The 72,089-nt window shown below is 34.9% G+C and overlaps 1 long non-coding RNA gene and 2 pseudogenes across 1 annotated transcript; 1 reads left to right on the top strand and 2 right to left on the bottom strand.

Annotated features, from left to right (window-relative positions):
• Positions 1-8,759: 8,759 nt before the first annotated feature.
• LOC116141899 lies at positions 8,760-12,419 on the bottom strand. Its single transcript, XR_004129897.1, has 2 exons — positions 12,064-12,419; positions 8,760-8,852 (listed from the first exon to the last, which is right to left on the bottom strand). It is a non-coding gene; the product is annotated as an uncharacterized LOC116141899 (long non-coding RNA).
• Positions 12,420-27,302: 14,883 nt separating this feature from the next.
• On the bottom strand, positions 27,303-29,173 carry LOC116141810 (annotated as a pseudogene).
• A 24,265-nt stretch (positions 29,174-53,438) lies between these two features.
• Positions 53,439-66,467, top strand: LOC116141809 (annotated as a pseudogene).
• Positions 66,468-72,089: the final 5,622 nt, after the last annotated feature.

Here is a 72,089-nt window from a genome sequence, read left to right as displayed (position 1 = left end):
GATAGGAAACATATGAGGAGATAAGATAGGTACAAGAACACTTACCTTTACGAAGAGCAATGGGAAGATCATGATCATGGTCAGAGGAACGAGGAACCGGATTCGAGGGCGAGGCAGTCGATAGAGGTAGTAGATCAGATGTTGCTGCAAGTGTCTCCTGGTGTTGGTGAACCTTGCGAGAGTATACTTGGGTGATAGGAGGACGAGATGGTAGAGGACTATGATGGGTAATGTTGTAAACAAGAAGATCATCAAGGGGTGCTTTAAGAGAAGTAGATGAAATAGATGACTCAACATATGGAGTGGTTTAAAAAAAGGAAACATCAGCTGAGATAAGGTACTTACCTAGGACAGGAGAAAAACAACGATAACCCTTCTGATATCGGGAATAACCCAAGAATATGCACTTGAGGGACCTGGGTTCAAAATTGGATACATGAGGTCTAACATCTTGAACAAAGCACGTGCACCCAAACACTTTAGGAGGAAGAGAGAATAAAGGCTGTGATGGAAAAAGGATGGAGAACAGGATTTGACCACCCAAAACAGAAGAAGGCATGCGATTGATCAAGTGACATGCTATAGAGATAACATCTGCCCAAAATTCTGTAGAGACTTTCATGTGAAAAAAGAGAGTACGAGCCACTTCTAATAAATGATGATTTTTGCGTTCAACAACTCCATTTTGCTGAGGTGTATAAACACATGATGATTGATGAATAACACCCCTAGTAGACAGAAAGGAGCAGAAAGGAGCAGAAAAGTATTCTTTGGCATTATCACTTCTGAGAATTTTAATAGATGAAGTAAATTGATTTGGTATTTCCGCATAAAAGGTACAAAATATGGAGAATAATTCAGAACGATTTTTCATAAAGTACAACCAAGTTACACGTGAAAAATCATCCATAAAAATAACAAAGTATCAATATCTAGACTTAGACAACACAGGGCAAGGACCCCAAACATCAGAGTGTATAACATCAAAAGGGGTTGTGGCTCTTTTGCTTATCCTAGGGCTATAGGACACTCTATGGTGTTTTCCAAACTGACATGCCTCACACTCATGGTGTGACATTGACCCTACATTAGGACACAACCTTTTCAAAATAGGAAGGGGAGGATGACCAAGGCGACCATGTAATATGGGTAGAGATGAATCACTTATACACGTAACAGGTTGAGAAAGAGGAGTGGGGACATCATCGAGCATATACAGGCCACCTGATACACGGCCTCTACCAATAATCTGTCTCATCCCAAGATCCTAAAATATACAATTGAGTAGGAAAAAAGTAAACACCACAATTGAATGCATTAGTAATTTGACTAACAGATAAAAATTAAAGGGAAAATGAGGAAGGCACAAGACAGAGGAGAGAGACATAGATTTGTTGAGATGGGCAGTACCACTTGTGATAATAGGTGTAGTAGACCCGTTAGCTAAGGTAACCGAAGATAAATTGGGAGAAGGTGTAAATGAGGAGAGAATACCTGTGTAGCCCGTCATATGGTGGGTAGCACCAAAATCAATGACCCAGTTACTACTAGAAGCGGACAAACAGGCTATAGGATTACCTAAGTAGGTTAATGTAGTGGTAATCGATGGGATAGATGACTGGGAGCAAGAATTCTGAGTGAGACGAGCATATTCTGCTACAAAGATAGTAACTTGTGATGGGGTGGGTAAGAGACCATCTTGAGTTGCAACATGAGCAAACTTCTGAGTGCCTTGCATATTCAAGGGCTTGTCATGGAGCTTCCAACAATTCTTTTTTATGTGACCCTTAGCACCACAGTGAAAGCAAGTACGAGGGCTATTACCACGATTGTTCCCGGTATCACGACTTGTTCGTTTGTTACCTTTGCCATCACCAGACTTCACACTAGCTAGGGCCACATGATCAATATTGGGATCCGTAAGGGTTTTTTTGTCTTTAGACACTCCTCGATCTTCCCCTTTACTAACTCTGAGAAGTCGAGCAAAGACATCTGTAAGAGAGGGAAGTGTCTCATCGGTAAGAAGTTGTGTACGAGCTATCTCATATTCCGGTCTCAACCCCGCCATAAAACATTGCACTACCACTTGTTCTTCTTGTGCTTGCATCATCTTCACATCAGTAGAGACAAGAAACATAGCCCTTTTTTCTTCAAAGGCTTGTTTTATCTCTATATAATATTCGAGCAATGTCTTCTCTTGCATATTTGCTCGTAGATCTTCAACAACAATTCATGGGCATGAGACATGTCTTGTTTACCAGTATACAAGAACTCTAGATACTCTCATAACTCCTTGACGGTATCACAGTGACCAATCACATCATCCACGGACGAATTAAGAGTGTTCTAAATATGATTGAAGAGCTTATCATCTTCCGTGAGCCATTTTTTTCGAGTTTTATTATCACTTTCTGTTGCCTCAGGTGGATCCTCGATTAAATGGTCTCCCATATCAATGCTAGACACATATCGTCGGATAATCCGCTTCCATTGAATATAATTCCTTTTTCCCAATAACTATCAATAAGTAATTTTGGTGGAGGAAGTGACAATTTCAGTCACCATCTTCTTATCGTCCTCTACCATACTGTCTAGCAAATAACTCCCAACTCCACAGATTCAAAACAATCTCAACACCAAACAACCCAAGCAAACACAACAGCATCTTAATCTCAAACAAACAGGATTCACAACAACTCCAAGCCAACACAAAAGGATAGCCAAAATGATTCACAACAACTCCAAGCAAACACAAAAGGATTCACAACAACTCCACGGTCACTGCACCAAACAACAACAGAGAAGAGAGACTAGAACAGAATCAACGTTTGCCAGAAAAAGAGAAACAAAGGTTGCTGAGATAACATAGGAACAAAGAGGTGTCACCGGAGATAACAGAGGAACAAAGAACAACAAAGAACAGATTCAGACGTCATCAGAAAAAGGGAAGCTAAGGGCAAATGTTGTTAGAGAGAGAGAAACCGTGGACAAAGACGTCACTGAAGATCGCCAGTAGCCGAAAAATAAAAACAAAGAAATGGGTTTAAGGTTTAAGGGTTCATGCATCGTCCAGGGGCTTTGATACCATGTTTCATTTTCTATTTTTTCTTCACTTTCAACAGTACAACCTAACTAAGTATATACACACACTCATCAATTACATATATACCCTTTACATATACATAGTTTCCAATAGTTGCCAAGGTGACTAAGAAGTGAACTCTATGAGAGAAATTCTGATAGACATGCAAAACTGGGTACGAAGAAAGGACGAGGAAGAAAAAGAGCGGTGGAGGAACTTATTTGGGGAACCCAACCGAGACAGAGGTGGACGCACTGAACACAACCTCACGGAGGATAGAGAGACCAAGATGGGAACCAGGTGTTGGAGTAGGTGCCTTAGAGCCAATCAATTATTGTAGAATTGACTCTTTGTAATAATGTTCATTAATCAATAATAAAAGGCATCTTATTCTATATCGCGTAAATCATTATTATTGCAATATGTATTGATATATGTCCTTAGAATGGTAGAACCATGATGAGGGTATCAAGTGTTTCAAATCTTGATAGTGAGAACCCTATGAGCACATATAGTAGCCATTCTAGAAACGTCCGTAGCCCCAGTATTATTCTGAAGTAAGGGCACAGATAATACGGTAAGGTTATCATAGTGTTCAACGACCCTGTCGAAAGGCAATGACTGATCCATATGGATGGTAACCCCAGTGTCTATGGAACAAATCCTCTAACAAATGGTGGTGTATGTGATCCTTAGACTTGAGATCACCAAAGTGCCTTGTGCACTGATTGGTACAGTTTGACACTAGTCTAACGCAGTTCTTTTTAGAGCTATCAATACAGTGGTGATTGGCTGCATTGAGGAGTATATCAAGACTATGGTGGATTGACAGAGGATTCATCACTCCCGGGTATGGGAGAAGTTATCTCACGGCGTAATTTAGTATATGGCAATGACGTTAAAACTGTGGCCATAGTAGGATTGAGTTGTTGCTCTATCCAATTTATAATACAGGTCATTGGTCCAGAAACTGAATACATAATATCAAGAGTAACCGAAGGTTGACACTATTTCTATGCCTTCGTCTCGTCGAGATAACGTATGATGAAAGGATCGAATTGCACGGTAAGACCATCTCCAACCCATTGCACCAATTTGGTGCAAAATTGCACCAAATTGGTGCAAAATTTGGTGCAAAACACTATTCCATCTCCAACCCACAACACCAAATATTGCACCAAAAAGAATATTCCTTAGAATATTCTTTAGAATATTCTTTTTTTTTCCTTTATTGTAATAATCAACAATTAATCTATTTCACTCATTATTTTTGTATATATTAATTAAATATTGGGAATGATATTTTTATTAAATAATAATTATTTTGAAAATTATACTAATTTAATAGAATTAAGCATTTATTTAATCAAATAAACATTACATTTAATATAGAAAAACATTACATCTAATATAAAATGATACAAAAAAAAAAAAGATGTGTTGTCTATTCAAGTTTTTTTTAATATTTTGATGATCTTACTGGATCCGAAACTAATCTACCGGAATACTAAATTGTTATTTTAGTTTATGTTGTATTTTCTTTTAATTTTAGTGTTTTTAAATTAGTGTTAATTTTTATTTTGAGTTATTGTAGTTTAATATTTGCATTGAATAAAGTTCTATTTTTAATTTTTCATCATTTTTTAAATTATATCATTATTATAAATTTATTATTATAAATAATAATCAAATTAAATTAAATACAAATACTCAAATTTGGTGTGATTTTTGGGGTTAAATTAATACTCAAATTAACTAACAAAATAAAAAAAAAAAAAAAAAAAAAAACAAATAAAAAAAATATTTTTTATTGTGACAGTGCCGCGCCATTTTGGTGCAGTGCTACAGTGCCGCGCCAAATTTGGCGCGGCACTGTAGCATTGCGCCAAAATGGCGCAGTGTTTGACGCTGGTTGGAGTACCAACCCACGCCAAATTGGTGTTTTTGCACCAATTTGGCGTGGGTTGGAGGCTCTAACATATCGTTGACAAGTAGCTACTTTGCGATCTGAATCTATCGGGTGGCATGATGCCTTGCTAGGGGCCAATCTGGTCTGTGTATTAGTGAGCGATTAACTGGTGTTATCGCGATACTATACACTGGATATGATGAGGAGCATATGGGTCACACACATAGAAGACAATTTAAGATCCAAGAAGAAAGAAGGGCGTTTTCGTCTTTTAAGGCGAAAGGGTATTTTGGTAATTTCACAGTGCAATTAAATTTGCTGAGGTCGTAGCCTTTATTTAATTTGTTAGAAAAATTAAATAAGTGAAATTACGTTTAAATGTGTGTTCGCACATATTTAAATATATTATCATTATTGTTAAATGTTAATATATATTTAAATATATATTAATTGATTTTAATTGAGATAATGATGGAAAATAAAATAAAAATATCAAATTGGGAGTGTTTGGCAACATGGGGCGTTTGGGTTGGAGCCCAAGCCTATTCCATATGGGATTAGGGCAACTTGATTAACTATAGAAGGAAAAGTGTGTGTTAATTGTTTTAAAGAATTAAAGGAATTGATTTCTTTTGAAATTAAAACACACACAGCCCCTCTCTTTCTCTCCCACGCCAGCAACACCTTTTGGCCAAAAATCAATTCAATTGATTTGCTTTCTTCTTAATCTTGAAGCCAAAGAGGATCTAGCAAATCCCTCTTTGGTTCTTTTTGAGATTGTCTTCGTGTGGACTACGTGGGTTCGATCCTACACTTGGATCGATAGCAAAACATTCGTTGACAAATTTGGAGGAGCCTCCAACGTGCGTTTGTTTTCTTTAAAATCAGATTTATTTTTCCTGCAGATTTTATTTTAATATGAATTATAAAATTATACCCTTGATCTTGGCTCATGTAAACGATCTCTATATTATATTTGTTTTTGTTTCCGCTGCGTATATGAGACCGTTTACTAACACCAGGGTGGAGAAGGATTGTACCCAGGCAGGCCAGGGTGGAATTGTCGTGACTTGGGTGATCAGAAACTAGAGCTGCCCCTCTTTTTCGATGAAGACCCTTATGGGTGGATCTCCCGAGTGGAGCGTTACTTCTAGATAAATCAAATCCCGATGAGCACAAGGTTTTATCGACAGTCTTCACATGGAAAGAGAAGCATTCCACTTGTACCAGTGGACAAAGTTGAGGACGACGGCGATGACATGGCCAATGTTCAAGGTCGCGCTACTACAGAGGTTTAGTAGGATACAAAAGGCTAGCCCCTTAAAGCTGTTGATGTCGATAAGGCAAGGAGGATCGATGCTAAATTTTCGCTGACGATTTGAGGAGGTTGCAACGCTAACACTGGGGGAGAGAAAAGACGTCCATAAAACAACTTTTCTAAACGGGTTAAAACCAGAGATCTGGGCAGAGATAAAGTTGCAGCAACCCGATTTGTTAACCCGACCCAATTCATTAACCAGGTGACCTTGCTGGCCCAATGCATAGAAGAGAGGAATATTGCGCTAGAAGAAGCTCGTGCAGGCTTGGGCCGAATAGGTAACTTCTGGGCCTAAATCTATTTCTAATTCATTTAGATATGATGAAAGTTTGAAAGCCCACTCTTCAAATAACCCATACAACTCACCCAGATCTGATAACCAAACCTACACCTTCTCCCAAAATATAACTCCCAACCGAAGAATTCCATCTAAAAGCTACGGTAGCTCAAGGTCAACGGCTTCAAAAAGTAGCAGAACCAGCACATTCTGCTGAGAGTTTCCATTTAAGAAATTGACTGTGATCGAGATACAGAGGAAAAGAGAACGAGGCTTGTGTTATCAATGTGATGCAAAATACTTACCAGGGCATAAATGCAGGGAAAAGCAATTCCAGGTATTGTTGATTGATGAAGAGGAAAACAGGGAGGAAGAGGTAACGAATGAAAAAGAAATAATGGAAGAAGAGGTACCCAAAGAGGCTGAGTTGTTGATTAGTTTGGTAGTTGGGATCAATGGACCTAAAACCATGAAGTTGAGTGGGAAAATTAAGGGCAAAGAGGTTATGGTTTTAATTGATAGCGGGGCGTCACATAACTTTATAAACAGAAGCCTAGTCTATAATAATTGCATTCACATTGTAAACCTTTTAAGTTTCTAGAATTAAAAAGTAGTCCTCATTGATTATATTCTGTTCAATTATAGAAAAAATCGATTGCCCAGATCATCATCTTGACAACAAACCATAAAAGTCGCAAAAGGACTCCATAATAATGATTTTCTAGAGTTAGAACAGAAAAAGAAATTTGAGACAAACAAAGATTACATTCAATGAAAAAAGGATGCTATTATCATAACACTTTATATATAGTTGTGCAGTTAACATGATAATAAGGATGAATTTTTAATTTTGAGAAATCATAAATGGATGCTTCGATGTATTGTTACATGTGAATGAGTTAAAAGAATGTTAATGATGAATAAAGGAAAAAGTTCATTAGTTCACCGAAAATTCCAAGGTCTAATTTCCTTAACACGCCACTGCCTTTGACAAGTTTAACATGATAATGAGGATGAAATTCTCGATTTCGTCCAATCATAAATGGATGCTTCGATGTATTGTTACATAGCAATGAGTTAAAAGAATGTTAATGATAAATAAAAGAAAAGGTTAGTTAGCTCACCGAAAATTCCCGCCTGAGGGAAATCCCATTCCTGAACCCGCCACTGCCTTTGACAAGTTTGTATTCTACCTAGCTGATCTACCCTACTACCAATCATCTTTTTGGAATGTAAACTAATAAAACCGATCTTCACACAACAACGAGTACATTAGACTTAGAACTCATACCCAATAATTATGCAACTCTCCACAACCCATATATCGAACCATACTCCAACATTAACCACTAGCTAACCTTGATATCCAGATCTCTAACTTGATAACATCATATAAACTTAAATCCATTAAAAAAATAATAAAAAAAAAAGAACAATTCATAAGGCATCATAAAATTAAAACTAAATTCTAGAGTTACACTGTCCCAAAACTTTAACAAATTGCTAAATGCTTGAACAAAGCATCTCAATAAAAGCCCCACCTTTCTAACATGCTCAAGTCCAAGTGCAAGACTCCACATTTGGATACTAAAACAAAAAATGACAAAAATAGGACGAGAAAATATCACGACATACATATGCAAAATATAACAACAGCAAAAGAAAATAACATGATCGATAGGGTGTGATATTTTTCAGAAAAGAACAAAGAAGACCTTGGAAGACATCCTATTCTTGTACCATTACAATGGCAAGAATGATATATGTACATTTACAAGATAAATGTTTGATTAAAGGTTGGACCATCATAAACAAATACTTTTCACTCAAATGTATGAAGGAGGACATTAGAAGCATCCTTCAATAAACATACAGTAATTTCAAGAACTGATTAAAAATCATGAAATCAGCTAGCAAATAAACTTATGAAATGGCCTTCGATTACAGCTCAAAGATACAAAAGACTTCATAACCAAAAGTTGATATGATTCTAATAATGTCTACAGAATCAACAAAGAAAAACAAAAAAGAGTCCAATAACTAAAAAAAAGACATTAAACCTAAGTCTAACAAATAAGTCAAAAAAGTGAGAAAAATGCTTTATCCTAGTTTTCTTGCCACTATGCACCTGTGCACACAAAACAAAGAAAATCAGAGTAACTTACTAGGTTGCTGTTGCTTCTACAATTCACTGCAACTCGTTTCCCCATTAAGATGTTGGAACTTGAGGCACATAGAGTTTAGTCATTCACAGAATCTCTACAATCTGTCCTTTGTACAAAGATTTCACAAATTATTACAAAAAATAAAGTTGAAGAACAAAAATATGATTGCGAACACTTAAATTCCAAAGTAGAAATTGTAAGAAAACAGTCGAGGATACAAAAATTGAAAATGCAAAGAATTAAAAAACCCATAGCCCACTTTTTTTCCCACCATATTGAAGTTGGAGCAATGGCACTTTTAAACCAATCTAGCTTTTTCAGGCAACTCTCACTATTATCCTTAGTACAAAATTCAGTAGAAAACTTCAAATGAGCTATCTCATTGCCTAGATGCCTACAAGAGAAATAACAAGAAGATAGTCTACAGAATCAAAATTCAAAGAGGAGTCCAATAACCAAAAAAAGACATTAAACCTAAGTCTAATGAAGAAGTCAAAAGGTTGAGAAAAATGCTTTATCCTAGTTTTCTTGACACTATGCACCTATGCACACAAAAAGAAGAAAATTAGAGTAAATTACTAGATTGTTGTTGCTTGTACAATTCACTGCAACTCGTTTCCCCATGAAGATGTTGAAACTTGAGGCCCGCAATGTTTAGTCATTCACAGAATCTCTACAATATGTTCTTTATACAAAGAATTCACACATTATTAAAAAAGAAAAAAAAATTGAAGAATGAAAATATGAATGCGAACACTTAAATTCGAAAGTAGAAATTGTAAGAAAGCAGCCGAGGGTACAAAAATTGAAAATGCAAAAAATAAAAAAACCTATAGCACAATTTTTTTCCCACCATACTGAAGTTGGAGCAATGGCACTTTTAAACCAATCTTGCTTTTTCAGGTAACTCTCACTATTATCCTTATTAGCAAATTCGGTAAAAAACTTCAAATGAGCTATCTCATAGCCTAGATGCCTACAGGAGAAATAACAAGATGATATTGTCTATATTCCACTCACTTAAAGAGGCGCATCATCAGTTCTAGATTTAATACCACCTTGACATTGTGCTATTTATCTGCATCGCCTATTTCATGAAAGCTATAACAAACATGATCTTCAATAGATGCAGCAAAATTCTCAACTAGATATCGTATGACGTTCTACGAGGGTTAGCATGAAAGATCTAAACAGTAAATTAGTCAACATTAGAAAAATAACACAAATTCAAAATATAAACTATTTACTATTTCCTACATTTCTATCACCATGACATTGTTGTATATCCACATTCCCTCCTTCACGGAAGCGACAACAAAGATTCAACGGATTTAAAATTAACAAAATACCTAAAAATTGATCCTACATAGTCACCAAAAGCAGACACTTAATCAAAAAAAAAATATATATAGAAACTTTCTTTTTAACTGAGCAGTTTTACGACAAAACAAAACATGCATCTGAAATAATAGAAACGATAGAAGTAACAACATGGCAATTCATTTCTTTCTGAACATTACCAAAATAATTCATGTTCCAATCATTAAGGATAGCTTCGAGCCCTTTAAGCTACACTAGATAGCCATGGTTCAAGCGAGAATTTTGAAATGAGAAACAACAAATCAAAATCAGGTGTCGAATCCACTAACTTAGACTAAAAGGTAAGAGTCTTGATAACGAAAAATAGCTGGCAGTAATAGAAAGCAAAACATGGATTTGAAATAATAGAAAATCTGGAAGTATAACCAATAATATTCATTGCCTTTTTTAGTATAACCAATATTATTCAAGTGCCAATCATCAAGGAAAACCTTTTGAGCCCATACACTTTTTTGTAAAAACAAACATTGGAAAGCCATGGATTGATTGAGAACTACAAAATGAAGAAATCAAACATCAAACCAGGGTGCTAAATCATTGACGTAGAGCTAAGAAGGTAATAGAGTCTTGAGCATGAAAAATTGCAGGCAGTGAAAACCAAAACATGGATCAAAAGGAATAGGAAATAAAGCAAATCATTGTTGTCTCAACATTACCAAAGTGATTCAAGTTTCAATCATTAAAGAATGCTTTCAGCCCTTTAAGCTTTCTTCTAAAAACAAACATACGACCGCCTTGGATCGAGTGAGAATTCCAAAATGAAGAAACCAAAAATCAATATTGGGATGCTGAATCCGCATTGACTTAGACCAAAAAGGTATCAGTCCCAAGAAAGAAAATTTGTTAAATAAAAAATCCTTGTCAGAGTTGGGCAAAGAAAAAAACAAAAAAAGACAGAGTCAAATGAGGAAGTTTCTCCCCCATAGAATAATAATGATCACCTCAATATCTCCAGGACCACAATTTCCACCACTTGTGGCCAAGTTATGATTCTTGGACATAACTAAAATTTCAAGTATATACAAATTGGTTGTGCAATACCGAACCTAACGACCAATGCATGTGAACATACTTGAAATTTTAGTTGAATTAAAAGTTCACATTCTATAAATTTTAGAATAAATTTCCAACTCAAGAAGAAAAAAGCTACAGAGAGAAGAAATTGCAAAAATAAACAAGAAAACTCAGAAGTAGATTAAAAAAAAGGATTCTTTATTTGTATCCGAACAAAATACTAGTCATACACAATACATGAATAAAAGAATTTGTTGACTAATCTTGCTATCACATCACTCAAGTTTTACTGGTGTTATCCACATACTCATTCCAAAATGTTACAAATCAACCGGTACATGTGTGACAAATTATAGAAGTAGAACTTCAACATACCAATTAACAAGATATTGTATATACTTTAATTAAGCTATCTAGACTAGGCTCCCCTTGAGGATGCATATTATAGGAGAGAGATATAGAAAAAATGAAGTTTATGCTGCCAAATTTACAATAGCCTCCTTGTAAATTCACTAATATAAATAGACTTACCGAGATACTCTTAAATCACACTGACAACAATATAATCTATTTTGAATCTTATTATTTCTCTCCAATAGGTAACATATATTTCTGTCATGCCTAACTTAGTTACATAAAAAAATTGTCCAGTACCTAACACATAAAAAAGAAAATCACTGGACCAATCTTTGACTCCACATGCACAGTAGAAGTTCATTTACTCATAATCAAGACGCCTAAAAGTGCTCTTATTAGTTTATCATGTAACATACCAACTTATAATGAGGAAGAAGTTGTTCAAAACATTTCATATTTAGTATGCATCATGGCACTACAATACAACATCGAGCTTTCCAATGATAAAACTCTGGCATATTGACATTTCACATATAGATACCAATTTTTTATAAAATTTACCTCATAGTATCCTTCATGTGAAACTATAATATCAATTGATTAATGTGAGAATGTGGATCGCACTTGGCTTTAGATTTAGTACCAAGTGTTATCTCAATCCATTCTCATGGAAGCCCTCTCATGACAATCAAGGTTTTTAGAGATACCTGATATGTCGTAGTCTCAAAATACGCTTAGAATTATTGACTGTGTAATCTTTGTCCAAGAAGCCTTAAATGTGAAAATTAGGAACATAAAGAATTAAATTATTTCTAGCATTTACCACATTATTTACTTTGAACATCAGAAGTTCTCTCACCTGTAATGGCTGCTGAGTGATAATAACCAGTTGAGATGTGTACAAACCAGTTAAATAAAGATAAATTAAGAATGAGTAAGTAAGTGAACAATCTAGAATCAGCAGTCCAAACATAGAGCACTCTCAATTCATGGGGAAAAAAAAAAATGAGTTAAAAAATATAATACCAAAGAATAACTTATATTTTCTGATATGCCGAGCTGTCCAAAATCATTAAGACCAGTAGCATAAACGCGACCATTATCTGTGAAGAGGAGGATTATTAATTTATGAGCTGAAAACTGATAAATATTAAGTAATTGAAGTTAGAAAGACAATAACAGTTAAGAGGAAGGTATGGGTGCCACCACAAGCAATGGCTTTAACGCATTGATTCTCAAAGGCACAGCAAACGACAGGGACAGGCCTCCACTGAGACTCCAAGCTCCCTAAACCTAATCCTCCGTAATCTCCATTCCCCCACAAAGCCGCAAACCTCTTTTTTGGCTCACTGGACATCCATCTTCTCCATAATTCTCTTGAATTTATATCCCCTTTTGCAATGTATTTGATCATTCCACTCAAACTTCTACTCCACATTGTTTTCTCACTAAGGATAAGGAGAACCTGAGAGAAATGGAATTACAAAACTTATGGCTCCTAAGGTCTCAACGTCTTCTTCCAGAAGGTTTATTAAAAAACCCAATTTGGTACCATGTCCTACCCACCAGTTTATAATTTAAGCATTCCCTTCATCATCAATAACCTAAATCTAATAAACATTTAAAAAAAACAAAAACAAAGATGCACACTGAACTATTTTCTCCAATAGTATATGTAAATAATCACAACCAGAAACATTTGAATCCATACAGAAGAAAAATACCACCACTGTTTCTAGTAAGGCCAGATATTTTTTCAAAGGAATAAAATATATGATTAAATAAATATCAGGACCTTGCCGCTTTAAAATAACCCTAGACACGAGAAACCATAAACGAAATTGAGCTTGTAGAAAAATGTTTCCCTAGATTCATCATCACAAGAACAACATAAAATTTACCAAAAAAGTCGCATAAGGACTCTAAGAATAATTTTTTAGAGTCAATTTAACAAAGAGTTGACAGAGAAGAGAATCAATGAGATAAACAGACACTACACTAAATGAAATAAAAAACAATAATCTACTTCTAAACTAGTAAAACCAATCTTCACACAAGAACAATAAGTAGATCATTAGACTCTCAACAAAAAAAATATCAAACCATACTCCAACATTAATCACAAGCTTGGGCGGCTTCTAGAACCATGCACAAACTTAAATCCATCATTTTAAAAAAAAAAAAAAAAAAAAAGAACATTCATAAGACATTGCGTCATAAAATTAAATTTAATTCAAGTCTCTCCAAAAGCTTTAACAAATTACTAAATACTTGAACCAAACATTTCAATTAGATTCCACCTTTTGACAAGCTCAAGCACAAGTGGAAGACTCCACCATGGATATACATGTAAATGACAAAAATAGGATGAGAAAATATCATGCATAAATATGCAATAAACAGGACAACACATCAATCGGTTTATATTTTCATAAAACTAATAAGAATTAGTAGACACTGTAATGGTGGAATATATGTTCAATTACAAGATCAATATTTAATTAAGTTGGACCATCAAACACATACTTTTCACTAGAATGCATGAGACATTGGAAGCATTGTTTAACAAGCATATAATATTCAAGAACTGGTAAAAAAATCAAGAAATCAACGAGCAACTAAACTATAAAATGGCCAACATTCCGTAAAAAGACAAAAGCCTGATAACTAAAGTAGATATGATTTCAAATAAATAAAAAGTCCAATAACCAGAAAAAAAATTAACTTTTGTCTAATAGAAAAATAAAAAAATAATAAAAATGTTTATCCCAATTTTCTTGCCACTATGCACCTGTGCACCAAAAAAAAAAAAAAAAAAAAAAAAAAAAAAAAAAATCAAAGCATTTCTAGTTTGTTGTTGCTCGTTGCACGATTCACAGAACTCATTTCTCTATCAAGATACTAAAACTTGCGGCAAATAGTGTTTAGTCATTCACATAATTTCTCTACAATCTGTACCATTTATACAGAGAATTCAGACAGTGAAGCAAACTCACTTGAGTTTATGAAGTGATATATAATAAATAAACAAGTTGAAGAAAAAATTATGATTCTAGCAAGAACTTAAATTCCAAACTAGAAATCTAAGAACCAGCCGAGGGTCAAAGAAATGAAATGGAGAAATTAAAAAACCCTAGTTACAAATTTTTTCCTACCATATTGCAGTAGGACTTTAGCCACTGGCTTTTTCAAGCAACTCCCACTTTTATCCTTACCACATATTCAGTAAAAACTTCAATGAATTCTCTCATTGCCTAGATGCCTTTATGAAGCGATACATATAATAAAAGCTGAAGAACAAAAATATGAATTCTAGCAAAAACTGAAATCCCAAGTTCAAAAATCATAGCAAGCAAGCCAAGGGTACAGAAACTGAAAATTACAAAGTTTTTCCAGCCTATTGCAGTTAGGACTTTAAAGCTACTGACTTTTTCAAGCAAATTCCCACTATTATCCTTCCCACATATACATTAAAAACTTCAAATAAGTTCTCTCATTGCCCAGATGCCTTTATGAAGTCCTATATATTAACAAATAAAGCAAGTTGAAGAACAAAATTATGAATTCTAGCAAAGACTTAAATTCCAAAGTAGAAAATCTAAGAAAGCAAGCCGAGGGTACAGTAATTGAAAATGGAACAATTAGAAACCCATAGTACAATTTTTTCCTACCATATTGCAATAGGACTTTAAAGCTGTTGGCTTTTTCAAGCAACTCCCACTATTCTGCCTATACATAGGTCATAGAGTAGATATGGCTTTTACAAGCAAAAAGAAGTAATTATGGGACTATTTTCAAACATCTTACCAGGATAAGGGTTCTTGCCCCAGGTCTTTTAATTGTCAGGATGATAGTGCTTTCATTTTAAGGATAAAACTTTTATTAAGCTTTGTGCAAAAGAAATGGAGAAATAGTAGATCATCTTCTCATACATTTACATAACTCTTAGAGAGATTAGATTCATGTTATGTTGGAGGGGCTTGCCTGGTAGGGACAAAACATTGGATATGCTACTGCCCTGCTCAGTATGGAGCTAGTGAAGGAAGATGAATTTTAGAGCTTTTGATAGGGTGGAGAATTGAGAAATGAGGATGATTTCTCATCAGAATATCTGAATATCACGGCCACAAAAGGTCTAAAAAACTTACATTAAGTTGAATTCAGAATTTAAACAAAAAGCAAAGAAAATCCCCTCGTTTCCTACTTCTGCTAACACTAATCTCTTTGATTCTTTATAGTTGTCATTTACTAGAGTTTGAGGCCTCCATTTTTAACCTTTTCCAGTTCTTTATTGTTGCTCTCTTGAGCATTTCACATCCATAGGGTTCCACCCAAAAGTTTTTCATTTTCTTATAAATACATATGTACCCATTTCTATTAAATGAAAAGGGCAGTTTTGGAATATTTTATTCCTTTAATTGTCATGGTGGTGGAAGTATATATCTTAAGATTTACTAATTTTGAAATGTTCTTAACATGCTGGGTGTCAACTTAGTGGTTGACACTACGAAATAAATAATTCCTCTGCATTATGTGTTTCAGTGCATGATCCATAGTTATCATGTTCCCATATGAGCTGCAATTTTATATCCAGGAAAATCTTAATGTAAGAAGGAAAATACTACGCTGTTTGATTTTTACTGGAGGTTGATTTTGGAAAAAATTTTAAGCACGTTTGTCTATTTAAAAATAGGGTAGGTAGCGTTTAGACCTTGTGTTACATGCATTTGTAGCTGGTAGGCTTCAAATTTGAGAAGGAATGATAATACAAATTAACAAAGTATTGCACCATGCCTCTTTCAGCGCTTTCATTCTCATGTAGTTGACTACCATTTAATATCTTGTTTGTTATTCATGTCACTGATACCTGAGTTATCATATTATATATGTCTTGGCTTTTTGTACTGTGGGCGGCTGAGATTTCCTTACCCATTGCAATTTGGCATCTACTTTACTGATTAATAACATTATTTGAAAGTAACATTACAGATGATGGTTCCTATAATGTTCAATGCAAACTTGCCCCACTAGAATTCTAGTTTTTTTTTTTTTTTTTTTTCCTTAACATCTGTCAATGCAATTGATGAAAGAAAGTATTAGTAAGAAAAGCTTATTGAGATATCTATCTATAGTATGAATATAAAAGAGAAAAAGTCTGAAGTTAAAAAACTAAGAAATTTATCTTCATTTCTTAGATAAATATACATTGTTCTATGTTTTCATTTTCAATTCATGCTATCTTCATTCGCTTGACCAGGATTTTAACCTTGAATTGTTGCTGGATTATACTTAAGTTTTTCTTTCTTTTATCTGAATTCTGAAAAATATATTTATCTTTTTTCCTACGAATTTGGAACATTGACAGATAATATTTTGCATTTGTGCAGTGCATGAAGCCTCTTAGGTAGAATTTCTCATTGGGTGAAATAATCACGTCATTTTCCATCACTATGTGGTGTTAATGTGCAAATGATAACCATCTCCGTATAGAAACTACCTGCTTCTCTATTGAACTTCAAATACCCATCTCACACTTTCCTAGATTCTGAGCTGTCTGCCATTGGATTGAAGATAGTAATAGCTGGTTTAGAACGTTGATTTTTCTGAAGAAATATCTTCAATGATCGGAAAAGTAGAAGTTGTATCAGCAGAAGAAAAGATGCTCATTTACTTTCAGTCCCTGTCAATACCTGAAAGTGGCATAGTAATTTGCTTAGACCTGAAAGCTACTACTGGTTTCTTAGCTAGTGACAATCCAAATGCTGAAACTAATATCAAGTTCAAAACGGTGGTGGCAGTGGTTCGCTGGTGAACCTCCACCCAGCCCCAACCCAGCTCGCTCCTTGAAATACAATTGCTAGATTTTCCAGAGAATGAATGACATCTTTATGCACCCATTTTTAAGTTTACTGTTGGTCTAAGTCCCAAATGCGGGGCTATGCTTGTATTAGCACCAACCCGTTGCCTTTTTATGCGGATTCAATAGTTGATTCAGAGCAAATTGATGATTTTGTGAATAATAGATATAAGTTATTGTTTTCTATATAATGTGACGTGGCACTACCCTATTATTCTTGCTAAAAGTAGCTAATAAAAGTTTTTTTTTTTTTTTTTTTTTTTTTTTTTTTTTTTTTTTTTTTTTTTTTTTTTTTTTTTTTTTTTTTTTTTTTTTTTTTTTTTTTTTTTTGATAAATAACAAGACTTTGGGGAAACAAGAACTTGTTCTTACATGAAGTAGTTTGGGTAGAACCGCATATGATTTATGTGAAGAAATTGTGAGTTTTCTGGGTTATTTACACTTTAATCCTTACAATTTGGAGTACATCTCCTGACCTCCAGTACTATAGGATATGACTAGTTTAGTTCAGGTGAGATATTTTTTTTTTTTAAAATAAGAAATCTATAATACCTCTATTGTTTTATTCACATGTTATTAGGAATGAATAGAATATAAAAATAAAAAAGTAAAGAGTTTTATGTTTTAAAATTTTTATGTTACTCAATGGAGTTTTAGTTTTGATGATTCTTTGTATATATAATTATGATGAGTGATACTTAGATGATGTTTTGAACATTTCGTGATTGTGAAATTAAACAGGTTTCAAAATATGTTAAAAATGATCCATATTATATTTGGATATCAACCATTATGAAACAATGTTTTGAAAACTAGACTAAGCCTTGACCCGGTCAAGGGCCTGGTTCACAGTTTGACCAAGCCGACCTTAATGGTCCAAAAAGTTTGAAATCTTTCAACCTTGAAGTCCCAACAAGCTTGAACTATAACATATACACCCCTGCGATTAGGACTATCAGACAAGTCGAGGGGTTCGCGAGCTGGCTTGGCTCGACTCGTCTGGAGGTCGTCTGAAGCTTGAATCGACAATTTTCAAGTTGACTCGACTCGAACTTGGTTTATTAACTGAGTCGAGTTTGAACATAGGGTAGCTCGGCTTGTGGGCTCACAAGCCGGGTCTGGCTCGCGTATACACTGTGCACTTATACAGGATGCTTTAGTGAGTTTTTAAATCATGAGGTATTAAACTGATATTTTGCGGTGAAAAAACTTTAAATAACAGTTACCCCCCCCAAAGTGCAAAATTGTAAAACACCCGTATCATCCCCAAATCAATTTCAGTTTCCCTAATTCCCAAATTGTAAATAAAGAACCTGTGAACCAGACACCAGCTGTCGTAGTGAAATCAGTCATCTCCGTCGCTGTCGCCGATCTCGACAACCGAAAAAACAGTCACACAAACCCCCTAGTCGCGAAAGTGCACCAGCCACCAGCCCACCACCGTGAAATCGACTGCTCGAAATCACGCAATCGCACCAGCCACCACCGTGAAACTGATAGACTTCATCCCGTAATCGCACCAGCCACCGATGAGTTTCAGAATGATCAATTTTTTTGTTCTGTATAGAGCCTTGTATCATAGCAATGATGATGATGATGTGTGAGAAGTTGAAGCTCATAAATAATTGCAACTATAAATGAGATAATATGATGTTTTTTCTTAGACTCTGTGTGGCTTTATGTGCCTTTGTAACATTTGGAATCCCCTGTGCATGTAATGAATAAGATGTTTGCTACCAGTTCGAGGGTTTACATAGATTATATTGTAGATAGTATTTTTTGATGACTTTCTAAGTGCTCTCTTATCCATAAATTCTGTGAACATTATTGGTAGACAATGGCCGAATTTTGTTGAAATGGGGACTCCATTTGAGTTTTAAAGCAATGTAAAAGCTGCATGTGGGTCTATCTTACCTAACTATTAGGCTATAGTCCAAGTTTCAATGGTCAGTAGTCACCACCGGTGTATATCTGCCACTACAGAACTAGAACATTAGCTGTTAAACTATGAAATATAGGAATAAATACTCTAGATCTAAAACAATTATTCTTTCTCAATAGATGTAAGATTCTTTTGTAAACAAATGAAGCATTACACAATTTTTCTAGAAAAATGGAGGTAATGTTGTATTGATATATTCACTGATGTAGCATGACAGCACAGGACAAATCTTCAGAACTTATTTGGGCTTACTAATATATATTGCCATGGACATGTGCTAATTACATGGTAGTAGTCATCTATTTTGTGTTCTATCTTCTGTCACTGTAGCTCTATATTGATGAGACTTCGCGTTGAATCAGTTTGGGATTCATCTGATTGTCCCATGAAAACAAAAGCAATCTTTAAAACTTTTATAAGATCTCATGGTATGATGAATCCTTTAATTGATCTTGGTTCTAACCTCTTGGTAAGCATATTCTTGTAACTTCATGGACTTGCTTAAAATGGCATTACCATTTTATGCTTTATCAAATTCCATCTTTGTACTAGATTCCTCAAATGGTTGGTATGGATGTTTGCTTGGTATCATATTTGAAATTTGTGACATGGATTTCTTTGTAATAAGTAGTAATTCTAAACTTGGGGATGTAGCATTGGATGTTTGCTTGGTATCATATTTGAAATTTGTGACATGGATTGCTTTGTAATGAGTAGTAATTCTAAACTTGGGGATGTAGCATTGGATGTTTGCTTGGTATCATATTTGAAATTTGTGACATGGATTGCTCTGTAATGGTGTCTTATTTTTCAATTGTAGGTATGACCTCGGGAGACAGTTCCTCAAGCACCCATACATTGGATGACGTCGACGATTGTGTTACAGTAAGAACAGTCGATTGGCGTAACATTTATGCAAGCATAGGTGGTACAAGTATAGAGCAAAGTGTGAGTAGCCTTGAAAATGTAGACGACAATGACAGTCCACTATAGAGGAAGAAGAGAGTGAAGACATCAACTGTGTGGTCAGAATTTAGGGAGGTGGTTCTCCCTGGTGGTACAAGGAAGGCAGAGTGCATTCATTGTAAAACAAAGTTGAAAATGACTGCCACTGGAAACACTACACAATTCAATACACATTTGAAACGGTGTGCAAAGAGAATAGCTAATTTGAGGCAACAACAAATAAATTTCCCTATCTTGCCTGCTCTACGGGGCCAATTCAATATGATGAAGATAAAGGAGCTTATTGCACATTGGGTGCTGATGCATGAGCATTCATTTTCTATTGTAGAGGAAGAGGGGTTGAACAACAAGATGAAGTACGAGATTCCTCAATGGACTTCGATTTCTTGTAATACTTGTAAGAATGATTGTATGAGAGCGTTTGAAAACAAGAGGCAGAAGTTGCTGACCCTATTGAAGGGTGTTAGAAAGATAAGTCTAACCACAGATCTATGGCATTCAGGCAAACAGAGGATGGAATACATGGTCTTGACTAGGCATTGGATTAATGATAATTGGAAGTTTAATACACTGGAGTTTAACTTTATTCATTTCCCTCCTCCCCGTTCTGGTGTTGCCATTGCTGATGTAATTTCAAGTGTTTGATGGAGTGAAGAATTGAAGCTAAGGTCCACACGATCTCGGTGGATAATGCTTCAAGCAATGATGTTGTAATAAAAGTGTTGAAAGATAATTTCCAAGCTACGGGGAAGCTCATATATGGGGGCAAGATATTTCATGTGAGATGTTGTACACACATCTTGAACCTGGTTGTTCAAGATGGTCTTTATCAAATTAGACACATCATTGAGGACATCCGTGATAGCATGGTGTATATCAATTCATCGGAGAGTAGACTAAAGGTGTTTGCAGAGATTGTTCAGCAGCGGTGATTGCCATTTCACAAGCTTATTTTTTATTGCAAAACATGGTGGAATTCAACATGTGATATGTTGACAACGGTAATGAAATTTAGACGTGTTTTTCCTTGTTTGAAAGAGAGGGATTTGAGTTATTATTATTATCCCAAGGAGGAGGATTGGGACAAAGTTGAGAAAATTTGTTCAATTTTGAAGGTGTTCAGTGGTGCATCGAATCTCATATTGGGGAGTGATTATCCGACATCAAACTTGTTTCTAAAACAAGTTTGTACAATCAAAATTATGTTAGATAGTAAAAGTTAGGATAAAGATCAGTTTATATAGTCCATGATTTGGAAAATGAAAGAAAAGTTTGACAAATATTAGGGAGAATGTAATCTATTGATGGGTGTGGTTTCTATTTTGGACCCAAGACTAAAGATGAGGGTGATTCAATGGGTGTTCCCTAAGATATATCCTGAGCATGAAGCGCAGACAAATATTGATATTGTTCAAGATGCCTTGTATGAGGTATATAGGGAGTATGTTAATGCCAGTAAAGCATTGACTGTTACCCGCGCTTCTACATTTACAGGGGATGGAGTTGAGGTTGTTGGTGAGGGGTTGGGGGCAGCGGCAGAGAGGGCAGATGATTGGGATGATTTTAGTCAGTTTCTGGATATGGTTGAGATAGTTGAGCCAACGAAATTAGAGTTAGACTGTTACTTGGGAGAGGGATGCCATAAATGTGTCGAGGACCTTACGGCATTTGATGCTTTGACATGGTGGAAGGCTAATTCAACAAGATTCCCTATCTTGTCTACCATGGCTTGTGACATATAAGCCATCCCTATCACTATGGTTGCTTCTGAATCTGCTTTTAGTGCCGGCAGTAGGGTTATTGACACGTACCGATCGTCGTTGTCTCCCGACATAGTGGAGATGCTCTTATGTGGAGGTGATTGGTGCAGGACTTTGAATAGGGTGAAGAAAGGATGTAAAGTAGGTTATATACTTATATTGAATATTGTTTTTATTAAATTTAATTATTACTTTATATTTATACTAACTAACTTCAATTACTCCTTCTTTATCATTTTTCAGGAAGAGCATCAACCGTTGGAGATCAACCTTCCTATCCCGTAAGTTCCTCGGATTCAGTTCATGGTTTGGCTGTGGTAGGAGGCATGCATAGGTAAAAGTTTGATTCCTTTTGCTTTTGTTTTATGATTATACATATTTTTCTCTTGTCATAGTTACATTAAAAAATACTTACTAAATTGAACATTTTATACAGCCAGGGGGAAATGGTGGTTTTGGTCGAAGATAAGCCTACTACAGACTACTGGTGGATAGTGATTTTGATTGGTGGATTGTATTTTCATATCTTGGAATGTTATTTGCATATATTTAGAACTGTTTTTTTTTTATTTTGTAAAGTAATAGGCATTTTGTAAAGTCCGAAACTGTCATGGTTATTATTTTTTCTCTAAATTCAACATTGGATGTAAAGAAGAAATGTTGTACGTAGGAAGACTGTAAGCAGGCTATAAAAAGGGGACATTGGCTCGGTCAAACCTGGGTTTGATCGAGCCTTAATGAGCTCGAGCTCGATTAGGGCTTGCGAGCTCAAGTTCGAGTCGGCTCGCCAACTGACTCGAGCTCGGTCAAGCTCGAGTTCGAGTCTTATTTCTGAGGCTAGCTCGCCAGGCTTTTTACATGCCTACTTGGGATCTATTGGGTTTTGACGTTTCTGGCCAAATTCCAACTGATTTTGGTGGCCAAAATTCAATTCGACATAACCACTTGAACCACCGTCTTCCACTCTACAAAACCCCTCTAATCTCGGAACTTGGTAGCCTCCCGTTAGCTGGTTGTGACTCACGTATTGGGTTGATTTTTTCGGCCAAATTTCAGCTGATTTCAGTGTCCAAAATTCAATCCGACACCACCCTTTGAACCACCAGCCTTCCCTCTAAAAAAACCCCTCTAACCTTGGCATTTGATAGCCCCTCATTCGCTGGCGATAAGATTAGGGATTTGGGTGAACAGTAAAATTAGAAGTTTAGATCGGAAAGGACGTTGGTTGATAGTCAGACCGATCGATCCAGTTTAGTTTTCTAAACATTGTTATGAGAAATTGACTTTTTCTATAAGTGTATCATATGCTTTTTACTTCTTTTTTTTTTTTTTTTTCATTTCTAATAACACGTAAATAAGACAATAGGGGAATTAAAGAAGTTTTGTTGAAAATTTTCACCTTACTAGACTAAAATGTTTGTTCCTATGGTTTTGGAGGTAAGTTCAATATACTTCAAACCTTAAGGACGAAAATTAACCCAAGCGTTTTTGGTTGAGGTTGCAAATATCACAATCACATGTTACAAGGATAAGATATTTAATTTGTCAAATGCTTTGGTGTTTTGTGATATGAAAAAAAAAAAAAAAAAAAAAAATCCTTTTGGGAATATCCTTTAATAACAAGTGGGGAGCTAGAAAGAGAGATTGTGCATAGAGAAACATATATATATTCATGCTCTTATATTAGAATAGTTTCTTTAGAATTGATTGTGGCTTAGAGGTTGAGTTTGCTTGTGAGAATGTTCCTATGTAGGGATGGCAAATTATGGGTTACGGGAGAACCCAACCTACTCCATTTCTTGTATCTAGAATTGGGCTGGGTTGGGTAAGTTATATCTGGCTGGTGGGTTTATCCACTCCGATCCGTTCTGAATGAATTCATTGCATTACTATTATCATGTTTAATATTATCACCATAATATATTTTTTAAATAATTATTTCTGCATATAATTATCATTAATATTATTATAAATAATTGAATTTTTTCTATTGTTTATCAAATTTATTTTAGAATAATTGTTTTGTGACATAATTAAAAATTAAATTTATGACATAATTAAATCTATTGCTTTAGTGATTGTCTTTTTTTTTTTTTAATAAAAATTATATTCAATAAATCTCTTTTAAAAAGTCTTGTGAGAACTATTTTAATAACATTATCTCAATTACGTTTCTATATAATCATTAAACAGAGCATTATCAAATATTATCAATGTTTTAAAACCCGGCCAGGCCCGGTCGATTGAACTGGTTAAACCGGGACCCGGCTAGTCAGCTGGGCCGGGTGAGCCATATAACCAGCAAAATCACTTTGCCCAGTTTGACCCACGGTTGGACCGGGGTACTGTAGCACCCACCGGTCCAACCGGTAACTTTACAACAAACCGGGTCAAGCAAAATCAAATACATTTATACAAAATTTAAAAAATAAAAATATTAAATTTAATAAATTATATTAACTACACAGTACACACTTAAACAGTATTAACATTTCCCCCCATTTCAGTTTTCATGCTACTTTCCTCTTTCGTCTGAACTCTTTCGTCTGAACTCCTCTGAACCATTTTGCATTTTCAATTTTTCATCATCCACGAACTCCCCTTCACCAGTTCACTAAATTCACCGTGAATAGCCTTCACCGTCACCATTTCACCATGGAATCTCGTCGTCTCCCCTTCACCATTTTGCGATTTGTTCTCACTCCTCTCTTCACCGCCGATCTGCTCGTTTCTTCCGTCACCGTCGATCTGGAAGCTGCACCATCGTTGTCATCTTCTTCTTGCTCAGGAACTGACGAACTGTGGGCGGTCGCGATCTCTTCTTCTCTTCTGCAGTTCTGCTCTGTTCAGTGTTCAAGTGTTCGTCCATCACAGTCGAGCTCCACATTGATTTCGTCTCTGCTCTGTTTAGTGTTCAACAGCAGCTTGTCTTCAGTCTTCACCAACACCAGCTATTGATTTCGTCTCTGTTCCAAGTTTCCAACTATGTTTATCATTCTTGTTACTGCAACATTATTAACTTATTATTGTTTTTCATTTTTAGTTTTTTACTACAATGTTTATACTTTATAGAGTTTATGCTTTTTTAATTGGAAAGAAAGCAGTTGAGGAAGATGGACATGACTTAAACTGAGTTGGGTTTGGTTGGAATAATGGAAATCTTGTGAAAAAGAGAGATAAAAATGAACTTTCATAGGTATAAATTTATTGTGTTAAGCAAATAAAGCTTTACTACATTTATGAAAATTCAATGAGGAAGTAGTGTTGCGCAATTCACTTGTATTTTTTGAGCTCCATTTGAGTGCAGAAGTTTGGAAAATTAGTTGCAAAAAAAAGGGTTTAAGCCACAACTACGTTCTGTCTTGTAAACAAAGGCTCTTGGCTATTTATTACTAGCTGAAGTTTTAAAGTCTAACCTACTTTTGATGAAAGCAACACTTAAACTTTATGAATAATAAAAAATGTACATTGTAGGCTTCACCTTGTGCACTGCATTTTGCTTGCTTTCTAAGATTTTAGGGCTGAGTCAGAAAAATTATAGAGCAAGAAATCCCATCTTCATCAAGATAGAATATGGAGTCATTCATATTTTATTCATGTATTGGATAAGAAACAACTGCTTAAGCTTTTTGATGAATGACTCCATTTAGTACCAATAAAACAGATAACTTTACATAAAAGGGTAAGTAATTCAACTAGTATATAAGCACAAGAGCATAACCAGTTTTTTAAGCAATTTCATTTGGTATTAGCTAGTTTATATTCAATTAGTTTAAATGGGAAGATTTAACTTATTTTTTCTTTTTTGCTAGATTTTTTGTAGATGATGTCGCCGATGTTAATAATGATGACGATCATCCATCAGGTGGTGTGTGAATTGTCAATCTTAATTGAGGATAGAATGATGGTTGATTGATTGAAGACCATTTGGTGAAGATCAATTTTTGTTAGAATGTTGAATGTTGAGTCGTTGACTTGAAAGTTGGAAACTTGAAACAACTATATGTTATTTTTCTTCATTCATTTTGTTATTTTGATTTGTATTATGTATAATGATGTTTGTGATGTTTGGCTATGGATTTTATTTGGAGTTTATGATTTGGACTTTGGAGTAAATTTGGGAAAGGAATGTATTCTGTGAACAGTAACTTGATGATGTCATCAAGTTACTGTTCACCAATTGAACCAGCTGTTTCAACCGTTAAACCGGTCGATCCGGGACCCAGTCCTCTTGCCAAGTTTTGTCCCGGGTCGGTTTTTAAAACATTGAATATTATACCATTTATATATTCATCCAATGAGTTATACAATTACTAAGAGTTTGGGTGATTTTACCATTTATAAGTCAAATCTAATTAAATTTAGAGTTTTGATTGTTCATTTTCTTTTTCAAATTGTCAATTAATTCTAGAAAAAAGATTTCTTGACTTGAATCTAAATCTGAAAACTTTTTATAACACATGAACTTAATTACCTAAAATACCTTAATCTAATAAAATTAAAACTTAAATAAAAATGTTAAAAGTGTCCTAATATTATTTTATGTATAAACACTTTTTAATTAATTAATTAAGTTTCCAATTGCTAGAATCCAGTGTTAGCTATTAGATTCCATTGTTGGAAATTTTAGGTAATATATTGGTACAAAATGATCCACTCTAATGCTCATCTATCTCTACAATTTCTTTTAGCAATAGTATAACATTTGGCCAAGACATAACTGAGAAATTTCAAGTGGAAACACTTTCTCATCAGATCCCACCAAAGACAATCTTTTTTAGTTTAAAATTATATAAATAGAATATTATTTAGAGACGTTTGTTATATTTATAGTGAAAAATTAAACACCACACCGTCCAACACATTTCTAGAACGTTTATTTCTATTTTGCGATTGTAACTTACTTATTTATAACTTTTGCGTAATCCAGGCAGCTAGAACTTACCAAATCTAGGGTTTATTGTTCAAAGACATGTATATATCATTTATTGAATTGTATAATGTTTGGATGTTACTGTATATGTATCTCTATATATAATCTTTGAATGCTATTATATGTGTATCAAAATTTGGTTTACTTCTGAAAAGAAAAAAAAAAAAAAAAAAAAAAAAGGTGTTCTAAAATGAGAGTGCCCTCACACAAATCTCCTGCTCATCTAGCAAATAAATGATTTTTCCTTTTTACCTTCAAGTTTATGAGACTTAACATAAAATTTGGCATACGATTTTGTTGATAATAGTCATCCATGTTCACGCACATGAAACCTCAAAAATTTTATTTTATCACAAAATTTGCATAGAAACACAGGCCAATAGTAGGTATCAATTCATATTTCACTGGTACATGTTGATTGTACTGGATGGACAATGCCTGACGCTTGAAAAGCACACAAACTGAGCTGCTATCCCTTTGGAGAAGAGGAATGTCTATGATTGACCATTTCTTTGCTATGCGGTCTGATAACCTGCATTTTTCCCTCTTAAACGTGTGGTGATCAAGCTTGGAAAGATTATTAACAAACGTGATTGCTTCATCTCGACGATTGAGTTTACAATAACCATCTACAATGGAGTTGTAGGTGTTCTGGTTTGGTTTACTCCTTGCTTGATCGTGTATCCAAGCACATCAATAGCCTCCACAAACAATGAATCGGCTGCATAACTTGAAACAAGGTATTGTAGGTGATTACATCTGGAACAAGGCCAGAATCTCTCATTTCCGAAAATATCCGCAAGCCTCTTTCATCCGACCATTTCTACAATAGGTATAAATGACAGTATTATATGATATTATATCAGGTTTCAATCCTTTGTTGAAAGTTTCCTTTAAAATCTCTTGGGACTTCTCAAAATTTTCAGAACGTCTATACATATACATCAACCTATTGTAGGTTGTAAAGCTAGGAGTTAATCCACTTTCATTCATGAAGTTCAAGATCTCATTTGTCTTGGTACCCATCTGCCTCCTGCCATAAATCGAAATCATGGCATTTAGAGTGGATATGTCAGGGGAAAATCCTTTTTTCTTCAACTCTTAGAAGGCACGCTCAGTTTCTATAGGAGGTCACTTTTACTACTAACCAAAACAAGGGTCTTCAAGAGCACAGCATGAGGTTCAATCAGACCAGAGAATATATCTTCTGCAAGAGTAATCATCCGCTCAATCTCCTCGCCATTGGCATAAGCATGAAGCAAAGAACAGTATGTTCCCTCATCACCATCCTTCATTTCAGCAAGTATTTTCTCAAACTGTTCCCACATCCCTCCCCGAGCCAATGCTGCCAAAATAGTATTGTAGGTGCAAAGATCGGGTGTAACCTCAGCTTCCAGCATTCTCTTATAAACAGACATGGCTTGGTCAAAAGAACCACGACGACTGAACGCACTAATTAGGGTGTTGAAAGTGTCCCTCTCAGTAATGAACCCTGCCCCCTTCATCTCCTTGAACACACCTGACACTTCCAAGTCCATCCCATTCTGCCCAAATACTGCCAGAAGTGTGTTCCAAGTAACAATGTCCGGCTTACAATTGCATGTCCTGATCTCATCAAAATCCTTCATCATCTCCACAAACTTTCCCCTGTTTCCATGCATCTTAATCAAAGCATTAAAAGTACAAATATCTGGCTTGCACCCTACACTTCTTATCTCCTCAAAAACCTTCATTGCACACTTATCCTTCCCAGCGTTCTCAAACCCCGATAAGAGGGTGGTGTAAGTAAAAACATCAGGCTTAATCCCTATTTCCACCATCTGGTTTTTAAGCTCCATCGCCTTTTCCAACAAACCAACTCTGACATAAGCTGATATCAATGAAGTGTAAGTCACAATACTAGGTGAATAACCATTAACCTCCATCTCCCTTAATACCTCCATGGCTTCTTTAGGCCGCCTACACTTCCCATAAACATCCAACAAGGCATTGTAAGTAACCTTATCTGGACTAAAACCCGCTAATTTCATTTCCTCAAAAACCCAATCTGCTTCTTCATGCAAAGAACCCCTCCGACAACAACTTATAAGCGTATTATAAGTATAAGAATCTGGGGCAACTCCGGCATTCTTCATTCTCTCTATAGAGTCAATGATGATATTTGGGACATCCCGGTAATTACTTTCAACATGCGGCACGTTACAATGGCACATGCCCCAAATTTTAACCCTTTACATCAACTCTTGACTCAAAAATTTGTAAAGTTGTAGTCAGCGTTTATTTCATTTTCACCTATGAAATTATTTAGTATTAAATTTAACAGTTTTATTATAAAGTATTAAAAAGTCTCTATAAATATCAAAGGCTGCATTGATGGCTATATTATGGCCTTCGTTGATGGTCAAATTTAGTCATAGATTTGGTCGGAAAAGACCCAATTGGGGTACGACCGACTAAATCCAGTCAGTTATACGTCATTCCGACGACTTTCAACCACTGCCTGACAATGGTGGCGGGCTGTTGGCGATTATTGGGTGGGTAGAGGTGTTTTAGTTAATTTATAAACTTTTATTGTAAAAAATATTTAGTTAAATTAACAAATGTAGGGGATTAAAAAAATAATCTAAATATTTTCAAAAAATATTTTTAAAAAATGTATTAAACACATTCTTAGAATTCTATCCTATTTGATTAAATCATATTTATAATAGAATACTATTCTAAAAAACTAAACAAACGAGCCCAACACACTCTTACGTGATGTTGATATGTCAAATACCTCTTCTCATATTATGTGTTATCTTATGTGACATTGACATGTCAATGAAATAATTATTTGATAAATGAGATGTAAATATCACAGTAAGATGATACATCATTTAGAATAAAGTACACGGGGTATTTTAACATACAAAACATCAAAATATAAATTTTGGGTAAATAATTTAATTTAGAGTATAGATCCATGTAGATTGAATATATTTATATTCAAGAGTTTGAAATTTCATGACTTATTTAAAAAAAAAAAAAAAAAAAAAAAAATTGTTTAAGTAGGACTTTGCAAATCTAGATATCTGATTTGCTCTAGCTTATTTTTTATCTGATATAGATCCGAATCGGATAACTAGATATCCGAAGTTGATCCGAATTTTATTATGTTTGTTTTCTTTTCCTCCCCAACTCCTATTCTTTCATTCTTTTAGTATTAGGTGTTGATTCATCAAGACTCCTTTCTTTTTCTTTTTTCTTTCCCTTATTTTTCACGCTTTCTTTCTCATCTACTCTTTGTTTTTTTTCCCTATTTCTATCGACAAACTCGTCCTTTCTCTCTATTTTTTTTTTTTTTTTTTGGCGAGAAGCTCACCAACTGCTTCATTACGTGAACTTCCCTCATGCAATGCAAGCCCAACAAATTGCTGGCTGCATGAAGTTTGAACATGTCGTCTCTTTTAAGAGTGAGATTGAAAGATTGCTCACTTTCTCATGGAGCATTGGGTCGTGGGTGATGAGAGATCAAAGATGGAGAGATGAGAGGGTGAGATTGCGAGATTGGTCACTTTCTCAAGGGGGTATTAGGTGGTGGGTGTTGAGTTGAGAGGGCGAGATTGAGAGATTGCTCACTTTCTTAAGGGGGCATTAGGTGGTGGGTGTTGAGTTGAGAGATCAAAGATGGAGAGATGACTCAGACGAGAGAGTGAGATTAAAATTTGAGAGATTTTAGTTTTAGTTTTAAGTTTTTAGTTTTAGATTTTAGATTTTAGTTTTAGGTTTTAGACTTTTAGTTTTTAGTTATAGATTTTAATTAAACTTTTCAGTGTTCACTGTTCAGTGTTAAATGTTAAGTTTTAAGGGGGAATTCTAAAACGGTGCCGTTTTAATGAAATTTGGATTGGATACGGATATCTAATTGTTTGCAACAGCTGATCCGTATCTAATTCAAATATTCGGATTCATCTATTTTTACTATCTGAATCCGATCTGGATTTTCGAATATCCGATTTTTTCGGATTGGATTTCAAATTTCGGATAATTTTGCACATCCCTAAATTTAAGAGTAAAAATTTCCACATATTCATAAAAGTGCTAATTTCTTTTTAACTATTAATTCTCATAAAAAAATTTAAAAATTAAAGTTTAGTTGGGTGCGCTTAGCAATTCTAAAGATTACCTAATACAATACAACCGATAAAATACTTGAGTGATTTGAAAATAAAATAATATAAAAACTTGTGCTAAATTATTAATAAAAACAATTATTTTAAATCAAAAGTAGTATTTAAAGAATATGGGTGAATAAATTAAGGTTTATCATATACGAGGGCATTATCATTCTTTATATTTGTATAAAATGTCGTTTATCTATATCAGAATTTGCAAAAAATGCTATTTTTCAACTCCAACCTAAAATAATGTCATTTAATATAATGTAATTTATTTAATGTGCTAATAGGTATTCTAATTTATTGGGCTTATAGTGAGTTTGAAATCGAATATTGCGAAGACAAAAGAGAAAATATATTTATTTTGTTTTATATTTCATTGTTTTTATTCACTCAAACATGTAAAATCTCCCTACTTAATAATAAAAAAGATTTTTATGCTTGAGTATAAAATTTAGAGTTAACAGTTTGTTCCCACACAAAAAATGGTCCATTGACACTTTTCCACCCTTAAACTTTTAAAATACCTTTTTACTACCTAAATAATATGTTTCCCTCTGATTTGGGTGGGATATATAGTGATTTACAAAGAAAAAACTCCGCTTCTTAGCCTCTTTCATTGCTTCTCTTCTTAACCTCTTCCATTGTCAACAATTGTTGACACAGATGAAAGCAAGAATGGACCAGATATCGTTTTGACGCTAGCAATAACCTTGGAATCCACCAAAACTCTTTGAATCCACAATGGAAAGAAACTCTCAAAGAGATAAATATCTGACCCATTCTTGCTTTCGTTTGTGTCAATTGTCGCCGACGTTGGGGAGTGTCGGTGACCAGAAAATACTACAAACAAACATTCATCAATTGTATTTCAACCCAACAAACACAAAAATTGAACAAATCAAACCCAATCGAAACAATTAAAACTCAAAAAACCCTAGGGTGGGGAAGCTTCAATCACTAGTGATTGGTGAGCAAACAGGATCGGGATGTTGGGGTTTTTGGAGAGGAAGATCCAAGGAGTTGATTGGTGGTGGCAAAGACAATTTCCAACATCAGAAATGACCAAAAATCGGTTTGGAAGTTGAAATGTTGCGTGGTGCACAATCGACAATTGGTGAGCAAGGGACAGTGATGGAGGTAAGGGTTTTGTAGAGTGGGTTTTGGAGAGTGTGATGGTGGCGTCTGGGGAAATTTATGGCAAAGAAATCGACTGGAAATTCGGCTTGAAGAGTTGGCCATGTGAATAAAGGTGGTGGTGGGAAATGGTGAGTGATGGTGGCAAATAGAGGCCTGGGCTTTGTAGAGTTGGTGATGGAGATTTTGTGAGTGGTCTCAGAAGTGATTTTGAATGTTAGGATTAGCCAGAAAACGACAAAAATCGTCGGTTGTGAACGCTACAAACATGCGTCATCTCTTGCTAACGTGCACCACCCCTTTTTCTTTTATTCTTCTCTAACTGCCAATGTTTGTTAACCATGTTGCCCTCATTAATAATGGACTTTTGACCATTTTGCCCTTCCTCACAACAAAAATTACTAATAAAATTATGTTTTAGATATTAAAGAGTATTTAATATGTGGGTGGATATGAATTTATCAATGGGCCATTTTTTTGGTGGGAACATGTCGTTAACTCTAAAATTTATTTTAATTTTAATAATAAATATTGATATCAAAATTTTTTATGATATTCTATAAATCTTGTATTCAATTATATTATAAGATTTATAATTATCTCCTCATATGTTTTGTATTGAATATTACAAGTTTAACAGAAAAAATTATTACAAAAATATTTATTAAATATGACAGAAATTTTATTAAAAAGTTGTACTAATGAGTGATGTTTTAATCTTAATTATAGTAAAAAGTTTTAGTTATTACACTTTTGAATAGTGTTTTAAAAACCGGACCAAACGTTGACTCGGTTAAGAGTCTGGTTGTCGGTTTAACCGGTCCAACCGCCGGTTTTAACATCGTTAAAAAAAAATTGTATTGAATACATATAAACTTCAATCTTTTTCACTTTCTCCTTCTCACTCCTTTTCTTCACCATTCCTTTCTCCTTAATTAAGTTCTTTTCGTTGCATGTTCCCAAATCCCAAGTCCCAACATTTTTTCAATTTCAAATCTCCATTCTCCAGCCTCTTTCATAAGCAAAAAGCCTCTTTTTTTCCCTCTCCTTTTCTCCACCACTCCTTCTTCTTCTCTTTCATTAATTAATTTTTTCTCTTTTTCATATCCCAACACATTTCAATTTCAAATATCAAGCTTTCCCTTTTATCAATAAGTAAAAATAAAAAAAAGCAACAATTGTCAATTAATTTTCATGAGGCAGACTAAAGAACGGAGAGGAAAGTGAGGAGAAATGAATAAAATCCATGGGAGAAGGAAGCCAGGGGAGGCGCATGGATAAAAAGGTGAGAGCAAAGTTAGGTTCATTTTACAACTTCTCTTTTATCAATCAATAAAAACAAAAAAAACAGCAATTAGTTCTCACGGGGAAGACTGAAAGCAACAAACGGAGAGGGAAGAGAGGAAGAAATGAAAATAGAATCCATGGGAGAAAGAAGCTAGGGGAGGCGTGTGGATAAAAAAGTGAGGGGAAAGTTGGGGGCCATTTTACAGATTTAGCGAAAATTTCCATGGGGAAGACTAAAATGGATAAGTTCTAAGAATTGGAGAGAGTTAGGAATGAAGATGAAGATAAAGGTGGGTATTTTCTTAGTAACCCGGTTTTTCTATTGGACTGGTTGGACCGACGGTTCGACACTGTTTGGACGGTCCAATCTGGCCCAAATGATATAAACGGTTTTGATTATGTTTTAGACCGGATAGATGACCGGTCGACTGTCCAATCGGTTCAACCGGCCGGTCTAGTCCGTTTTTTAAAACACAACTTTTGAACACTCCTCGCATCAAGTTCAAGATCTCAATTTGTTTGGGTAACCGTTTGCCTCCTGCCATAAATCGAAATCATGACATTTAACCCCAAACTTTAAATCCCAAACCCGATCTTAAAACCTAACTCCCATAATTCGCATTCTGATAGGGGCCTTTGTATTTTCTCAAAATAAATGTGTAAAGAAAGTTCAGTATATAACTTACCATTCTACTATCTCCATCTAAATCAAACACTGATTCTTGAACCATACACCAATTCCTAATCTGCCTGTGTGACTAGGGCTGGCAATGGGCCATGTTGGCAAAAAAGCCTAGCACGACAAACCACGACACGAAAAGGTCCACGATAATATGGACCATGCCAACGTGTTAAAAAAAGATATGCGGGCTGACACGGCATGACCCGCTAGAAAAAGTAAAAAAAAAAGCATATATTTTTATATGTTATATTTAGTGACATTTTATATTTGTATTAATTACAAATATATAATTACTATGAAATGTAATAAAATAATGAAGCATTGAAATATTAATTAAATTATAACACTTTTTATTATTAACATTAGCAATTACATCTCCATTAGAAATATAAATATACAAATACAATACAACTATTTCAACTTTGATTCTAGTTTACAAATATTCAAAAAAATTAATAAAAATGATGATGTATGATATATTTTTTTTTTTTTTTTATCAATCATTTACTTTAAAACAAATTATGGACCACTATCAGCCAATTACAAAGTCTCCCACTCAGTTTTCATAAAGTTTGAGGTAAATTTTTAATTATCTCACATATTAAGGCCTGACTCAACAAGTTAGCATCTCATAAGTTAGATGGGTTTCAATTTTATTCTATATATTCTCAACAGTCAATCTAGGTTCAGGTGGCCAACATGCATTCGAGCCATCATTTACCCATGCCACGTTTACACCTACCTTTACCTGATACATCTCATACTTGAATAAAAGAAATACACATGGCACTTGGTCGGAGTAAGCCATCTTTGTATACCATATAGATCATTGGTAAATCAAAAACGTTAGGTAAATTGGGATTACAAATCCTACTTTGGACAAGTCTAGCAGCAAATTAGGAAAAGTGGAAAAGAATGTTACCAAATTACAGTCTCAAACAGTTGATTCTCACTTGAATCAAAAGTTGAAGTGATTTGTTGAGAACCAAACCAAACTATTTAGCAATTGAACTCACAAACTAAGCACAAGACTATAATATTCTCCCACAATGTCAGACAGCAATGAGAAAACAGAAAAGTAGAGTAGCTTAAAATTGAAAACAAACAGCAATAATTACAAACAAGGCATGGAAAAAAGGTTGAACATTCTCTCAAATACCCGCCGAAAGTTTCCCTAGCTCCAAAATCTTAAACAACAAGAAAAAAACTACCCAACACCAGGGTTCAACTCCATATTATTCAATAAGTTTGAAACCACTTTAAGCTTTTAGGTCTCTTAAAAGGAAAAAAGGTAAAGAATGTAACAATACAATAGCATACTAAAAAAAACTGTGGCCAATTAGAAGACCCCTACTAGAATGAAAGATACCCATCGAAGTGTCCATGACAAGCTCATTACTTGTCATCACAGATGTTCAATATCATCACAATACCTATCACATATATCAAATGTATCCAAATAGGCAAACAAGACAAAATAGAACTTTGGTACAAAAATCTTCAGTATCAAATTCCACAACTATAGCAATTATAACAAAGTTTGCAGGTTTACACCTTAGCCAAAGAAACTGAAAGTTCTAACAGATAAAATAAGGATTTTCAATGTTTGGCATTTCACTGGCTGCTTTCTAATTATTAAAAAAAAAAAAAAAAAAAAAAAAAAAAAAAAAAAAAGGAGAAAGGTATTTGCAACATCAGGCAACTCCTACAGATCATATACAATTAGTACTTCACCAAAACCATAGACACAAACACCAAAACCAGCATGGCTACTCTTAGTCACAAGAAGCAAAAGAAGATAAGACGAAGCTGATACCTTTTAACAAGTCTCAAGTTATAGATCTCTTGAAGCCAATAAACACATGCAACCCAAGAGTAAATGCGAGGTTAAAGCAAAGATGAAATCCACATGACCTCATGCATTGAGACATTTACATTTAAACTCTGGTCGCCTCCTTCATGTCAATCATACAAAATGGAAAATTACATAAGAAACCATTCATCCTCCATCAGGCCAGCTGTGACTCATAATATGAAATATCGAAAGATTTTATTAGGCATAAAAAAAAAAAAAAAAAATTCCGCATGATCTCATGCAATGAAAACATACTTGCATCTAAAAATCTGGTTGTCCTCTCTCATGTTGATCATACAAAGGATTAAACTGGAAATAAAACAAACAACAAATGAAAATGAGTACAGATCTGGCGTAATGCTTAAGGATTTCATGATAATCCATTGAATTTGGAAGGCCTAGCAACTTTACCATCTTCGAGGTGAAATACACGATTTGGCAGAACATTTGTTTTAACTGCCATAATTACTTTCAAACTCCAGGGTAATTTTTCTCTCTGAGACAAACAACTTTGCTCTATCTCAAAAGGAAAAATAAAACAAGGACACTTGTTCTAGAAATGGACAAAATGGATACCAACTATGTTGAAAAGGCAAAAGAAAAAAATCGCAATTCTAAATCGTTATCTAACACTAAGTCAAGGGCATAAAGGTAAATGAATGAATGTAGAGGAATAAGATATCAATTAATTAAATAATAAAGACCAATCTCAAAGCATATTATGACACGTCTCAAGTTGGTTAAAAGAAAGGGTCATGGTAAGAAACCAAATTTGTCTGCCACCCACTTGTAGAATCAAACCTGCAATTCTCAAAGCAAATATCATATAAGCATAGACTTGTGTGTAATCATTAGTGATTGAGAGTATACATATAAGATAAGTAAGCAAGAGCAGACAAGCAAAGCTGCTAACAATCTGACAGGGAAATTCATAATGGAGGGGGATACCATGCCAAATTACCAAGCAAAAAATAAAAAGTTTACAGCAGAGTAATTACCAAAAATTATGCTGTTGATCCTGCTATATGCATACCCATTTATAAAACTGACACCATAAAGAAGCAAAAAATACAATAGATACACAGACAAATAAATGAAAGATGGATGAAGAAAATGCCAAATTCACAGCACAAACTACATAAAAAAAAAAAGCTTCAATATCAAGGAAAAAGGACGTAGCATCAATATTCAAAAAGGTGGGGTTCAAATCTCAACCTCATTCTTAGCTAGCATTTACCACACACCTAACTAAAAAGATGAAACTGATTATTCCAAACAAGTTTGTGCTCCCAAGAGACTAGCTGAACACTTGGCAAGTAAACAGTATATCAAAGCAAATAGAGACAATCTTCAGAAAATAAAATAACAAACTTCAAGCATATAGTGCTTTTGAGTTATGATGCATTTGTCTAAAGGAGTACTATTAATAATCATCATGGTAAAGCCTCCTATAAAAAAAGACAAGTGTTAATTAATAGTTAGTTCACAGAATTAAACTTGCTTTTAATTTCAAAACAAAATAGAATGATGCGGAGATGATATTTTAACAAATGCTTCCAGCGTATGAACCTCAAGCACTATCAAACTCCTTCAACCCACCGTAAAGAAAAGAACATCAAACAAATAACAAATAAGGATTGAATAGACACCTAATGCATATCCATACAATTAGAATAGCCTACTTAAACAGAATAGTATAGAGGCCCTCCATGATCATTAATAGAAAATAAAGGATATTTTATTCATTTTGTGTATCTCATTGGCCCCCCAAACACCCCCCACTAACCCCCCCAACCATAAAAAAAAAAAAAAAAAAAAAAAAAAAAAAAAAAAAAAAAGCATGCATAATTTCTTCCCACTGAAGAGCAAAAGAATTAGCAACTATACCAAAATGTTAAGACCAGACAAGTCAAGTAGCAATTTGAACAGAATCCATTAAGTCATAATAATAATAACATACTAAAGGAAAACCAAAGAGTTGAGCCACAATAGGCAGACTTAATTAAATTTATTAAGAAGAATCTATTAATAAACTCCATCCAAACAAGCAAAACAACCTTCTTGACAGCTATCTCCAAACTCATTGTGACATACAAAATCAACAGGTTCAGATCAAAACATGAAGGACTCCAACTTTTTAAAAAAATTCTTACTCTTAAGATTGCATGCAAGGTTACAAGGCTTGATGCCTACAATGATTACTTTTCATTGATCATCCTGACATAATTCTTCCTATCACAAATGCTTCAAGCTTTTCGTTAGGTTTAAGAACATAGAAGTTGAAAATTGTCCAAAACATTAGCAAATCCGCAGAAAACAAAATTCCTGAGCACAATGTTAATGTTACTAGGTTCTCCTCGTTGTCATACACAAATGATAACTCATTCTGACCACCATCGCTACCAATCAAGCATCATATGAGCAAAACAGATGAACATAATCATAAAAGTAGAACAATAGAAATGACTAAGAGAATTACAGAACCACTACACACTACCTCAACATTGCCTTTATAGCATGGGCAAAAAGTTGACCAAAACCTCATATTAGATCACTAATTTTAGAAAAGAATCACATCAATGAAGAATAACCTGGGAAAAAAGAAAATAAAGAAGAAACAAGAAAATTTAACTGTAATTCACATATAGTCTTTAATCGCTTGTTGAAAAACAAGAATGGCGAAAAAAATTGTAAAAACTACCAAAAATCGTTAATACGTAAAACAAGGCAGATGGATCAAAGAAATAAACACAATACAAATAAAGAAAAAGGAATTTTAACTGACATCTGATGGCTTGTTTCCTCTCCTAGGTCTTTTACTTCTTCATAGGCACCTAGTCCACAGAAGAATCATGAACCCAGTTTGACAAATGAACCGAATCTTATGCATGCATAAGGACTGGACTCACATTCAACCCTTCTAAAGAACAACCTAATAGTATATTTAAGGTTGAACCCTTAGAAAACTGGCAGGAAACACTTGAGTATTGGACAGTTACTGTCTCGATCTAAGCATCTGTTTACAATTTGGTGAAGGGAAAACTCCAACACTATACTATGCATGCAATGTTGAGCCAAAGCAGAAATTTTGCATATGTATTCGTCAAAATCACATCACAAGCTTGGATGCAAAAATACATTAGAGAAAACAAGATTTCAATGAAAAAGGTGTAAGTTAGAACTCTAACTAGCATGGAATATTTAGGCAAGCAACTATATTGATTAGGTATTCGATCATAGCACAAACCTGGCTGCAAAAAAATAAATAAAAGAAAAAAGCTCTAGACAGAGCAAACGAAAAATTTTAATGAAAGAAATAAAAAGATCAAGAATCAAAATATTCCACATGCATTTGCAGCCATCTTCAAGTACTAGTGTTGCATAAATCCAACTATTTGGGAGAAATAGGTCCATTCAAGAAGATGATTTATTTTCACAATCATTAAACAAACCAACAGAAGATAGGTGTCTTAATATGCATCATATGAACTGGGATGCAAGCCCCAAAGATAAAAAAAAAGTTGCAAAAGAAAGGAATGATGAACATGCATAGTGTAGAAGTTCTTGATAAGGATAGTAAGAGTTTTTTAAACTTAGGATTTATCTTAATTTTATTTGTTTGATTAAAGGGATAATCCTAGACCTAGGAGTTACCAGGATATCCTAATAAAGTCTATATAACTAGACTGCTATAACCTATGCTAAAGTAGAATACAATAATAAAAATTATCAGGTGTTTTCTTCCTGATTTCATGGTATCAGAGCCAGGTTCCTCTAGCTGCAAATACTAATGGTCAAAGCTGCCATACTGGTGAGAGAAAAGGCAGAAGCCGAAGTCCTCCACCTATCCGAGATTCATCCTCCAGTCCTTCATCCCATCATATTCCATCCTCCTTAAATATGAGATCTGGACAAATAGAAATCCTGTTTTCTTCAAGGAATAATGATAATAATTCAATCCAAGTCAGTGTTTACAAACTGAATGGAAAAAATTATGTCTTATGGTCTCAAGGGGTGAAGTTGATGGTTCAAGGAAGAGGTAAACTAGGCTACTCGACTGGTACGATTAAAGCCCTACAAGAAGATGATCCAGCATACCAAAAATGGGATGGTTAATCAATTCCATGGAAGAGGAGATTAGTCAACTGTACCTATTTCTTCCCAATGCAAAGGATATTTGGGAGTTGCAAAGGAAACATACTCTGATGTGGGGAACTTAGCACAGATATTTGACTTGAAGTCTCAATTGAGAGAGACCAAACAAGGGAACATGACTATAACTCAATACTATAGCATTTTTACTAAACTGTGGCAAGACTGGACTTGTTCTTTGAAACAAACTGGAGTTTTTCTCAGGATACTACCAAATACACAAAAATGTTAGAAAAAGAGAAGGTGTTTGAGTTCCTTGTAGGTTTGAATAAGGAACCAAATGAAGTAAGGGGTAGGGTCCTGGGAAAAGAATCTCTACCTTCTATAAGGGAAGTATTTGTAGAGGTTAGAAGAGAAGAAAAGAGGAAAGTGATGATGGGTGAATCAGTAGGATCCAACAGTTTAAGCACACCATTAGAGTCTTCAGCTTTGGTTTCAAATGGTTATGACAATCATACCAGGTCTAATGGAGAGCAGAGGATGCAAAAAAGAAGAGAAAAAGAGAAAATCTGATGTGAGTATTGTCATCGACCAAAGCATACCAAGGCTACCTGTTGGAAGCTACATGGCAAGCCAACCAATTGGAAGATTAATAAGGATGGAGGCAAGGGATTTCATGTTGGGATAGAAGAATCTAGAGATCATCCAAGGTCTGTACCATTCAACAAAGAATAGTTGGAAAACTTACAAGAATTATTCAATTAGTCCAATTCTAGTTCCTTTGATTGCTCCTGTTCATTTGCTGAGACTGGTAATTCCCTTACAGCTTTGCATACCAGTGTAGGAACAACCAATTCTTGGGTTATAGAGTCAGGGGCCTTGGATCATATGTCAAGTAACTCAAGTGTGCTCGTATCCTACAACCCATGTTATGGTAATCTAAGGGTTAGAACAACTAATGATTCTTTATCAAAAGTAACTAGTAAAGGGACTGTCAAACTGTCTAAAAATCTATCTACAATCTGTCTTTCATGTGCCTAATCTGGCTTGTAATCTCCTCTATATTAGCAAATTGACTAACGACTTAAAGCGTGTTGTTAATTTTTCTTCTTCTCATGGTGAATTTCAGGACTGTCTCTTAGGTAGGATGATTGGCAATGCTAGAGAAGGACTCTAATATTTTGATGCCACGGATTCTGAGAATAATCAAGCTATAACATCTAGGTGTAATTCTGTCTCTATGTTTGGTAATTCAGAAATAATGTTGTGGCATCACCAATTAGGTCACCCTAGTTTCCCTTATTTACAAGGATTGTTTCTTGTGTTATTTTGAAATAAAAATCCAGTATTATTTGAGTGTGAAATTTGCCAAATTGCAAAACATACCAGATCAATGTTTCCAATTAAACAATACAAGAGTTCTAGGCCATTTTCTATAATTCATACTAATATTTTGTGACTATCTAGAGTTTAAATTATTGCTAGATCAAAATGGTTTATTGCTTTCATTGATGATCACACTAGACTATGTTGGGTTTACCTTATGAAAGAAAAATCTGAAACAGGTAGAGTCTTCCAGAATTTCCATTCCATGGTTAAGAATCAGTTTCACACGCATATTCAAGTCCTAAGAACAGATACTGGTAAGGAGTATTTCCATTGTAGCCTAGGAAATTATCTGCTTAGTCATAGAATAATATAACAAAGTTTTTGTGTAGAGAACCCACAGCAGAATGGTATTGTAGAAAGGAAAAATAGGCACCTTTTAGAGGTTGCCCAAGCACTTATGTTCACCATGAATGTGCCTAGTTATTTATGGGGGGAGGCAATATTAATAGCAATTTATTTGATAAATCGATTGGCTACTAAGATTTTAGAGTTTCAAACTCTTCTTTCCACGTTTCTTCAGACATTTCCAGATTTTTTAGCCTTAAACTCTCTACCTTTGAAAGTCTTTAGGTGTACTACCTATGTTCATGTTCACTCTCATAATAGAGATAAGTTAGATCCTAGGGCCATTAAGTGTGTTTTTGTAGGGTACTCTCCCATTCAACAAGGATATTAGCATTACTACCCCATAGGAACAAATTGTTTGTCGCTAAAGATGTGACCTTTTTTGAGTCACAACCTTATTTTCCCAAACACTCTCTTCAGGGGGAGAACTCACAAATTGATAATGAAGATAGTTTTTGGGAAATAACATTACCCGCAAGTCAGACTCCTACATCCACTTCGAGACCTCTTAATCAGAACTCACCTTTAATTCAAATCCAACCTCTTATCAGTCCTAATTCCATCATAACAGAAAACACCAGTCCTAATTCCATCAAAACAGAAAATGTTGAAAACCTTACAGTAGAAGAGAATTTTGACACTTTGACTTAGGAACATATGAAGACGGGGGGAGGTTTGACTAGGCTAAATCAACCAAGCCTCAAAGTTTATTCTCAGAAACTTGGTTATCAAGACAGTGAGAATCCTTCTGACAATCTGCATGGCCAATCATCCCAGCTGAAAGAAGTCAATGAATCAAAACCTTCAGGTAAGAAAATTTTGCTTCCTAGTGAGCCTGAGTCAAATGTTGATCTTCCTATAGCTCTTAGAAAAGGGGTTAGGCCTTGTACTCTACATCCTATTTCGTATTTTGTGTCCTGTGACAATCTATTTGCTGATTTTTGAGTATTTGCTACTAATCTCACAACCATAGAGGTTCCTAAGTCAATACAGGAAGCATTGGATGATCCTAAATGGAGAGAAGCTATAATGGAAGAGATGAAGGCGCTTGAAAAAAATGTAACACAGGAATTGGTGAGCTTACCTGAGAGGAAGACTATTGTGGGCTGTAAATGGGTGTTTATGGTATAATATGAGGCAAATGGTTCAGTTGAGACATACAAGACAAGGTTGGTAGCTAAGGGACTCACACAGACCAATGGAGTAGATTACAAGGAAAACTTCGCCCCTGTAGCCAAGCTGAATACTATTCAAGTTTCTCCTTTCCTTGGCTGCAAACTTAGATTGGCCCTTGCAACAACTGGATGTAAAGAATGTTTTCTTCAATGGTGACCTGGCAGAAGAGGTGTATATGGAGTTTCCACCAAGTTTTGAAGGTAATCAGATAAGGAGGAACATTTGTAAGCTGAAGAAATCCTTGTATGGTTTGAAATAGTCTCCTAAGGCCTGGTTTGAAAAATTTACCATGGCTATTAGAAGTTATGAGTTCACACAAAATCAGACTGGTCACACTTTGTTTTTCAAGAATAATGGGGGTAAGATTACTGTCTTAATAGTATATGTAGATGATATTATTTTTACATGAAACAATTTGGAAGAAATGGAAATGGTAAAAAAGGTTTTGCCAAGGAGTTTGAGATAAAGGATCTAGGACAGTTGAGATATTTTTTAGGGATAGAGGTTTCCAGAAGTAAGAAGGGAATCTCTGTTTCTCAAGGAAAATATGTTTTGAATCTATTAAAAGATACTAGAATGTTAGGGTGTAGGCCTGCTGAGACTCCTATAGAGCCAAATATGAAGTTTGACCATGACAAGGGAGATACACCAATTGAAAAAGGTAGGTATCAATGACTGGTTGGGAGGCTGATATACTTGGCTCATACAAGGCCTGACATAGCCTTATTTGTACGTGTATAAAGCCAACACATGCACAAACCACAGGAGAAGCATCTTGAAGTTGTAATTAGAATCTTAAGGTACCTGAAGATGACACCTGGGAAAGGATTTTTTTTGAGAAAACTGATGAAAGAAATGTGGAAGCATTCACGGATGCAGACTGGGCAGGTTTAGTGAGTGATAGAAGGTTAACTTCAGGGTATTGTACCTTCGTTTGGGGAAATTTGGTGACTTGGAGAAGCAAGAAGCAAACTGTGGCTCCAAGGAGTAGTGCAGAAGCTGAATTTCAGGCAATAGCACAAGGTATTTGTGAGCTGATATGGTTAAAAATCTCTTGGCATAACTAAGAATCAAGAGTGAAGATCCCATGAAGCTCTACTATGATGACAAGGTGATTGGGATTGTGCATAATCCAATACATCAGTATAAAATCAAGCATGTGGAGATTGATAGACACTTTATTAAAGAGAAGATTGACAACAAGCTGCTATGTGTTATCTATCTACCTATGAGCCAACAGACTGTGGACATTCTTACAAAAGGATTATTTAGATAAAGTTTTGAAAATCTAGTTTTGAAGTTAGGAATGCTAAATATTTTCTCACTAGCTTGAGGGGAAATGTAGAAGTTCTTGATAAGCATAGTAAAGGTTCTTTAAACTTAGGATTTATCTTAATTTTATCTGTTTGAATAAAGGGGTAATCCTGGACCTAAGAGTTATCAGGATATCCTGATAAAGTCTATATAACTAGACTATTGTAACCTATGCTAAAGTAGAATACAATAATAAAAATTATCAGGTGTTTTCTTCCTGATTTCACATAGATTATTCAATCTTTACCAAACAACAGTAATTCAATAAAATATTAAGCTAACAAAAAACTGAGAATAATTGTTAAGTACTTCACTCATTCTCTAAGAAGAGCTCTCCATAAGGGATTTCATACGTATAAGTACTTCTCTAAAAGTGATCAACTTCCTACATAAATATTCCAAATATCTGTAGGAAAACTTCACGAAACTAACAGAATATGATAAAGAAAATCCTAAAATCATGCGACCTGATACAAACATTTGATACACTCATGACCATGAATAATTTCAACAGACATTGGTGATGAATGAAGACTTCCAGCCTAGAGAGATAGAGACAGCGAAAATTGAACATATCAATTAAAAAAAAAAAAAAAACACTGAGAATTTACATGCTTTTTAATGATAAACACATAAGCCTAAGTGTAAAATAGCATATCTGCTAGGAGTGGGTGAATTTTGTGACGTCCATCCCATCCATCAAGACTTCCAAGCCAAAACCCCATGTACCGAATTCTTGTTCAAGAAGAAAGCAATCCTCAATCGATATTAGGCAATTCAAATCATTAGGGGAAACTAAATAACTGATTTATAATGCCCATAACTAAAAGCATGGAGGAATCCAACAAAAAACCAATGATTACATGAAATCCACCAAAAAAAGAAATTAAAATGACATTGGTCAAGCATCAGCGGAAGCATGAAAAACTACAATGCCACAACTGCATGTAAATTAAAAAGAATTAGCCTGGGAAGATTACTTATTCATAATCATTATTGAGATAACACTTTCCCATCACAGATACTTCAAACAATTCTTCTGAGAAAAAAAAACTTCAAGTCTATATCAAGGTTTATGATAGTAGAATGAAAATTGTGCAAAATTAAAGAAATGCAGATATAACATTGATGTGCAGTGCTATTAGAGTATGTCATACAATTCAATATAATAAACATTAGTTTGTTAAGAAGACCAAAAAAAAGGTATATTAGTAACCTTACCACTAGTTCAGTTGTATCAAAAGCTTGCACTTCAACATAACTGCTATAGGACAATCACTAAAAAGCCATCATTGAGATAAATATCAGAGTACTAACTACATTCAGAGGCTGCACCTTTTTAGAGACTACATTTTTTGAGCCCCAAGTTCAATATCAAACAACCTAGTGAGTCTTTGTTAAACCTAATCTAGAAACATTGTATGGACTATCATCTGGCTCCAAATTACTTTCTATCCAGAAATTTAACGCAATGTCAAACCCTAAAAGCAAAGTACAATGTTGAATCATGATTTACAAATTCGTAAATCTTTGTAAGAAACGGTTCGGAAAAGATATCATTCCAACTATACCTACGAGACCTTTTATCAGGATAGGTAGCATCTTCATTATTGTAGAATGTTTGGTGATAGAAGATACCCCTAAGAAAAAGGCAGAAAGCAAATTATCCCTAAGAAAATTGAATAACTTCTACAGCAGAAGCTAACATAATTTTTACAGAAACTGCTGCATTTTGGAGATCAAGTTTTACTTCAGCTAAGAAAGTTTCAGGTGAAAAAAAATAAAATAAAATAAAGAATAACTGCATGGCAAGAAATACCTTTATAGCGTTTCCAAGATCATCAAAGGCTTCCGAAACAGGAGGACATCAAAACTGAAAATCATTCGTAGCTTGCCTTTTGCCAAGACTTTCAAAAACAAACCTGAAAGCAATATCATACAAATGGCTCAACTATTGCTTTTAACAATGCAGAAGTTTAAGGAAATTGTCATAAGGCTCAAGAACAATATAAACATCAAATTGACAACAAGTTCAAATAGAGGCAATAACAATAGTTGTGCAACAAGTGTTCAAGGTGTACCAAAAGTATACACTTCCCCATGGCTCAACCACAATATAATGTTACCAGGTTCCCCCAGTTGTACTCCACAAATCATTTCTCATGCTTACCACCTCCCCATATAGTCAAGCATCCAATCAGCAAACCAAATGAACACAATCAAAAAGAGTAGAAGAATTTAAACGATTAAGAGAACAAAAATCTTGTGTGCAATACATCAATATTGCTAGTATAGCATTGTGAAAAAACTAACCAATTCCCTGTATTCCAAAATATCCAATAAAAAATCACATAAATAAGGAAAACATGGGGAAAAAAGAAAATAAACAAACATCAACCAGAAAAAAGAAACAAGAACTGTTTCAAGAAGTCTTGAACTATAATTCACAGAGTCTTTAATTGCTTGTTGAAAAGCAACAATGGAAGAGGAATTGCGTGAACAACACAACATCAGTTAATACATAAAACAAGGCAAATGCATAAAGGAAATAGGAACAATACATGGTAATGTTAAGAATATCACATGACACAAATAAGGAAAACTAAATTGTTACACATATGATGGATTATTTTCTCTCCTCAGGTATTTAGATTCTTCACACATGCCTACTCTGCAGAAGAATCATGAACTGAATTTCACTCCTGAACCCAGATTTATGCATGCCTATAGACCAAACTCACCTACAATCCTTCTAAAGAACAATGGGACAGCATACAAACATTTGTACCCACAGGACATACTTATTTGAATATCTGTTTACAGTATAGGTGTTAGTGAAAACTCTAACACCACACTAGCATGCAATATTCAGGCAAAGCAACTAATTCTTCTCCATAATTATCATTAAGACAACTCCTTCCTATCATAGAAACTTCAAATAACTCTTCTAAGTTCTAACAACAAAAACTTCAAGTCTATCTCAAGGTTTATGATAGTAGAATGAAAATTGTGCACAATTAAAGCAATACAGATATAACATTGATGTGCAAAGCTATTAGAGTATGTCATACAATTCAACATAATAAACACTAATTAGTTTGTCAAGAAGATAAAAAAAAAAAAAAAGGTGTATTAATAACCTTACCACTAGTTGAGTGGGATCAAAAGCTTGCACTTCAACATAGCTACTATAGGACAATCACTAAAAAGCAACTAAATTAAGATGTAATTTTAGAAAAGAAAAAGCAGCCATAGTTAAGATAAATATCAGAGTGCTAACCACCTTCAGAGGCTGCATCTTTTCAGAGACTGCATCTTTTGAGCCCTAAGTTCAATAACAAACACCTGTTTAGTGAGTCTTTGGTAAACCTAATCCAGAAACATGGTACGGACTATCATCTGGCTCCAAATTACCTTCTATCCAGAATTTTAACACCATGTCAAACCCTAGCAGGTTCATGATTTGGAAATTGAATGCTGATGACTTGTTTCCTCTCCTAGGTATTTTAATTCCTCATAGACACCTAGTCCACTGAAGAATCATGAACCCAGTTTGACAAAATTAACCCAGTCTTATGCATGCATAAGTTATAAGGACTGGACTCACCTTCAATCCTTCTAAAGGACAATGGTACAACATATTTACTGTTGAACCCTCAGAAAACTGACAAGAAATACTTGAGTGATATAATGTTACCGTCTCGATCTGAGCATCTGTTAACAATTTGGTGTAGTGAAGACTACAATACTACACTATGCATGCAATGTTGAGCCAAAGCTGAAAAATATTATGTATGTATTCATCAAAGTCAAAACACAAGCATGGATGCAAAAAAACATTAGAGAAAAAAAGCTTTGATGAAAAAAAATGCCTTTCCATAACATTAATTAAGGTCTGTTGAAAAGTAAATGTGACCATTGACAGTTTCTGCTATAGCATCCGGGAGCTCCAAAATTGTTTTCTTTCAACCTGGCAAACACAGGTAATTTTTACAGTCAAGAAGTCCATTATTGAGAGTTAAACATTGAATTAAAGACAGTAAAATAACATTATACTACCTCAATTTCAATACTAGTTTCAGCATTCCTTGTCAAATCTACAAAAGATCCTGCACTTTCCACCAGTGAAAAGCTCACAAATTCCACTGCCAAAAACTGCCTTAAAAAATCAACGAATCCAATACTTAATAAATATACTAATTAAACCACAATGAAGGTCTAACAATTAGATATTATATTGGAAACTGTGGCACAAATTGGAGGCTAAAGAGAACAGGTTCCTTCTCTTGTATGGTTCCTTAGTAATGGTCCGATGTTAGTGGTTGGCGAGGAGGCATTTTTGGAACGTAAGGACATACAACTATACCTAAGAGACTTTTTATTAGGATAGGTTACATATTTATCATTGCAGAACGCTGGGTGATAGAACATAGCTATGAGAAGAAGGCAGAAATCAAATTATCTCCAAGAAAATTGAATAACTTATACAACAGAAGCTAACATAATTTTTACAGAAACTGATGCACTTGGGAGATCAAATTTTACTTCAGCTAAGAAAGTTTTAAGTGAAAAAAATAATAATAAAGGATAACTGCATGGCAAGAAATACCTTTATTTCATTTCCAAGATCATCAAAGGCTTTCAAAATAGGAGGATATCAAACCTGAAAATCATTCGTAGCTTGCCTTTTGCCAAGACTCTCAAAAACAAATCTGAAAGCAATATCATACAAATGGCTCAACTATTGCTTTTAACAATGATGAAGTTGAAGGAAATTGTCATAAGGCTCAAGAACAATATAAACATCAAATTGATAACAAGTTGAAACAGAGGTAATAATAATAGCTGTGCACCTAGTGTTCAAGGTGTACCAAAAGTCTGCACTTCCCCATGGCTCAACCACAATATAATGTTACCAGGTTCTCCCAGTTGTACTCCACAAATCATATCTCATGCTTACCACCTCCCCATATAGTCAAGCATCCAATCAGCAAACCAAATGAACACAATAAAAAAGAGTAGAAGAATTTAAACGATTGAGAGAACAAAAATCCAGTATGCAATACATCAATATTGCTAGTATAGCATCGTGTAAAAACTAACCAATTCCCCGTATTCCAAAATATCCAATAAAAAATCACATAAATAAGGAAAACATAGGAAAAAAAGAAAAGAAAGAAACATCAACCAGAAAAAAGAAACAATAACTATTTCAAGAAGTCTTGAACTATAATTCACAAAGTCTTTAATTGCTTGTTGAAAAGTAACAATGGAAGAGGAATTGCATGAATGACACAACATTAGTTAATACATAAAACAAGGCAGATGCATCAAGGAAATAGGAACAGTACATGGTAATGTTAAGAATATCACATGACACAAATAAGGAAAACTAAATTGTTACACATATGATGGATTATTTTCTCTCCCCGGGTCTTTAGATTCTTCACACATGCCTACTCTACAGAAGAATCATGAACCAAAATTTCATTCCTGAACCCAGATTTATGCATGCCTATAGACCAAACTCACCTACAATCCTTCTAAAGAACAATGGGACAGCATACAAACATTTGTACCAGTAGGACATACTTATTTGAATATCTGTTTACAGTAAAGGTGTCAGTGAAAACTCCAACACTACACAAGCATGCAATATTTAGGCAAAGCAACTAATTCTTATCCATAATCATCATTGAGACAACTCCTTCCTATCACAGATACTTCAAATAACTCTTCTAAGTTCTAACAACAAAAACTTCAAGTCTATCTCAAGGTTTATGATAGTAGAACGAAAATTGTGCAAAATTAAAGCAATACAGATATCACATTGATGTGCAAAGCTATTAGAGTATGTCATACAATTCAACATAATGAACATTAATTACTTTGTCAAGAAGACCAAAAAAAAAAAAAAAAGGTGTATTAATAACCTTACCACTAGTTGAGTGGGATCAAAAGCTTGCACTTCAATATAGCTACTACAGGACAATCACTAAAAAGCAACTAAATTAAGATGTAATTTTAGAAACGAAAAAGCAGCCATAGTTAAGATAAATATCAGAGTGCTAACTACCTTCAGAGGCTGCATCTTTTCAGAGACTGCATCTTTTGAGCCCCAAGTTCAATAACAAGCACCTGTTTAATGAGTCTTTGTAAACCTAATCCAGAAACATGGTACAGACTATCATCTGGCTCCAAATTACCTTTTATCCAGAATTTTAATACCATGTCAAACCCTAACAGGTTCATGATTTGGAAATTGAATGCTAATGACTTGTTTCCTCTCCTAAGTGTTTTAATTCCTCATAGACACCTAGTCCACTGAAGAATCATGAACCCAATTTGACAAAATTAACCTAGTCTTATGCATGCATAAGTTATAAGGACTGGACTCACTTCAATCCTTCTAAAGGACAACAATACATCATATTTACGGTTAAACCCTCAGAAAAATGGAAGGAAATACTTTAGTAGTGCACAATTGCCATCTCGATCTAAGCATCTATTCACAATTTGGTGAAATAAAAACTCCAACACTATACTATGCATGCAATGTTGAGCCAAAGCAGAGAAATATTATATATGTATTCGTCAAAGTCACAGCACAATCCTGGATGCAAAAATACATTAGAGAAAAAAAGCTTTCAATGAACAAAAAAAATGCTTTCCTATAACATTAATTAAGGTCTGCTGAAAAGTAAATATGACCATTGCCACTTTCTGCTATAGCATCCATGAGCTCCAAAATTGTTTTCTTTCAACCTTGCAAACACATGTAATTTTTACAGTCAAGAAGTCCATTATTGAGAGTTAAACATTGAATTAAAGACAGTAAAATAACATTATACTACCTCAATTTAAATACTAGTTTCAGCATTCCTTGTGACATCTACAAAAGATCTTGCGCTTTCAACCAGTGAAAAGCTCACAAGTTACACTGCCAAAAAATTGCCTTAAAAAATCAACGAATCCAATACTTAATAAATTACTAATTAAACCATAGTGAAGATCTAACAATTAGATATTATATTGGAAACTGTGGTACAAATTGGAGGCAAAAGAGAATATGTTCCTTCTCTTGTATGGTTCCTTAGTAATGGTCCGATGTTAGTGGTTGGCGAGGAGGCATTTTTGGAACGTAAGGACATACAACTATACCTACGAGACTTTTTATCAGAATAGGTTGCGTATTCATCATTGCAGAATGCTGGGTGATAGAACATAGCTCTGAGAAAAAGGCGGACTTTTACTATTATCGCTTGTGGGATGCTTTTATTATTTGTTGATTTGAAGTTTTTTCTTATCGAGTATGTATATCTATTGCCCACTTAGTAACAATTTATTAAATTATTGTATATTTTAATTGGTCTTGTTTAATTAATGTTTATGCTGCTAAATTTGATAATTGAGAAAAAACAAAAATCATTTTATGCAGGTAACCCGCGGGTTGACCCGTACCCATAAAAAAAAATTACTTGTGCCTGTTTCACCGGTGACCCGTTACTACTCGGTCCATACCCACCCGACCCACCCGTTTGCCAGGTCTAAATACGACTAGTGATGTCAATGAAAATGAGAATAAGAACGAGTATGTAAATCCAGATAAGAATAGGAATTAGAGTAAGAATGAGAATTGAAAAATGAATTGAAACTGAAATAAGAACGAGAATTAAAATCAGAATATATAATAAAATAAGAGTAGGAATTGGAATTGGAATTTGAATAATAAATAGAACAAGAACAATAATAGAAATAGAAATTTAAACTGAAATTAAATTAAAGAATTCAAAATTAAAATTTAGATTTCAATAATGAATTTGAAATCCACTTTATGAGTCTTCCTAAAAATTATTAGAACCAACATTATAAATTCTAAATACACTTTAACGTTTTGTTTTAATTTTTTGAAATATTCCCAAATATAGTTATTTTTACTAATTTAATTCTCAAAATGTTTAAAGGATATATTTAACTATAAAATCATACGACTTAACTTAATTGCCGTAATGAAAATAACAAGGACAAAAATGGCCAGAATTCGCTAGACTACCAAGTCTAGCACTATCTAATGTAGTCGAGCGTGTTTTAACTAAACTATTAAATTGTACAATTAAATGATAGAATCGAGTTAAACTATCAAGTCTAACATATTTTAACATTATATATTAGGAATGTATCGTTTGTTGTTTTATTAAGCATATAATTGGTAAATTGTTGGATTTTTTGACTAAATTTTTCATTTAAATAAATATAAATTTGAAGAAGAAAAAGTAAAGAAGAAAATTAAGTTCAAACTTGATATTAGAAAAGATGTGTAAACAAAAAAATCTAATTAAATTTATAATTTTAATATATTTAAATAAATATTTAGCGTTACTATTTGGTGTATTTTTTGTCATTTCAGTAGAGAATTTACAAGTATTTGAAGGATCTTGGCAATAATAGACTAAAACCGAGGGAAAAAATAGTGAACTTATCTGCATGATACAATTTAAATTTGCGACACTAATTTATAAAGATCTGTTAAGTTGTTCAAATTGAGTAAATGACTTTTTTTCCCACCCAAGGTTTGCCTTAATGACATTTTTCACCCAAAAAGTTTCAAAATATCACTTTTCTACCTACAATTTATATTCTGTTAATACCCAAAATACACTTCAGTTTCTTAGCCGATGTTTGACGAGTTACCAAGACAGGGTAAGAGGGATTTTGTTGAGTAGAGGCTGGTAGATTGAATGGTTGTGACTAATTGAATATTCATTATTGGAATGAACCAAAAATCAATTAAAAACAGGAACCCTAACTCTGTAGTGGCCAGCAATCGGTGAGAAATCAAATGCCGGAGTGAGAGAGGTTTTGTAGAGAGCAGACTGAAGGTTCAAATGATGGTGACGGAGATAATTCTTGCCACCGGAATCGGCTTTCAGTAGTAATGGAATATTAAAGTGGTATTTTTAAACTTTTTTTAGTTTTTGTGGAAAAGTGTCATTAAGGTACCCCTTGGGTGGGAAAAAGTCATATACTCTGTTAAAATTCTTATGGACTCCAATTATTTAAGGATAAACGTTAAAGATGTCAGTGTTATTTTCCCATTAGTTTAACATAATTTCTACTCTTTATAACAATATCTGCCAAACTATTTGTCATCCTCGCATCAAAAAGAGGATTTTGGTACTTAATTCCACCAGAAGAATAAGAATGGGCATCTAGGTAGTGAGGGCTCCACTTCCTCTTGGTGTAGCGGCATTGAACTCTAATAATAAGAGTTTACATTTGTAGCAGAGAAGAAAGAGACTTAACATTATCACTTGTACTACTAGCACCAGCACCAGCACCAGTACCAGTGTATTGGAGGTTAATGAGATACGAAAAAGATGCAAAAAATGGCAATGGAAAGGCCAGTACTCAATTAATTACTTGGTTTCTTCTAATCCTAATTCACTTTCCAATTCTTCCCTACTTCTTGTTCATGGCTTCAGCGCCTCTATTCCTCACTAAGGCAGGTTACTTTTCAATATTATCATTCTTATAATTTTTTTTATATGCAATACCAACCACACATTTCATTCTCCAGATACATATCTATTGTAAAACCCCCCTCCAGTCAGGTATCCTCTGAATATCCCTCAATAAGAATCCTGAGGATACATGTTTGGAGAACGAGTTGTATTTAGAAAAAATATGTATAAGGATAATAATAATAATATCCAAAACATGCATATAAAATGTCACGCAGGATCCAAACTTATAATTTACAAACTTTAAGAAATTATACAATCAAAACATATTTATAGGGTGGAAGCTTCCAAAGGTATTTCACAAATATTTATCTTTTACATTATTTACATCAAGATAAAAACATCAAGATGACAATAAATCATCTCCCCTCACGTGTAGTCCCGCTGTCTCTAGCATCCCTCGCTTCTAGTCTACCTGCAAAGCAATCAACAATGAAAGGGTGAGCGCTAATCGCTCAGTAAGGAATGATCCGTTTCATTCTAAATGTACTATTTGATCTTTATTTAAACATATTTGTTAACACATCACTTATCTTTTACATCTAGGGATACTTCCCCTTTTATTACTAATTCATATGCTTTTCATCATTTTATCCCATGGCTAGATAAACATCAATGTGTACACATACAAATAAGTATGTAAACATAGTACACACACATCACATATCATGACATAACATCTAAAATCATCTAACATGAGTATAAATCATCTCATGATGTAAATAACATCATAACTCATGTAATGCAACTAAATGCATATGAAACATTTAACGTCTAGCCGATCGGACCTTTCTTAGCATCTTAAGCACTTCATATCATCTAGCCTCAAATTTCATCTAGAGCTCATATCATCGGGAGGCGTGCTTACGCGTTATTTAGCATCTAAAGCATATATTCATCTTTCCTCAACCGGTATACGAGGATATGCTTACGCGTTTTCCATCATGTCTATATGCATCTCTATCATGTCTATTTGCATCTCTAACATCTTATGGCATGTAAATACATATTTTGGTGAGCTTAATACTTTTAATTCATCTATGGATTATCAATCCACTTACATTACCTCTTGCTCACATACATCATCTTAAAACATGTATTATATTGCATCTTCATGCCATTTCATAACATTAATCATGTATTAACATCATGACCATGTATATCTTTCAAATATCATCTAACTAATGGGTAAACATTAGTACATGGCATACTTACAATAATACATTAATAATCAATTCATAATCATAAGAATTGATTATGTTAAATCTTAAACTTTAATAACCAGTTTATGCTTCAGGCCATTTTCCATCCTTTTCTCAAACGAATTGGCTCTTGGCATAAACATAAAAGTTATAGGTCTGTGTCTTAGCTTTCTAATGCTTCAAGAATCATCTCATTTCGATTTTTATAACTCAAGTTATGGTCGAAATACTGAAGCAGGGTTAACAAAACCCCTAAGCCCACTAAATCCGAATTTTCATATTAACTATGCCACATCAATTCCTATTGACATTAACCAATAGGTTAACTTATGGATCAAATAAACCTCCCCTTAATAGTCTTTAACATCTTAAAGGAAGTGTAAAATCTCATTCCCATAATCATCCATTATTGCTATAACATTGTAAGCTAATGCAAACAACACATCAACACTTCTAATAGCAACCATTCAACACCATGTGGCCTCCAATACTACAATTTTTGCCACAATCAGTATCCACACTTCATTTTCTTCAATCAAACATCACAACTCATAAAACATAAATAGCAATAACTTCATGTATAATGAATTCAAGGCAATAAGTAGAATAAATGAGTTCAACTACACTTGCCATCAACTAATTCTATGCCTTAAAGCTTTAATTTAAGGTTTCATAAAAATCTACAAACCCTAGCATAAACCCTAAAGTCATGGGAGGTTCTTCCTTACCTTTTTAAAGACTTCCTCCAACAAATCCTTTGCCTTTGACTTCTTTTACACCTTAATCCTACATATATAACATTATACCTCAACATCTACCTCAAATCTTCAAATCACATCAAAACTAAAGTTTTTAATCCTTACCTTAAACCCTTCAAATTGAAGATCCAAGGCTCCTATCTTGTTCTCCTTGAAAAATTATGCAAAACTCCTTGAAAACCTAGAGAAAGAAAGCTTGTTTCATGGAAGATTTGAGAGAAAATGGAAGAAATGTTGAAGAAAGGCTCTCTCCTTTGGCTTGAACGAATTTCATCTCATTTATAGGAAAATATTTCATTTATTTTCCAAAATTATGCAATTGGCCCAATTATTTTAATTGTATAACTCATAAGTCCTTAATTCTTCATATAAGGGCATTTTGGTCATTTCACACTAGACATAATTATTACTTAATTAATGCCATTAAATGCAATGAAGCCTACTCATCCTTGACTTTTTCAATGCTTATCCATAGGCAAAATAACCATTTTGCCCCTAAGCCTCTCTATGGATAATTTATTCATACCGTTTCAAATAAATTGACTATTTTGCCCTTAGTTAGATTTTATGCTTTTTAACATAAAATTAACATCTAAAGGACTATTTTGAGTTAGGAACATACCTTTGATATCTTAGGCATTACATCTATTATGTGTGATTCTTCCATCAAGCTCAAAGAGTTGCGAGGTAATAGCTCAACCCAGAATCAATCTGATTTATTGATTGTCTGGCCCAACATAAGCTCATCGAGAAATAGCTCGACCTAGCACAAGCTAGTCGCGAACAATCTGAGTGATCATTCAATCAATTCCCAGATAATTTTAGATCCAAGATATCTCAAGAATTATCATATTGACAATAATCCTTGCACAATCACAGTGCCCAATCTCGAGAATATCGAAGTCGCATTTCAATTTAATTGTAATCCCTTAATTTTGCACTTTCCTTTGTACAAACTTCGTATATAAACCCCCTCAAACTATGAGGAAAGGGTTGGAAAATACTCCTAGAATTACCACTGTAAGCTCACACAACAAATACAAAGAACAATGGATGTAGGCTTAAGAGCTCATCTCGCCGAACCATTTTAAAATCCTTTTTTTCCATTTACGTTACTGCATTCATTATTTATCCATTGCTAGGTATTCGGAATCACACACACACCGGTTCTAATCCTGTCAAGGTCGATCGGATCACTCCAGTTGGTGTAGATTTCTGTATCAACAATATCTATCTATCAACTAAATTAGGATTTTTCTATCAGGAACATTATTGTACTGGAAAAGAACTACACTGTTTATGCCATTGACCTTCTTGGGTTTGGTGCTTCAAATAAGCCTACAGGTTTCTCATATACCATGGAGGCATGGGCTTAAGTAACCTACATCATATCCACATTTTTATGGGCTCATGTTTTTATCTGTTCTTTGGATAATTGAGTTTTATCTTATATTTTTTTTTTAAAGTTGTTGATTATTTGTTTTGATTAATGAGGTCTGTGAGTTTTGGTGACAAATCTTGGAATCATGGAAATTTTTATCATTAAATTATTTATCCTTTGTTTAACCCATATCAATTTCTTATCCACTGGGAATATTCCTGCTAATTAACCTCAGACTTATTACATACAATTAATATTGGATTTCTTGGCTGAAGTTGTTCGGAAGCCAATTGTGCTTATAGGGAACTTTGTTGGAGGTCTTGCTTATGTGATTGCTACCTCAGGTATGCTTGGTTGCAAAGAAAATAGTTGCTCCTAATATTAGCCTTTTTGTCATCTGGGGTTTTGCATTTATGCTTATTTTACTTCCCCTACAAGAGTCCAATCAAAATCTTGTTCAAGGGCTTATGTTGTTGAATTGTGTTGGTGGCATGAACAATAATGTAATTGTTGATGATTGGAGGATCAAGCTGTTACTACCTTTGCTTTGGTTCTTTGATTTTTTTGTTGAAGCAAAGGGTGATTGTGTTGAGAGTAGCGCAAAAACAGTGTAAAGAAAATGAAAACTGCAGAAAGCTGAAAATGGAATGACGCAAGTTGTATTTCTTTTCTTCATCTTTTGTATACAGTGCATGCATATATTTATAGATAAAACAGATAAAAGAATAACAATAGCTGGCAAACATATAACAGATAAAGGAATAATAACAGCTGGCAAATATATAACAAATTGGACTCAACAAACGCAACAGAATGGCCTCATCGTCTTCACGTGACTGTTGAGTTTTTATCAGGTGGAACCATGGCTATTGTAGGTCCAATTGCATCCTCTAATCTTAACATCCCCCTGCAAGATAGAGAGTATATATTTAGTACTCCTATCTTGGACAATAGTCGCGTGAGTGTCAGAGCATGCAGAGGCTTGGTAAAGAGATCAGCCAACTACTCAGAAGAAGAAACGTGGGCAGTGGCAACATTCCTAACCAAGATGTTGTCATGAACAAGATGGCAGTCCAGCTCAATATGCTTGGTGCGCTCATGGAACATAGGGTTGGCAGCGATATGTATCGCGGCTAAGTTGTCACAATATAAGGTGGCTGGATCAAAAATGGTAACACAAAGGTCTTTGAGAAAAAAACGAAGCCATGTGATTTCACACACGATAGCCGCCATGGCCCTATATTCCGGCTCGGCTGAGGATCATGAAACTGTGTTCTGCTTTTTCGATTTCCAGGCAACAAGAGACTTGCCAATAAACACACAAAAATCCGTCGTTGATCTCCTAGTGTCAAGACAATTTGCCTAGTTTGCATCAGAGTAGGCAATGAGTTTCAATGAGGAGGTGGTAGGAAAAAATAAACCTTGGCCTGGGGTCCCTTTAAGATACCGAAGAACTTTGAGAAGGGCATTATAATGGGGTACTCGTGGGGTCTCCAAGAACTAACTCAGAAGATTGACACTGTAATTGAGGTCAGGTCATGTATTGGTCAGGTAGAGGAGCTTGCCAACCAATTTTCGATACTGAGTAGGATCGTGAAACACCTCACCTTAGTCTTTCTGGAGTTTCATATTCGGTTCCATTGGCAGAGAGGAAGTTCGGGCAGTAAGTAAACTAGTCTCAGAAACTATATCTAGGGTGTACTTATGCTAACAAATTTGTATTCCATCCTTTGAGCGAGCTATTTCCATGCCAAGAAAATATTTGAGTGAGCCCAGGTTCTTGATTCTGAATTTGGTGGACAAAAATTTCTTAACCTTATCGGTGGAAGTCTGATATGAACTCATGATAATAATGTCATCTACGTAGACCAATAGAGCTGTGAAAGAAGAAGCCGTGTGTTTGATGAACAAACTATAGTCTGACTTAGACTACACAAAGCCAATCTCATCCAGCGAAGATGAAAGTTTTGTGTTCCACTATCGTGATGCCTGTCGAAGATCATAAATGCTTTTTCTCAATTTAAAGACTTGATTCTCTTTTGAGGAAGCTAGACCGGGAGGAAGCCGCATGTATAATTCTTCATCAAGGTCTCCGTATAGAAATGTGTTATTAATGTCCAACTGCTACAAATCCCATCCTTTTATGGTAGCTACAGCAAGCAAAGTGCGAATGGAAATCATCTTTGCAACAGGAGAAAAAGTGTCATGAAAATCTATTCCTTCATATTGAGTGAAGCCCTTTGCCACCAAGCGTGCTTTAGCACGTTCAACAGATCCATCAGCTTTGAATTTGTAGCGAAAAATCCATTTGCAATCAATCGATTTCTTGCCAGGAGGTAAGTCAATGACAGACCATGTTTCATTAGTCTCCAAAGCAGTAAGTTCCTGCTCCATCGCCTCACGCCAGATAGGGTCTTTGAGAGCTTGAATGTGTGACTTGGGCTCGGTATGGATAAAGATGGAAGTGGTAAATGCTCTAAATGATGGAGATAAAAGCTTGTAAGATATGACAGATGATAAGGGATATAGATTATGCAAACCTGCGCGAGACAGAGATCCAGTGGCTTCCAACTTGGAGTTCGACGTCAATAGAGACAATGTATTACAGTGAAAATCCTTGAGATATGCCAGGGCGGTTCGAATTCTGGTTGACCGATGTGGGGTTGGCGAGGGAGTGTTGTTGGTGAGGTTGGTAATGTGACTGTTGTCGATGGAGGTAGGGGAAAGGACATGATCGTCCTGGTGAGGGACTTCACTAAAATCTGTGTGTACAGGAGGTGTTTGATTGAGGTGGTCAGTGGGGAAAAGAGACAAATAGGTTTGTGTTTGTTTGAGAGGAAAGATGTGCTCATGGAATACCACATCACGGGAAAGGAAAATCTGATTGGTGGTTGTGTCAAGGAGCTTGTATCCTTTGACTCCATATGGGTAGCCAATGAATAAGCATTTTCTAGCTTGGGGTTCAAATTTGGAGCAGCCATGGTTTAGTGTAGATGCAAAATAGAGGCAACCGAATGTTTTGAGATGGGAATATGTGGGTTTTTTGTTGTAGGGTTTTTCAAAAGGTGATTGGTAGTGCAGATTAGAAGAGGGTGTTCGATTGATCAAATAAACGGCAATAATAACAAATTCTGTCCAATATCGCATAGGAAGTCCTGATTGAAATTTTAAGGCTTTAGTGACGTTCAATATATGCTTATGTTTTCGTTCAGTGAGAGCGTTTTGTTGTGGAGTGGCAACACAGGTCAGTTAATGAATTGTGCCTTTGGAATTGTAAAATTTGGGCATATGAAATTTGACACCGTTATCAGTTCTGATTATTTTGATTTGGGTGTTGAATTGTGTGGATATAAGGGAAAAGAAATTTTGAATTAAAGTTCGGGCTTCTGATTTGTTTTGCAACAAATAGATCCAAGTGCATCTGGTAAACTGATCTACAATTGTAAGAAAATAATGGGTGCCATTGTAGGCTTGTGTGGAATTTGGTCCCCAAATATCTGCTGAAATTAAATCAAAAGGCTTGGTAACCGTGGTGATAGACTAAGGAAATGGAAGTTTATGTTGCTTGGCAAGTGGACAAATTTCACAAGAGAATTGAGATAAACTTGTAGGCCTTGAATTTGATTTTTGAATTTCATTTAATACATGCTGTGTCATGGAACTATGCCCCAGTCTGTAATGCCATAAAGTGTAATCGTCAAACGTTGAAGTATTGGTGGTGTTAACATAGCTTGAATAGAATTTAGAAAGAAACATTTGTAAAGCGTTGGGAGCTAGTGTTGAAGGTTGAAGATGGTAAAGGCCATTATGCATTGTCCCCATGCCAGTCGTCTTCCAAGATGAAGGGTCCTGTATGTAGCAAGAGTTGGAAAAAAATATGAGACAACAATTTGAATGTGTAGTTAAAGATTTAGCTGAGAGCAAATTAAAGGAGAAGGTTGGCACGCATAGCACATGCTTGAGAACGATATGATCAGAGAGAGGAATATCACCCACATGTGTGGCCAATGTGGTGGTGCCATTTGGAAGTTTAATGGTGTGGGAAACAAAAGACACGTTATGCGTGAAAAGATGGGGGCTGCAGATCATGTGATCTGTAGCTCCAGTATCAATTATCCAAGAGGAAAATGATTTTGTGAAAGTGTGTGATGTGTGTGTGAAATGCCATGAATGAATACCAGAGACGGGTAAAATTTCGGTGGTTGAGGAACTAGAACATGCATGGTTTGCTGTAGAGGTAATTGCTAGAGACTGAGAGGATTGGAGCAAGGCGATGAGCTGGTTGTACTGCTCTTGAGTAATAGATGGTCTATTGTCGATTTGTTCATGTTCAAGTGAAGATTGATTAGCGTAGGATTTAGATCTGGAGTTGTTTATGTGACCTAGAGGAAAGCCATTAAGCTTGTAGCATTTATCTTTGGCATGGCCTGGTATGTTGCAATGTGTGCATACGGGAAGATTGGGGTTGGCTTTGAAGCATCGTTCCAGTGAATGGCCTGGAATGTTACAATGGGAACAGAATAATCGATCCTTGCGGGAGGAAGAATGACTTCGTTGGTTGGGTCCTTTTGCCGCCATTGCAATCAGAGCAGAAGGGGAGTGAAGTTGGCGTCGTCTTTCTTCCTGTTGGACAAGAGATAGAACACGATTCAGTGCTGGAAGAGGATCATAGAGGAGTATTTGGGTGCGAATAGCATCAAATGAGTCATGTGATCCCATAAGGAATTGCATAACCCTGCTTCTGTGATTATATTCCATCAAGGTCTTGATTGCGCCACATGAACATGACGGCATTGGTTCATAAATCTCTAGTTCATCCCAGAAACTTTTCAATCGGTTGTAGTATTGGCTAACCAAATCATCATCTTGTGTAAGTGCTGAGATGGACTTGGTGAGCTGAAAAATTCTTGGAGCATTTTGAATTGAGAATTGCTCACGAAGATCGTTCCAAACATCCTTAGCAGTTTCAGCATGAGCTATGCTTGATATGTGTTCTAAGGCAACCGAATGTTGAATCCAAGCTATCACCATATCATTACATCGTTCCCAAGGTGCATACAAGGGATCTGTAGTTTTTGAGGGTTTAGGGATAGAGCCATCGACAAAACCCATTTTGCTTTTGATACTGAGAGCACGACGCATTGTTCTTGCCCAGACCACATAATTTTCAGTTGTAAGCAAATTTGGAACCAATGGAGAAGACGCACCTTCACCAGGTTGGACAAAATAGGGGCTGGCAGGATTTTGTGGGTTGGTTTAGGAATTGGAAGGCATTGTGGGATCGTTGGTTTAAGAGCTGAAAGGTGTATCTGTCATAGCTCCGATACCATGTTGAGAGTAGCGCAAAAACAGTGTAAAGGAAATGGAAACTGCAGAAAGCTGAAAATGAAATGACGCAAGTTGTATTTCTTTTCTTCATCTTTTGTATACAGTGCATGCAGATATTTATAGATAAAACAGATAAAAGAATAACAATAGCTGGCAAACATATAATAGATAAAGGAATAATAACAGTTGGCAAATATATAACAAATTGGACTCAACAAATGCAACAGAATGGCCTCATCGTCTTCAAGTGACTGTTGCGTTTTTATCATGTGGAACAATGGCTATTGTAGGTCCAATTGCATCCTCTAATCTTAACAGATTGCTTTCACAATCTTTAAGCGTATGAAACAAAGGTATTATTAGTATATCAATATCCAATCCAGTGATCATTGTTCAAAAGTGTCTGAGAGAATGAAAAAAATTATTCTAAAATTTATGGCTCATCTATGCAGAGATAGTCTAAGGAATGTTTTACTATCGATCTATGGAAATAAGGAATATGTGGATGATGTACTTGTGCAGGTATATATTGGCTGCGTTTGGATAATTATTTTTATCCATATTTTGAGTCTGATTTTGGGAAAAGTGTTTGTTTTATTATCTACATAATAGAATCCTGAAAACTCTTTTCCGACATTTTGCTAACAGCTTTTTGACCTTTTTGAATTTTTTCTGCAGACGCGTTCTCTTTTCTTCTTTCACGCCTTCACTTGTTTTTTTTCAGTCCTTTTTCACGGTTCGTCATTTCTTCTTTCACGCTTCTTCATTCTTCTTAGTACGGGTAATAAGGAAGTATATTGTGATCGTTAAAACGGGGTAGAATATGGGTGAAATAGAAAAGGATCGAGTTAACCGCAATAAGGTATTATAGACAACATGATGACTGTACGAGATAACATAACGAATACATTGTGGTCAGCACAGTAGACCATGTCGTAGTTGTTAATTGAGTATACGTGTAATAATGATGGTAAGGGTTGATAATTAGTACTTTTGTCATTTATGTATTAATGTGATATTTTTAAACAGTTGGATTAGTACTTAAAATTTATATGAGTTTTATTTTTTAATATATACGGGTGACAAAATTACCAATAAAATATTTAGTATTATTAAAATGTAACTTGATAAGTTATATATATAATAATACATTATTTTAACAAAACACAAAAAAATATTATATTAATAAATTATTTATAAAAAAATATATTAATCAAATATTCAACACAAATATCAATGTCAAAATACTCTACCAAACATATATTCTACAAATCTTATTCTCGTAATCATAACCCTATCTAACTATCCAATACTATCCCTAAAATCTTATCCAAAATAATAAATCAAACGCACCCATTATTGTTTTATCAATGCCATTGCCATTTTAATATAATCTCTCACAAAACATCTTCTCTGGATTAATCTATGTACTTGAAAACTGTAGATTGTTATGCATTGTCAAGCTATTGATAGTACACGTTACTATATTTTAATAAGTGTCATTTCTCTTAGCTGTAATTTGACTTGGCTTGGTCAAAGTGGTTGTCGATTGAATAATTCTTTGGACTGTTGAGGCACGTGGCCTTTGTTCCTCTACTTTAGTAAGAATTTTAGGAGTTAGTTTCGACAATTAGCTCACTCTTTTATGTATAAAAGTTGTTGATGCTTTAAATAATATTGGAGGACTTTGGCACCTCGAAGCACCAAAACTTTCTTTTTATTTTTATTTTTATTTTCCTTTCCAGTAGCTATCATTTGGTGTCAGAGCCTTGTTCCTACGACATGGCTGATGGGACCTGCAATGCTCAACTAACAGAAGGTATATCCACTTTAAGAGGTGAAACAACTTAATTAAAGGTAGAACAAGAACGCCAAGGAACTCTACTGGAAGCCGTTTTACAATAGATTAACCAACTTGCCACAAGCTACGATCAGCTAGCTGCTACCTTGGGAAATTCAAAAATTGGTAGCACCCATAGTTTTGTTGATCCCAGTATAGCTAGGAAGGCTAAGCTACCAATAATAGATAGCCAATTAAATGTTCAGATCGCTAACGGTGACAATCTTCCTTGCCATGACTGCTGCAAAGCTGTTCCTATCCAATTGCTAGGCTTCCAAATTGAGGCTACTTTGCATCTTTTAACTCTTGGAGGTTATGATTTGGTGTTAGGAGTGGATTGGTTGAGACGTCTTGGACCAATCTTATGGAATTTTACAGACCTTACCATGCAGTTTCCTTTTAATGGTTCCACTATTCGACTACAAGGTATAAGGCCCTCTGACAAAAATTTGGAAGAAGAGGAAAAAATTAGTAAGTGCACCAGATACTTTGGGAAAAGAGTATGGCCCCAATTTACTAGAAGTTGACAAACCAAAATCCAAGATTCCCACTCCACTAGGTATTCAAGAACTCTTACAAGAATTTGCAGGAGTTTCCTATGAGCCAACTAGTTTACCCCCACCTAGAAGCCATGACCATAAAATTCCATTAAAGGAGGAAGCTCAACCCACGTGTGTACGACCCTATAGATATCCGTATTATCAGAAGGAAGAAATTGAAAAGATAGTTCGAGAGATGTTGTCTAGTGAAGTCATCCAAACAAGTCAACCCTTACTCCTCTCTAGTGCTACTGGTGCGAAAAGCTGATGGTGGTTGGCAAATGTGTGTAGATTATCGGGCGCTGAACAAGGATATTGTTAAAGATAAGTACCCTATCCCTAATGTTGAGGAATTATTAGATGAATTGCATGAGGGCTATTATTTTTTCTAAATTAGATTTCTGATCCGGGTATCACCAAATTCGGATGAATTCTGATGATATCCACAAAACTACCTTCAGAACTCATGAGGGACACTACAAGTTTTTGGTTATGCCCTTTGGGCTTACCAATGCTCCATCTACTTTCCAGGCATTAATCAATGAAATATTTAGAGCTTATCTTCAAAAGTTTGTGCTTGTGTTTTTTGATGACATTCTCATATACAGTGCAACTTTGGAAGACCACTTGTGTCATTTAAAAATTGTTTTGGAAATTCTAAAAATACATCAATTGTATGAAAAGGCTTCAAAATGTGTATATGGTAGCCCAGAGGTGGAGTATTTGGAACAACTAATTTCCAAGGATGGTGTTAAAGCAGATCCTCACAAAATCTTTGCTATGTTGAATTGGCCAATACCTACAAGTCCTAAGGTTTTAAGCGGATTTTTGGGACTCACTGGATACTATAGAAAATTTGTCAAGGGATATGGTGAGATTGTGGCACCCCTTAAGAATTTTCTTAAAAAGAACTCTTTTATTTGGACTGAACAGGTACTCAAGCTTTTAATCAATTAAAGGAAGCAATGACAAAACCACCAGTGTGAAGGTTGCCAAATTGTTCAAAAAAAATTATTAGAGAGTGTGACGCATCTAGAGATGGTTTAGGAGCAGTTCTTATGTAAGAAGGAAAACCGTTAGCCTATTTTAGCTAGGCACTGAAGGGGAAAAGTTTGTTGAGACCTATGAGAAAGAACTAACGGCATTATTTATGGCTTTTTGGAAATGGAGGCATTATTTGTTTGGTTACAGATTCACGATACGCACGGATCAACAAGCCTTGAAACATATGTTAGAGTAGAAGGTGGGTACTTCAGCTTAACAAAAATGGGTCTCTTAATTATTAGGATATGATTTCATAATGTAATATCAGAGTGGCAAGACAAATAAAGTGACAGATGCTCTCTCATGGATACATTCTGTAGAAGGTCTAAGTATCACAACCATGGTGCTGATGCAAAGTCACACAGTTAGTGAAATAAGGGCCACATGGATGGATAAGCTACGCAAGACTTACCCACAAGATCCCCAATTGCATGATATGATTTATTGCTTCCAATAGGGGAACTTGGATTCAACCAAATATCAATACCAAAATGGGTTGTTTTTCTATAAGGGAAAACTGCATTTAGGAACCATGGTACCAATCCAACAGTAGATCTTATGTCAATTTCACAACAGTCCATTGGGAGGTCACTTGGGGTTTCTAAAAACATATTTTAGAATTAAAAGAGAATTCTTCTGGCATGGGTTAAAACAAGATGTTCAGGCTTATGTGAGGGAGTGTGATACTTGTCAACGAAACAAAATAGAAACTCTCCATCCTGCTGGTCTTCTTCAACCCTTGCTTATTCCTGCTCAAAACTAGACTGCTATCAACATGGATTTTGTTGAAGGACTGCCACTTTTAGGAGGGTGCAATGTTATCATGGTAGTAGTGGACATGTTTAGCAAATATGCACACTTTGTGTCTCTTTCACATCCATATATTGCCATAACTATAGCCCACATTTTTATGGAAAATGTTTTCAAATTACATGGCCTACCCCAATCCATAGCTAGTGATCGAGAACCTGTTTTCACAAGTCAATTTTGGAGGGAGCTGTTTCAAATTTGTGGAACTAAACTACTTCTCAATTCTTCATATCATTTGCAGACTAACGGGCAGACAGGGGTGATGAATCGAGGCATGTTATCTACGTTGTTTTTCTAGAGATAGGCCAAAAGTTGGGCTCGCTGTCTTTTTTTGGTAGAATATTCTTACAATACTTTAGTCCATACTTCAACCCAAATTACTCCTTTTGAAGCAGTGTATGGATTTCCTCCACCTCGGATGCTTCCCTTTGAACCAGGCTCCACCCGCGTGCAAGCTGTGGAAGATGAATTAAGGAGACGAGACTTTGTAATGACCTTACTTCAAGAGAATTTACAAGAAGCCTAAGCCAAATTGAAATTTCTTGCTGAAAAAAAAAAAGAACTGAGAGTGAGTTTGTGGTAGGAGATTGGGTTTATTTAAGGTTGAGGCCATATTGACAGAAGTCATGCAGAGGAATCTTAAACTTTCTCCTTGTTATTATGGTCCATTTCAGGTGCTCTAGAGAATTGGAAATGTTGCATAGAAGCTAGATCTACCAAAGGAATCTCGAATACATCTCGTATTCCATGTCTCATGTCTTAAGAAGAAGTTGGGATCTCATGTTGTTCCAATCTCAGATTTACCTCTTGTTGCTGCCAGTGGAGCCCTAATACCTGAACCTGATAAGATCTTACAAAGAAGACTAAAGAAAACGGGGAATCAACCTGGTGTGGAGGTTTTAATTCAATGGAAAGGGACTACAGTTGAGGATGAGACATGGGAGGATTTCGAAGACATTCAAAAAAAAAGTTCCCTGACCTTGTGGGCAAGGTCCTTTGAAGAAAGGAGTTGTGTTATGTGTTGTCAAGCTTTTACTATATTTTAATAAGTGTCATTTCTCTTAGCTGTAATTTGACTTGGCATGGTCAAAGTGGTTGTTGATTGAAAATAAAAACAGTAATTCACAAGTCATCCTGCAAGTGGATCCCTAAAACTTTCTAAATTTCTTCCTTTTGATCATACGAATATCTATAGGGTCATACACATGTGGGTTGAGCTCCCTCCTTCAACGGAATTTTATGGTCATGGCTTCTAGGTGGGGGGAAGGATCGCACTGTAAGAGGATATAGTGATACCAGTTTTCAAACTGACAAGGATGACTATAGATTGTAGTCAAGTTATGTGTTCTATCTAAATAGGGCTGCAGTGAGTTGGAAACGTTCAAAACAAAGCATTGTAGTAGATTCTACAATGGAAGTTGAGTACATAGCATTGAATGATGCAGCCAAAGAGGTTGTTTGGATCAAAACGTTCATCATAGAACTTGAAGTAGTTCCGAGCATTGTTGATCTAGTCGTGCTTTACTCTGACAACAATGATGTCATAGCTCTGGATTTTCCATACCACTCAATCTCTCTACTCTCTACACTCTACTCCAAATCTCCAATCAAATTCTCATTCAATTTATATTTATACTTATAATTTATTTATTTATATTATTCAATTTTTTCTATTTTTCAATATCCTCTTATTCATGTTATTATTCAATTTTTTTTCATTTTAATTATTTATTATTTTATCATAAATTCATAATGGATTCCCGAAATGATGCATTCGGAGGATAATCCCCAAATGAGTTTTACATTCCATCCACCAAAGAAATTGAAGGGTTCAATCCATTTTCACCATTTCCTCCAGAGGCAGCAATTGCAATTCAACAACCACATTCGGTCGAAACGAGGTGCAGCCAAACACAAGCGAGCTGTGACTCAATGGGCACTAGCATGGCCTAACCCCCTCGACCGTCAAAGAGGGTCGTGTCCGACGTATGACGACACTTCACTAAATCAAAACGGCCAAAGACAAATGGGGAGGGGGAAGAATCATGTGAGGTCTATAATTTCTGTGGAATCATTATTGGCGCTGAGAAGGAGACTTCGATAATGCGACGTCACTTGGAGAAGAAGCACCCTCAAAAAATGCAGCTGTCTGATACATCTTCAACCTAATCAGGTAGACAAATTCAAACTCAACATAATTTTAATCCACAATCCTCAACCCTCTCAACATGGCAATACAATGCACATGTTGCACGAGAAGAAATAGCAAGATTCATAGTTGCTACAGACTCTCTCATTTGTTTATCTGAAAATCCTTATTTTATTCACATGATTAAAAGTGTATTTTGTCCAGCATATACCCCTGTTAATAGAAGTACAAGTAGAAAGATATACTAAAACTTCATAACAAAATAAATACTAAACTTGAAAACAAATTTCAAAATTTTAGGAATATATCTATTGCACTTACATCAAACATATGAGCTTGTAGATCAAAAACAAATTTTTTAACTGTCACAATACATTTCTTAGATCATAGTAGGGGTTTACAACAAAAATTGATGGATTTTAAACTATTATATGAAAAACATAGTGCTAACACTATTTATTTTACAATTCTTGAAGTTTCGGAAAAATATGTATTAACTGATAGAGTTGTAGCACTAACACTTGATAATGCAGCTGCTAACACCGTGAGAATCTTTGTATTTTAAAAGAGATTGGATCTGCATGGTGAACGAAAATTTTTTCACCAGAGATGTGCTTGTCACATTATCAATTTGAGTGTTAAAGCAGGTTTAGATGCTATACATTCGAAGATGGAGAGGGTGTGCGCAACTATTAGATTGATCGTGGGCGGTCGCCATAAAAGATGGTAGGAGTACGTCAAATATTGTAGGCAAGAGGACCCACCTATTCGACCTTTGAAGTTATGCACGGACATGCCTATCCTTTGGAACTCCACCTACTTGATGTTGGAAAAAGTTTTGCCAACCGCAAGACAAATTACAGATTTCATCAACCGAAAGAACCATCTTGAGGAAGTTGTCAGCTATGATGATTGGGCAGTTTGTGAACTTTTTTATTCATTTATTAAATTTTTTTATGATTCCATTAATACATTAAGTGGTATTTATTATCCAACTACTAATTTAGCGTTAGATATTTTACTTCAAATTTTTAAAACTTTTGCTAAATATAGATATAATGACGTTTTAATGGAAATTGTTTTAAAGATGGAAGAAAAATACGAGAAATATTGGTTAGATATTCCATTCTTATATGGATTAGACATTCTTGTAGATCATAGGTTTAAATTACACGTAGTTAACTGTATAATTACTTAGATAGGCCAGCATTTAAGGCATGATTATATGTCTTATTTGACTACTGTTAAGCAAAAATTGGCAAGTTTTTTTCTTTATATCAAAACAAGTATAGTGGAAGTGGAAATGGAACGTCCAGGAAAGATGATCAGGACCTTGATGAGGACCTCCATCAAGGATCGAGCATGTGGACATTTATGGAACATGGCAAAAGTAGTAGCTCTAGCTCGTACATACATGGACCAAATGAGCTGAATAGCTACCTACAAATGGACCTGTCCTACATGACGAAGAAGGAGAAATGTGAGATGGATTTGCTTCAATGGTGGAACCAACATCAAAGTCGATTCCCTATTGTAGCCCAAATGGCACGTGGCATTTTATCTGTGCCGCCTTCTATAATTGCATTCGAGTCAACATTTTCAACGACTAGCCAGATTGTTGAAGACAGAAGATGCTCTTTAATAGATGAGATGATTGAAGTGATAACGTGTTTACGGAATTGGACTCATGCAAAGAAAAGACTGCAACAACACCCTGAAGATCCCGAACTACTCGAACTCTTTAAGAACACATATTTTAATAATTTAAATATTGTTGACGATGAAGATGAATAATTTAATAAAAAAATTTATTTAATTGTTTATTTGTGAAGAGTAAATGTGTGAATATTACATTTATGTTAAAATTAACCATTAATTAATTATTTTTTAAAATTAATTAAATTGTTAAAAACTTACTAATCTACCCTTGAAAATTACTAAACCTCCCTACAAAATTACATTTCGCCCCTAAAATATAAAAAAGATAAGGGGAAAATAAAATTTTAAAGGCCCACAAGACCGGTCGGGGTCCTAAAATTGCTCATGGGTCTAGGACTGGTCCCAAGCCCATAAGCAACTAGTCCTTAATGGGCCCAGTCCAGGGCCCAGTTACGACTGATCCTTGACTAGGATTTCAATCTTCAATTGTTGCTAGATTATACTTAAGTTTCGCTTTCTTTTATCTAAATTCTGAAGACTATTTTTACCTTTTTTCCTACAAATTTGGAACATTGACATAAAATGTTTTACATTTGTGCAAGGCATGAAGCCTCTTAGGTAGAATTTCTCGTTGGGTGAAATAATCTCTTCATTTTCCATCACTATGTGGTGTTAATATAAAGAAAAACTCCTCAAATCAAGCACAAGATCATGTCACTTGATTTCAGGAAGGAAATTTGCCTGTATCAGCTGTAAATATTCTATAATAGTCTCGTATATTATGGCCATAAATCTTGTAACAGTCAGGACTTATTTTTTGCATTCCTTCCTAGAATAGATTTTATACTCTTGTATATATTTCCTTGTAAAAACTCTGTAAGTGTGTGGTGAAAAATTTGAACGACAATAATAAGAGTTTTTCAGTCTACTGCTTTTCAAACTTCATTATGGTATCAATAGAGCCTTCCTCCACTGAGAACTCGATTCCTACCACTAAAAAAAACCATAACCCAATTTCTAGTCCACTATCCCCAACAGAAATTCCCCTTATTGCTCTCAATATTTCTTCCTAGATCAATGAAAAACTCACACCCTCAACCTTTCCCCAATGGCATGCTCAGTTTGAAGCCCTTCTCATAGGGTACAACTTACTTGACTATGTCACTTGTGACAAACCCTGCCCTAATGCCACCGATCCCTCCATTTCCACCCCTAAAAAAATCCATTGGATAAGACAATACAAATTCATCCTCAACGCCATTTTAGCCTCAACAACCACCACCATCACACCATTCATCTCCATTGCCAAAACTTCCCAACAAGCTTGGCAAAAATTACATACCTTGTATGTGAGTAAATCTTGCGCCTGTGTAATGCAATTGAAAGAGGAGCTCACTTTGATCAAGAAAGGAAATTAACCAATTCAAAATTACCTGCATATGGTCAAAGCTCTTGCTGATG

This window comes from Pistacia vera, unplaced genomic scaffold, assembly GCF_008641045.1.
Source record: "Pistacia vera cultivar Batoury unplaced genomic scaffold, PisVer_v2 Contig400, whole genome shotgun sequence".
Classification (NCBI taxonomy): domain Eukaryota; kingdom Viridiplantae; phylum Streptophyta; class Magnoliopsida; order Sapindales; family Anacardiaceae; genus Pistacia; species Pistacia vera.
Note: the sequence above shows the minus strand (reverse complement) of the source record. Positions and strands in the feature narration are given on the sequence as shown.